At 49.7% G+C, this 71755-nt stretch overlaps 1 long non-coding RNA gene across 1 annotated transcript; it reads right to left on the bottom strand.

Annotated features, from left to right (window-relative positions):
- Positions 1-36288: 36288 nt before the first annotated feature.
- Positions 36289-52092, bottom strand: LOC308631906. The gene is made up of 4 exons (XR_014018382.1): positions 51977-52092; positions 46913-47066; positions 37958-38167; positions 36289-36392 (listed from the first exon to the last, which is right to left on the bottom strand). It is a non-coding gene; the product is annotated as an uncharacterized lncRNA (long non-coding RNA).
- Between the last annotated feature and the right edge of the window lie 19663 nt (positions 52093-71755).

The following is a 71755-nucleotide window of genomic DNA, read 5'->3' as shown; positions in this document are numbered from 1 at the left end:
GCAATTAGACAGAAAAAGACACTAGAGGGATACAGATAGGAAAGGAAGAGCTCAAACCATCTCTGTTTGCCAACAACATGACCCTGTGTTTAGGAGACTCCCCCCAAAAAATTCCACCAGGAAACTTCTAGAAGTCATAAACGAACTCAGCAAAGTAGCAGGATGCAAAATTAACACCCACAGATCAATTGCGTTCTTATACACCAATGACGAATTAGCGGAAAGAGAGATTAGAAAAATTGTCCCATTCACAAGAGCCTCCAACCAATAAACAAACAACAACAACAACAACAACAACACAACCAAACAAACCAAAACAACAACAACAAAAACCCTTGGTAATCAGGGGTGAAAGACCTCTACAGAGAAAACTACAGAACAGTAAAGAAAGAAATTGAAGGACTTAGAAGATGGAAATCTCTCCCATGTTCTTGGATAGGCAGAATTCATATTGTCAAAAGGGTCACGTTACCAAGTGTGCTGTACAGATTTCATGCAGTTTCTATTGAATTCCAATGGCGATCTTCATAGAAATAGAAAAGGCGGTCTTGAAATTTATTTGGAAAAAAGAAGAGGCTCAGAATAGACAAACCTATCCTTCTCCAGAAAGATGAAGCAGGAGGCAACACCATCTCAGACCTTAAACTACAGTACAGAGCTACAGTCACAAAAACAGCATGGTATGGAGACCCAAGGAGCAGAGCAGAAGGCACAGAGACACACCCACGTAAATACAGTGATCTCCCACTAGACGAAGCCACCACAAACCTGCATGGGAGAAAAGAGAGCCCGTCAACAAATGGTGCTGGGGACAGTGGAAATCCATATGGAGCAGAGTGACATGAAACCCCATCTCTCCCCCTGCATGAAAGTCAACTCAGAGTGGATTTTGTCTTGATCACATCTTACCACTGAAGAAATGGAGGCGCAGACGGTTTGAGTTCTGTGTCCTTGGCCACATAACAGAGGATAAGAGAGGGGGTTTGGGCCCAGAGTTGGGCTCAGGGGGCCACTTTCTCAAATACCACCCCCCACTTTGCCACTTCCCTGGGGTGCTGCGTACAGAAAGGCAGGGGGAAGAGGGACCCTTGAGAGGTTTTGTCAAAGGTACAGCTCTCCAGTGGATTTTTGTTTTCTCTTTAAAAATTCATTTTTTAACTGATACATAAAATATAAACTGTACTTATTAATGGTGCCAGGGGATTTTTTTTATTTAATCGGTTTTATTTTTTTAAAATACATGACAGCAGAATGCATTACAATTCTTATTGCACAGATACAGCACAATTTTTAATATCTTTAAATATAAAGTGTGTTCACGCCAATCCATGTCTTTATACATGTACTTTTTTGCATTAAAATTCTTATTATACATACCTACCACAATGTGATGTTTTGATACACGCGTCCATTGTGTGCTGTTTCAATCAAGATAAACATATCTATCTCTCCAATTAGGTCCCATTTCTTTTTTGGTAAAAATTTTCAAAATCCTTTCTTCTAGTTTTTGGAAACGCACATTATCTGATTGCCATCTATGATCTCCCGACTGTGCCCACCAGAACCTCTTGTTCCTAGCTAACTGTGGCTTTGTACCCACGGATTAATTTACCCCTCTCTCGCACCCTCTGCCCTTACCAGCCTCTGGTAGCCACCCTTATACTCTCATGTTCTATGAGAGCAACATTTTTAGATGCCACACTTGAGTGAGATCATGTGATATTCTTCTGTGTCTGGCTTATTTACTGATCTCCAGTTGTACCCATGTTGTTGTAAAAGACAGGATTTTATTCTTTTGTAGGGCTGAATAGTGCTCCACTGTGTATATGTAGGACTCAGTTTCTGTACTTGGATTTCTCAACTCCTCCACTGCGAAGTCGTAGAAAGCAAGTTAGTGTGTTTGGTGCCGGTCCTGTGTGTTTCCTGTCCTTGCTGTCTTCTGTTTTTGAGTCATGCTGCTTCACAGAATCAGGCAATAATACGACACCCACTGAATGGTACCTCCTGACCCCTTGTCCCACTATGATGCTGGGCACTGGGGAAAGTCCCCATGGGAGCCTTGTGTGGCCAGTAAGCGCGGGTTCTCTGGAGTTGGGCTGTCTGGCTCTGCCACCCATTAGCCACGGACACCCCTCTGTCGCCTCTGTTCCGGGGTTGCTGGAGGATTGCACAGGGAATCCTGGTCGGGACTCAGATCCGCTGCGGCGTGTGCTAACTGCTAACAGTCAGCTGTCTTGTGCTTGTGCCCGCTCAGGGAGGTCACGGTCTGGTGTCCGGGAGACCCCAGGCCAGTGGGAGCAGCCGCTCCGTCAGAGAGGCTGCCGGAGACCAGGGGAGCCCAGCTCAGGAGCCTGGGTCGTAGGAAGTGAGTTCAAATCGTGGTGCTGAGACCGCTCCTCGTCTTTCACAAGGCCAGGCCTCGGGGGTGGAGTCCTGTCCTCCCCCAGAGGGCCTCCTGCGGTTCTGACCTCCGGTTCTCAGAATGTGACCTCATTTGGAAATAAGGTCTTTGTGGACAATCAATTGAGAACAGGGACGTTAGGGTGGGCTGTCACCCAGCCTAAAAGTGTCCTCATAGAAGGGGACGTTTGAGCACCAGGGGACGACGGTGTGAGGACGCAGAGGACAACCTATCCACAAGGCGGGACAGAGCTCTCTGCCGCACCTGACCTGGAATCCTCAACTTGCGCAGGACAGGGCTCCCCAGGTGCGCGCCACATCTGCCAGATGGGCGCCTGGGGGTGCTGTCCAGGGACCGGCTGGCCATTCCTGGCTCCCCCTCCTCAGACACAGGGCGCCGAGGCCGTCCACTCCTGGGGTCAGAGCTGCCCCTCCCTGCCACCGTCGACTTGCCACCGGTCACAGAGCCTAGATTAAGGGAAGGGAGATAGAGTGGCCCTCGATGGGGCCAGGGCAGAGTGGGGGGCGCGTCTACAACTGTCACACACCGCTCTTCAGGTGCCCTCCTTTCTCTGTCTCAATTTCAGCTGAAATAACAGCTCGTTGAGGCTCTCTCCCTTGCTTTGCTCTTTGGAATTAGGGGAGGGGACAGAGTTCCCACCCCTGAGTCATTAAGTAGCAGGGCCCTGGGCCACTGTTTTTCAGTTTTTCTTATTTGAGAAACATCTCAAAGGAAGGTCAATGGTAACACAGATAATAATGGTTGAGATGTGGGACAAAGGGCAGGCTACTCCCTAGAGTTCTCTGATCCCCCACCCCTTGCTCTTCCAGCAGGGGGGGTCAGGAAACTCCCAGGCACAAACACTGAGTTATTGCAAGCTCAGAGATTGGGGTTCAGATCCTTAATCCGCTGCTTCTGAGGTTTTTCCCTAGGGTGAGTCCCTGAACCACTCTGACCCTCAGTTTTCTCTTCTGTCAAACAGGGTCATAGAAACATCTAATTTCCTGGGTCATCAGAAAACACAGGCACGATTGTATGTGGAGCACAGCCTTTATTTGCCCTTAAAGGCTCCCTACCTCCAAAGTCTGTGGGATGAAGTCAAATGGTGTAGAATTCCATAAATGGGAAGACCTAGAGTCCAAAGCCCCAGCTGGACTTTGAGGGCTGAGGGAGGCTGAGATGTGCCAGCAGACAGTGAAGGGCCAAAGGCGGCACAGACAGAGAAGCAGGAGGCAGAGCCAGGACTGGGGCTCAGGGTGCTGTGTTCAGTGATGGCAGCCACGGGGGACAGGAGGCTCCTGGCGGCTGGGATGTGCCCTGGGGGATTGGGAGGCCCTGTCTAGAACAGAGACGCGTCCCGGAAACACACTGTGCAGGACCCTGAGCTGAGCTGTGGGCACAAGGGCACGCTCTGTGGGGAGTGTGGGAGGCCCTTGGGCAACATTTGAAGATACCACTTGGCACAAGTGGCCTGGGTGACGCAGTGGGAATGCTGGGGGAGGGGGACTTGCAAGAGCTTTCGGAGAAAGCATCTTCCCCTCCCAGGAAACAAGAGCAGGAGGAGCCGGTTGGGAACAGCCGGCCTCTCAAAAGGAGCAACTGTGCACAGTGGCCCAGGCTGGGGGCGACTCCAGGGGGCTGGAACCCACCAGCGCCTGGTGTGGAACTGGACTCTGGACAGTCGTTGAAACATTCTGGAACCTTCTGCACTGAGATTTGATCTCTGGAACAATCTTTCTTTTTTTTCTTTGCAATTGCTTCATCATTTCTCCAAAAACCACAGAACTTACAGGAAACTTTCAGATGAACACACCTGGTCTAGCAAGTTCTCAGCCCTTATCATCAGCTCTGGAAATCCCTGACCTGTCCCCTCCAAGGCCACAGAAAATCTTAACAAATGGAGACTGTCATGAAATTCAGACTGAGAGGGGACTTAAAGAGACCCTTGGTCTCCACTCCTGGTTTTAGTCCGGATTGGACAAAGGATAAGGTGCTTCTGATTTAGCAGAGGAATCGCTAACAGTTTTTCAGGCCGCAGCAACAGCGAAACCATAACATAAACCTTTCTTGGTGCCTTTTCAAAGACCGTGTGGTGTTTTTTTTTTTTTTTTGTCTTTAGTAGGGTTTTAAAATACCTTTTTAGGTTTTTAAGGAGGTGGAAACTGAAATGTCCAGATCTCCCCTCAATCTGATGGGGAGTTGCTTCAGTACACCAGCGACATGGGCTTCTGGGGGCAGATGACAGAGGCGAAGGGTCACTCTTGTCACCCAACACTGCCAGCACAACTCCTCCCGTGATGCTGACCTTGACCTTCGGTCAAGGAGAGTCAGCTGAGTCTCTCCACTGTAAAAAGTTACCATTTCTCTTGCTTCTATGTCCATACTGTACGTTATGGGATTTTTTTTTTTTCTTATTGACTTTTGAGATTTTTTTTTTTTTTTTTTTTGTACTGGGAATTAAACCCAGGGGTTTAATTTGCCGAGTTGCTTAGGGGCCTCACTAAGTTGCTGAGGCTGGCTTTGTGATCCTCCTGCCTCAGCCTCCAGAGCCGCTGGGATGACAGGAGTGACTTTGGAGAGTCCTTTGTCTATGCTAAATAAAAGTCCTCCATCAGATATGAGAATCGCAAATTTTCTGCCAGACTATTGCTTGTCTTTTCACTCTTTTTAACAGTGTCTTTTCAAGAGCAGTTTTAATTGGGATGAAGTCCAATTTATGAATCTGAGAGTCGAAGGCTACACAGGTTTTCTCCTAGAAATTTTGTAGCTTTAGGTTTTAAACACAGGTCTGGTTCATTTGGTCTGGCTTTTTTTTTTTTTTTTTTGATATGTCTTGAAGTGCATATCAAATAGAAGCTCATTTGTGTGAACGTGAGTGTCTGTGCATGTGTGTATGTACATAAGTGCATGTTCAATTATCCCCCATCTGTTGAAAAAACCATCTTTTCTCCAATGAGTGGTGTCACAACTGCCTTTGTCGAAAATCACCGTGCACAGGTGTGGATTGACGGCCCAATTCTGTTCCACCTGCTCTCTGCTCTGATGCCCCACCACACCCTCTTGAGAACCGGTGCCACAGTCCGGCTGCAGCAAAATAACGGGGAGGGGGGGGTGTGACGAGCAACTTGTGTACATTGATACAGCAGGAGTGGGAGCCGTTATTGTAGGACAGGAGGGGTATTTATACATCACACACAGCTTATCTAATTAGCATAAACTAGATACAGCAGTCAACCAATCAGGAATCTCCACACTTAATGGCTCGCTGGCCTTACTTCACAAACCACTCCCTCTGCAAAATGCCAGGCGCCATCCTGACTTGTTTACAGACCCTAACAAACCGGAGCTTCACAGCAAGTCTTGGGATCAGGTAGCCTTGGTCTTCCAGCTTGCTCCTCTTCGTACCTGATTGGCTAATACAGGTCATTTTTATTTCCACATTAATCTTAGAATTAACTTGTCAATTTTTACAATATGGTCTGTTGGGATTTTGGCTGGGATGAATTGAATGCAAGAGAATTATTATTTATTATTAAATCTCCTGTCTCAAGATTTTGGTGTATCTCTATTAAAAAACATATATATATATATATTTAGTTGTGGGTGAGCCTTTGCGTTTATTTATTTGTTTGTATGCAGTGTGAGAATCGAACCCAGTGCCTCACACACGCTAGGCAAGAGTTCTATCACTGAGCCCCAACCCCGGCCCCTGTATCTCTCCACTTATTTATGTCTTCTTTAATTTCTCTCAACAGTGTTTTGTAGCTTTCAATGTGTACTTTTTTGAGGGGGGTGGTAATTGGCTTTGTACCCAGGGGTGCTTTGTCACTGTTACGGTCTGGATATGAGGTGTCCCCCAAAAGCTCACACGTGAGACCATGCAAGAAGCTTTGGAGGAGAAATGATGGGGTGGCAGCCTTAACCTCTTCAGTCGATTGGTCCCGGATGGGATTAGCTGAGTGGTAACTGGAGGCAGGTGGGGTGTGGCTGGAGGAAGTGGCTCACTGGGAGTGTGGCCATGGGGACATACTTGTTTCTGGAGAGGGGCACCTCTTTCTCTGCTCGCTGATCCCCATGTGAGCTGCTTCCCTCTGCCACTGTCTTCCTCCATGACGTTCAGCCACCTGGAGCCCCTGTGGAATGGAGCTGGCGGTCTGTGGACGGGGACCTCTGAAATCGTGAGCCCTCAAATAGACATTTCCTCTTCCAGGATTGTTCTGGTTGGGTCATTCAGTCAGAGCAGCAAAAAAAAAAAAACTGACTAAAACAACCACTGAGTACATCCCCAGTCCTTTTTATTTATTTATTTTTGATTTTGAGATGGGGTCTCGCTAAGTTGCTGAGGGTCTGTCTCTCAATTGCTGAGGCTGGTCTCAAACTTCCCATCCTCCTACCTTGGCCTCATAAGTTGCTGAGATCACAGGCAGGCAACACCAAACCAGGTCTCAGTGTGTTCTTTTACAATACTACGTACATGAGTCAATCTGATAAAATTAAACATGATTTTAAAAATAGTGGTTGAAGGAAGGGAACTTGCTGGAAACACTTAGCATGCTCCTTGGGGGGGGGTGCTACCCTAGGTATTTAGCTTTAATTGTATAAAATGCCTCCTCTCAACCATGTTGGTCCATTTGTTAGACCCCCCCACCCCCCGTCTCCTCCAGCCTAAGCCTGTTACCAGACCCAAGTTTTGCTGAGGCTGAATCGACTGTCCCACCGTGTGACATTTGTTGTGTGGGTGGCTGAGGACTTTGAGTGTTGCTCTGAGATCAGGAAGTGCATTCATGCTTCAGTTATCTGTGGGACCTTGGTTTCAGGACACGTCCCCCAAGCCCCAATCCACAGAGGCCCAAGTCTCTTACATAAAATGGCACAGTATTTGCATAGAACCTACACCCATCTTCCCGTCTACTTGAAGTCATCTCTGGATTACTCAGAATAACTGACACGATAGAAATGTACTGCAAATAGTTGTTACGCTGTCCAGTTTACGGAATCCAGATGATAAAAAACTCTGCTCATGTTCAGCACAGACACAGTTGAGAACAATATCAATCTGCAGTTGGTTGGATCTGCAGGTATGGAAACTTGGATTTGGAGGGCTGCCGCAGTCTTGGCTGGGCACAGAATCACGAGCCAATCAAGCAGGAACAAAACTTTATTTTGAAAAAGCCGCTAACACTCTCAGCGCCAGCAAGTCAAAAACCGGTCCTCCCACGAGGGTGTCCGACCGGAACCGCGCGCCGACCGGAACCCCCCCCGTCTCCTCCCACCTCCTCCGGAATTCCCTCCTACTATCCTTCCCCAACCAATGGGAACTCTCCAGCAGTCCCGTAAAGTCCCGTAACTTGAGTCCGGTAGCAGGCCAAGGTGAACAGCGGGAGTCCAGTTTGCATATGAATGTAAATTTTAACATAATCATCTCAGTGGCTAGCTGGCGTCACTTTACAACCAAAGGTGCCATACATCGTATATATGCTTGTGGCTCCTAGCAGAGGGCCAGCTGTATACAGTGTATACAGTGGTTCATTCAGTAAGTGTATGCAGTGGTTCATTCAGTAAGTGCCTGCTGGGCTTGCCCAACCCTGGATGCAGGTTGGGCTGGATCAGAGGTGGTGGTGGGGTTGGGGACGAGGGGAGAGGGAGCCATGAGAGGGAGGTGGGCCAGCCGTGGTCACCTGAGCACATGGAGGTGAGAAGCCCATCTGGTGAAGACCGGGCGGGGGTGGGGCAGAGCTTCTTAAGGAAGCTTCCCCCTCCTCCAGGTGTGAATCAGGCACAGATCCCAGCAGTGGGCTGAGGACCCTCCTTAGCCAGGTCCGCCTCTGAGTCTTGTCTGAGTGGACATGTCAGGGGCATGTGCGCTCTGATCGACACCCCGCTGGTCTCTCGTTTCCAGGACAAGCACCCAAGGGGGAAGGCAGGTGAGGAGGCCCCGGAGGGGCTGGGGAAATGCCTGGTTTGGGCCTCACAGGTGGAGAGGAGGAGTGGAGGGCACCCCAGAACAGGTGATGCTTGGGGGAGGGCCCTGACATGACACGTTCGTTCTCAAGTGTCTGGGGCTCAAGTGACTTTTGCACTCTTAAAATCCATGGCATGGACTCCAGGTTTTTGTTTGTGTGGATTCTATCACTATGTACGGCACGAGTTACCCAAACTGAAAAGTCTGAAAATGTAAGAACATATACACGCACGCACGCACGCACGCACGCCATCGCCTGCCAGAGTGACAACACTGTCACACATCCTGTGGCGTCTGGAAACATCAGCTGCACCTTTGCAGGCCTGTGTGTGGATGAGAGTGAAGGGGACAATTGGTCCCCTGGGTTCCCAGGCCACCTGTTCCTCAGGAGGTGCCTCTGGCCTGCCGCACTCCCAATCCCATGAACCAGAGGGCAGGGCCTCTCACCTTCGAGGCTGGATGAAGTGCATCTGGTACTGGCCACACCCACCATCCTGGGCTGGGTCCTGCGGGCACAGTGGGACCAGCTGGTCCTGTCTCTTTGGGGACTGAAGGCCAGGGTGCTCAGTGGGCCCATCCTCCTCCCTCCCCAGGTTCTTGAGAAAGCAAAGACGGCAGGTGGAACTGAGGCCATCTTCTGCCTGGTGAAGGTGACTTTAGGGTTCACAGCTTTGGGTAGCAGCTGGTGAGCCTCCAAAGGAGCCCCAGATCGGGGCAGCTCTGCTCAGGACTGGAGGCCGGGCCAGGCCCGCTGCCCTGCAGGTGCAAGCCCTGCTGGGAACCTGGAAAAGCCTATTCCGGAGTCAGCCCAGGGCTTCCCACCCTGTCACCAACGCGCAGGCTCTCCCTGGGGGCCAGGTGTGGAGGACAAGGACGGGGCAGACCCGCAGCAGGGAGGAGGAGACCCATCCCGAGGTGTTCAGAGCTGGGGCTCCTGGTCTCCTAGGGGTCGCAGAACACGCTCTCAAGGGGCCAGGAATCTTTGAAGTTTTACAAACTCATACGTCCGTGTGCTCGGGTGTTTTTGAATAGAAGAAAAGACACCACCGTGTCACCCCAGGGCTCTATCAAGGTGAGGGGTGAAAAGATGATCCTTCCCAGATCCAAGTCAAGGCCTTCGGGGTCTCCCGGGCGGGGGGTGGGGCTGCCAGCATCTCTCATGCCCCTCCTATCCATGGTTCAGAGGCTAAATCCCAGGTAAGCACAGCCAAGAGATTGGGGCTGCCTCCCCACCCACTCCTACTCACAGGGAGAGGGTCCCCCTCAGGTCCGGCAGCCTTGGGAATCCCTGGGATTGAAAATCTCCTTGTGCACCGCATTAGTGGGGTAGAAGCCCCAACTGAGAGAGGCCAGCCAAGGAGACCAGAAGCTGCCACCCCACCTGGAACCTTGCTCATAAGGCAGAGGTGTCACTGTGAGGCAAGTGGGCCACTGACCCCACTCCAACAGAGGACAGAGGCTCAGAAATTTGGCCTAGAGGAAGAGGTAAGCCATAAAAGAGAGGCCTGGAGCTCTCCTGGCGGAAACTGACGTTATTGAGAACCAAACTATTAACCCACCAAATGGATCAATCCACCCTATCACATGAGCTTTGGGGGGACGTTTCTAGATCTAAACCACAGTGGCCCACAAACATACACATTAATGGAACACCAGAAGGTAGAGAGAGGGAGAGAGGGGCAGAAAGGATACTAGAGTAAATGATCACTAAAACCTTCCCAAACTGATGAAAAACATCAGCCCTCTCTGAATAGGACCGACAGAGATTTACATCCAGCTGCATCATAGTAAAAATGTTGAAAGTCAAAGATGAGAAAATCTTGAAAACAGCAAGGAAAAAAAGGCGGCTTGTCACATACAAGTGACCCTCCCCCATAATCTAACAGCTCACTTGGTGTCTGCAATATCAGGGGCCAGAAAGCAATGAGTGTGAGACCCACAGGGCTGAAAAGAAAGGACAATCAGACAAATCCAGCATCCCAGAATCTCATGCCCACAAAACTGTGATTCAAAAACAAAGGTAAGGTGGAGCCACGGTAATCTGGGTGGTTCAGGAGGCTGAGGCAGGAGGATGGCCAGTCTGGAGCCAGCCTCAGCCACTGTGAGTCTCTAAGCAACTCAGTGAGACCCTCTCTCTAAATAGAATTAAAAAAAATGGGCTGGGGATGTGGCTCAGTGGTTGAGAGAGGAAACCCCAGATAGCAATTCCAATCTTCATACAAAAAGCCAAAGAACACTGATGAAGTTTTTTTCATGTGATTATAAATGACAGTATATTTCCTCTCTTTTACTCTGTTAAATATTGTAAAGCCGTTGTCTGAACTAAAACAAATGTCACGTAGTTTTGGACCCACCGCCTCTGAAAACTGAATACAGAGAAGGTGTAGGATCAAGAATTCGTCACCAGATTCACAAAGAGAGGTAAAACGGTACATGGAAAGGTTAATTAAGAAGGTGATTGTATGTTACCTCCATTAACATAGAGCTGCTCCCCATTTTAAAAGCCAGCAAAGGATCTGATTATACCCTCCTCCAAGGAAGATGTAAAAATGGTCATAAACATAGGAGACATGTTTCACATCATTCACCAACAGGGACACACACATCGAAACCACCACGAGACAGCACTTCGCAGTAACTAGTGTGGCTGCCACCCGAAAGACAAGAGTGGAGAACACGGAACCCTACACCCTGTTGAGAAGATGGAAAATGGACCAGCTGCTTTGGAAAGCTCCAAAAGTTCTCCCAAAGGCTCAGAATAGGGTCAATGCACGACCAACCCATTTCACTTCTAAACTATTCCCAAAAGAAAGGAAATCACATCTCTGGACCAACACGCGTCTGTACACGCGTCTCCATAACAGCATCTGAGTAACAGCCCCAAAGTGGAAATGACCCGAAGGTCCATCAGCTGATGGGTGAATAAATAATATATGAAAATCTACATAATGGAATATTATTTAGCAATAAAAATTAATAATGCATTGAAATATTATGGGATAGAAATGGATCTGAAGAACATTTTGCTGCGTGTGAGAAGTCAGTCAATGTAGGCCACATAGGAGCTGGGCTCAGTGGTGTTCTGTAGTCCCAGGCTGAGGCAGGAGGATGACATTAATGTACAAGTTTGAGGCCAGCCCAGGCAATATAGAGAGGCCCTGCCACCAAAAAAAATTATATTAGATAATTTAATTTGCATAGAATATCCAGCATGGGCAAATCTAAAGAGACAGAAAATAGAATAATGGTTCTATTTTTGAAGGAAGGGGGATTTAGGGAGCATAATGGAGGGGCTACTGCCAATGGATATGTGGTTGCCTTTTGGGTGGATGAAAATATTGTAAAACTGATTATGATTATTTGCACACATCTATGAATATACTAAAGACCATTGAATTATATGGTGTATAAGTTATAGCTCAACAAGTGGTTGCATATATACCCTAATAAGCTGATATAGAGGCTCTTATCATATGCACACTAATGGGCTACACAGAGAGGTTTTGGTAAACAGGTACTGAGAGCGTGTGACCGTGTCACCAGGTGCAGACTACCACATTGACACAGGGAAGAGATTGCCCAGCGGGTGCATTTCTCACAATGTGTCCCCACAGTGAATCAGTGTGTCACTGTATACATCTCATCAGTCTAACATTGTCTTCATGACAAATTGCTGAAATCAGGACCATTTCTTCCACACGTTCTCTTATTGTTGGATTTATGTTCATATCTGTTAACCATTTTTTCTCCTCTGTCTTTTTTTTTTTTTAATGTAAAGTGTGCTGTTGGTGGTTTTCAGTGTATTTCAGCCCTTAGATGATTCCAGGACACCAGTCTTGGGTTTCTATGGAACCAGATGAAGCGTGAGCTCACTCAGAGCATCTGATGGTCCTCTCTTCCCGGGGGAGGGTGGGGGTGTTTCCCTTGATATGAGGAGCCGTGTTCGGGTAGGAGCAGATTGCTGTTGCATTGTCTGGAAGGGTGATTTTTGTGCAATGAGATCTGGGGACGTGGAGGGGTCTCCGGGTGGCAGGGACGTGCACGATCACGAATGCTGCACGCCCACACTCCCCCGTACCTCAGAGATGGGAAGGCGCCCACACGCCTCTGAGCCATTTCCAGGCAGATGTCTGGATTTGCTTTAGGTTTAAGTGATCCGATGCCCTGTCCTGAGCTTTGAAAGGAAGGGCGCTACGAAGACTGCACTCCTACTGCATCTGCGATGGCTGCTGCCTGCAGTGGTGGAGATGCTGATCTGCCTCTGAGGGGAGGAAGGAGTCCGGGGTGCAGGATTGGAACAGGGACAGGTGGCTTGCAGGCCACCCATTGCACTGGACACAGAAAGGGTGCGCCATGCTGGCTCTGGGACGTGGTGTCTCTGCCGTCAGAACATTTCCTGATTGCAGGGACTTTGTGACGGAGGCAGCTTCTTGGCCTGCTGTTCTGCGTCTTGGCACGGGCTTGCTGCTGGCAGAGCCAGGAGAGAGCGAGCAGCCTTCCCGGCTTGGTTCAGAGGAGCTGCCTTGGAGGCTGTCTCCAAAAGCTCACGCTGGTGTCTGTTTCCCCAGCCCAGCCTAAGCTTCTGGGAGTCACGCAGCACCCTGACATTAATCTCTTCCAGCTCCAACTAGTGAGAGAGGATTCTATTGTTTGTAGCTGAACCCTGACCGACACAGTGAATTACATCAATGGGATTTCTTAACACAGGACCGTTTTTGCATTTCTGGAATGAACTCAGCTTGGTCAGAGTGTATTTTCTGTCCAACACTCTTGCTGAATTATATGGGCTAATACTTCATGGAGATATTAATATTGATTTTTTTTTAAAATGTAGGGCTGATCTGATTTCTGTTTCGTATTAGTTAGATTTTCATCTCAGTGTTTGGCTGACCTTAAAAAAAGGAATCTGACATTTTCCTTCTTTGTTGTGTTCTAGAAAAGCTGAAGTGTTAAAATCATTTCTTCCTTGGAAATTGTCAAGATATTCCAGGTAAAACTCTGTGAAAAAGGGCATTTTTTTTTTTTTGGGTCAGGGTAGGCTTTTTAAATAGCTTATTTCCCCCCAAGGTTATTGAATGACTAGGTTTCGTATTACTTTTGAGGTCAAATGCATGTTGACCTATATAAAATTACATGGTAGAGTAGAATATTGATCCATCCCACAAAAGTCTTAGTTTTTGTTTAGTAATTTAAGTGTGAATATTTAACGAACTTTTTATGAGCACCGTTTTGCCCGTTTTCTTTTGTACCGTGTACTTGGGGTTTTGCACGAGTCTAATCTGAGCTTTCAGTTTAGGCAAATAAATCTATCTCACATTTATGACTTCTCAGATAAATTTGGCTCCCCGGTCCTATTCACAGTTCCTTTAGACGTATTTCTTAACTATTTCCGTGGCTATTTTTCCTTTTGTTCCGTAATCTTTATTTTTCATTTTGTTTACTTTTGGGGTTTTAGAGGAACTTTTCTTACTTTGGTTATCCTAACACACTTAAATGACGTCTCCGCGTTTAAGTTTGGGATTGGCATGGTTAGCAACAGCCACCAAGGACTCGATCGATTCTCCCACCTAAAAGGATTGAGCAACGGCTCTAACCCCTGCTTCCTCTTGCCCATCCTCCTGGGCTCACTTTTATCCCTGTGTGACATAGATCTGTGTACCGTGGATACATTTCAAAATGAGTATTTTTAATTTCTAACATCCACCATGTTCTTTTGTGATTCTTACCCATCCCAATTTAACTGCACGTCTGATTTTCTCGGACAGGGGAGATGGTTCCATGCAAAATACTGAGGAAAGAGGGAAGCCGTGACCTAGCAAAGGATCCGTTAGACAGAAAAAAGGATCAGCAGACCCCATTGCAGGAGAACCGGGGGAAGGAGAGGGGAAGAGAACCTGTGGTCCGATGTGCATTTCTTAGCTCTGTTTTTTTCTGGACCAAATTGCTACATGCTGAGGGGTTCCCAGAATGGTGGACCCCAAGTCCTGATTTTTGATCTGAGTCTCTGGGAAGGCTCTGTTGTGCACCCTGCTGGGAAACATTAGTAATGGAGAAAGGCCAATGCGGCATGTTTATGCCTAGAGAGACAGCATTGGCTGCACCCTACCCCTCCATTAGTAATGGAGAAAGGCCAATGTGGCATGTTTATGCCTAGAGAGACAGCATTGGCTGCACCCTACCCCTCCGCCACTGTCCCCGCACTCCCAGCCTCAGGAGTGACTTCCAGAGGTTTTCCTAAGTTCTTCTTGGGAACAGAAAGGGCAGCTCAGAGTTGGACGTCACTAGACTTACAGCAGCTGCCTTGCCAAGGGTGAGGTGACCTGGTAATACACATATTAAGATGATATACTGAAATACAATAGAGTTCAATAAAATATTTTGAGAGGATGAGAAAGACACTCTCACATAAGTCACATTACAGGACATTGTTATACTGGTTCATCTTGTATCAGTCGTTGCTGTTGATCTCTTACTGAGCCTAGTTTATAACTTAAACTTTATCACCAGTATGTATCTATAGGAAAAAGCCTACCATCTACAGGGGTGGGTGCTCGCCATGGTTCCCGGCATCCCCTGGAACATATTCCCTGCAGATTAGGCAGGGGATACTGCATGAGGCATACTTGTAATTATTTTATTGTTATTGATTTCTAATTTCATTGTCTTATGGGCGGAGAATATAATCTACTTGATACTGATGACGGAGCTTGTGGGGGAGATTTCTTCAGTGATTAGTGAACTTTAGGGACGACTCCACGCGCATTTGAAAGGCAGGTGCCTTTTCCACTTGTTAGGCTCAGGGTTCTGCAGTATTTGCTAGACCTACGTCTTTCATGGTGTTCAACACTGAATTCTATATTCATATATTTTTTTGGGGGGGTCTATGTTATGATTTACATAATGTTTTGTTCCCACCAAAACTCATGTTGAGATTGAATTGGTGATCTGGTGGTGTTAAGCTTAGTTCTTTAAGGTGGATTAGGTTTCAGAGGGGTGGGTCAGGTCTTGTGGAACTGAGTTATGCAGGTGGAGAGTCGGTTTTTTTTTTTTTTTTTTTTTTTTTTTAGCAATCGCAACCAAAGAGTTGATTGAGCCGGGCACCTCCCCTCTGCCTCTCATACATCAGCTCCTTCTACACATGCCCATGTTCCCTTGATGCAGCTCAAGGTCCTCATCAGAAACTCAGCAGTTGCAGCTTCTTGATCTTCAATGGAAATGTAAGCCAAAATGAACCTCTTTTCTTCATAAATTTCTCTACATCAGGTATTTTGTGATAGCAACCCCAAACAGACTAAGTCTACTTTATCATCTTGCATGTAGAAAGAAATAGTACAGTCTTTTACTGTGATTGTACATTTTTTACTTTCTCTTTACAATAACATAATTTTTTTTTAAGGCTACGCTGTTAGTGATTCACCAAGGCAGAGGGTGTTTATCCTATCCTTGGGAATCCTGGGGAATTGTTCTCTTGATCAAATTGTGACTTTTGGGGAGGTTGTTTTGTTTTTACAGTTCTTTTTTTAAATTAACACATCAATTGTTCACAGTAATGGCTTCAGTGTGTTCTTTTCATACGTTCACTGAGTGAGCATTGATCATATCCAATCACCTTTCTTCTACCCTCACCTCCCTCTCCCACCCTGACATCCTTCAAGTCCCTAATAATCACTGTTCTCAAACAGTGACTTTTTATCACTTTCCCCCTTGATATGTTTTGTGTCTGATGGTAAAATCACTCCACCACTTTGGTTAGCTGGTGACATTTCTTAACAGACCGTGGAGGACTCATCACGGCAGCAATAGAAACAAAGCCCCTGTCCAGTGGCCGCGTGGTCCAGTTGGCCCTGGACGCACCACCCAGCACCCAGCGCCGGTAGCGACAGCAACTGTGTTCTCGCCACAGCTGCCCAAGGAGCGCATTCTGGCCTCAAGATCACCCCGACTTCCTTTTATTCTGCTAGTTTGCTCTGTCCAAGTTCTCCAGACTTCTCAGGGTCTCTCTGAGCTACCCTCTGTCCAAAATCGGTTGCTGTGATGGCTGGTTGGGGGACGAGTGGTGGTAGGATCGGGAGGTCACTGGTCTGCACAGAAGCCATCCTCGGCTTCTAACCCTGCAGGGGGAATGGTGACCGCCCCTGGAGTCAAGCTGCAGCTTCTGTCTCTGACCTGTCACCACGTGGATCATTCCAGCCCCTCCCCTGGCTCATACCCCAGGGGTGCAGCGTGGATATACGGTGAGGTCAGAATTGTCAACTCATCTCCAGCAACCAGCACACAGTGCTTAGGGGCCCTTTCTCTTGCTTTTACAGACTCCTCCCATCTCCAGAGTTAGGCAGGAAGCATCCCCATACCTCATTGCATTTCATACATTAGTGATGCACTTAGATGTTTGTCACATTCCGCATTCTGTCTCGACATCCCCAACTTTCCACGTGATCTGCTGGATATCTGCCTCCGTTCAGTTTATCTTGTGTGCCTTTCAGCTCTATAGGTGTTCACAGACCCATCGGGTCCTTTATCCACACGTTGTGATAGTGCACAGAATAGTCTCCGTACCAGGTGTTCTGGGTCCACCTCGTCAGCCCTCTTCCCTCCCTCCTGACCCTCTGACCACTGCCGATATTTTCAACTGTTGCTCTAGTTTTGCTTTTTCCAATTGTCATTCACATACTTGGAGTGACACTGTAACTTTTTCAGACCGTGTTCTTTCACTTAGGAATCTGCAGGTTACTTTTACTCAGGTCTCTATTTGGCTTGAGAGCTTATTCCTTTTACTCATTAAATGATGTCCCATCGTATGAATGTTCCACCGTTTGTTTACCCACACTGTCAGGGAAGGGCACCTTGGCAAGGTCTTTCATTTTGGTGATCATGAATAAAGCCACTATAAACATTCATGGGCAGGTTTTTGTGTGGACTAAATGAATTATTTGATGATTATTATTGGATTATGTCATAAGAATCTTTCCATGGACTAAAAATTTTCCCTACCCCTGAATTTTTAGGGGGAATCCCCTTCAGGTTGGTGAGGCTCCGTGTGGTCATCGGGTGAGGTCCTTGTAAGAGGAGGACGGAGCACCAGAGACCTCTCTGTCAGTCTCACATGGCCACGTGAGGACTTGGCCACCTGCAAGTCAGGAAGAGAGGACTTGCCAGAAACCAACCGTCCTGACACCTTGATCTTTGATCCCTTGGACTTCCAGAACGGTGAGAGAACAGATTTTCACTGATTGAGCCATGAGACTTTGGTATTTTATTACGGCAGCCAGCGTAGACTAAGACATCTATGTTCAGCTTTGACAGATGTCGGACTGAGAGTCACCCTATGATTTTTCATTCCCAACAGCAAAGAAGGAGATTCCTGATTTTCCACCTCTTTTTACCAGACTGTGGTACTCTCAGGTTTTTCTTTTTGGCTTTTAATTACTCTAATAGTTATGCAGTAATATCTCATAGTTCAACTTGTAATTCCCTGCGTTCATCATTTTCATTTTTCATCACTGATTCCTTTGCCGCCTGCACGTCTTCTTGGGTGAGATATTGCTTCATGTTTTTTACTCAGTTTTAATTGGATTTTTTTTAATTGCTGCATTTCAAGAGCTTTTCTTTTAGATATGAATTCTTTCCCAGCATATGTTTTGCAAATATTTTCTTCCTGTTCATGGTTTCTCTGTTATTCTGTTAAAATATCTTTTTGCAGAGCCAGATTTTAAAATTTTATATAGTCTGATAAGTCATTTTTTCCCCTCTTCATGGATTGTGTTTTGGGTTGATCTTAAAACTCATTTTCAAATGGAATGTTATCTATAATTTCTCCTGTTTTCTTTGAGAAATTTTAGAATGCTACATTTAGGCCTGTGATCTATTCTGTGTTAATTTTTGTGAAGGGTGTAAGGTCCATGTTTGATACAACTCTCTGTATTAGCTTTCACTTATAAATTCCCAATTGGCCTAGATCGCTTGTTTAAAAAGGCTAGCATTTTTTTCTACTACCAAGAATTAGTAAATGTGGTGGTATCAAATTAAGAACTTTGGCTTAGCAAAGAAAACACTCGCATGAAGTCAAGCCCACAGGATAGGAGGAAATCTTCACCAGCTACATTTCCAAGAGAAGATTAATATGCTGCCGACTCTACAAAGAACTCCAAATATTGATTCCCCCAAACCAAGTAACCCAGTCAGTAAACAGACAGGTGACCTAAATAGACCTTTCACAAAACAAAATATACAGATGGCCAATGAATATATGAAAAACTGTTCAACATCTTTGGCCATCAGGGAGATGCAAATCAAAAGGACACTGAGATTTCATCTCACTCCAGTTAGGATGGCAGCCGTCAAGGTTACACATGATAATAAATGCATGAGAAGATGTAGGGGAAAAAAGAACATAGACACTGTTGGGGTTGTAAATTAGTACAATGACTTTGTAAGTCAGTATTGGGGTCCCTCCCAAGACGAGGAATGAAGCCATCTGACCCAGTATACTACTCCTCAGTACTTATCTTAAAGAATTAAAGTCAACATATTATAAAGATGTCTGCATAGCCATATTTATAGCAGTGCAATCCACAGTAGCCAAGTTGTGGAGACAGCCTAGGTGTCCGACTACGGATGAGTGGATACAGAAAATGTGGTATATACCGGGGAGTCTTTTCCAACCACAAAGAAGACCAGGATCATGTCATTTGCAGGAAAATGGAACTTGAGAGCATCATGTTAAGTGAAGTAAGTCAAAGAGAGAAAAAAAGATAAAAAAGAAAGACTGTTGGGGGTAACTCAAGAAATCAGCAGGAGACCACTGGAGTCGAGTTAGGGGACTCACGGTGAGGGAGGGAGACAGGAAGCACTGGGGAATGAAATTGACCAAATCATGTTATGTGCACGTTCGAATATGTCACAGTGAATCCGACTACTGTAATTATAATGCACCAATAAAAAGTTAATTAAGAAAGACTCATTTCTCCACTGAGTCACTTTGAGATCTGAGGCCAGGATGTTTATCTTGGTCCGTTTCTTTTTATTCTGTTCTGTGACCTTGGTTTTGTGCTGTCATCCCACTTCTATGCTGACTTGATCCTGGTAGAATAGCATGACACTCCCAGGGGGCGTGAGTCCGCTGAAGTCCTTTCTCTTCTCCATTTCCCTCTCCTCCACCTTTACCCGTTCCTTAGTGTTGCCTCGGCTATTCTAGGAATTTTGTCTTTCCATATAAACTTTTAGGATCAGAGAACAGCTTGCTGAGGTTTTATTGGGATTTCATTGAATGGAACTGGGAAGAATTGATATCGGAAGAATGTTATTGAGTGTTTGCGATTGTTTTTGATCTCCTCCCTCATAGTTGGTCATTTTTTTTTTTTTTTTTTGCACATGGATCCTGTGCTTTTTGAAAATTAGTTTTAGGCCTAAATCTTTTACTTCTTGGTGCTATTGTAAATGGTATTATGTTTTGGATTTCAAACTCCGGTTGCTCATTGCTAGTAGGCAGGAAAGTGATTGTGAAGGGTGTAGGGTCCATGTTTGATACAACTTTCTGCATTAGCTTTCACATCCTGCAACTTGGCTCTGTGCTTAATTTTAATTCTAAGAACTTTTTATTGATGGTTTCAGATTTTCTTCATAGATAATCATGTTATCTGTGAATAGAGACAGTTTTATTTTTTCCTTTCACTTCCTTTTCTTGACCCACCATGCTGGCCAGGGTTTCCGGGGCAGGTTGGATTGTACTGGGGAGCGTGGACTTCTCTCTCTTTTCCTATCTTAGGGACAAAGTGTCCAGTTTTTGATTAGCTATGATCTTAATTCTAGGTATTTTTAAAACACATTCTTTACCAAGTTCAGGAAGTTTTCCTCTATTCTTATTTTGCTATTTTTTAAAAATAATCCTGAATAGGTACGTTATTAAAAATAACTTTCCTGCATCAGTTGATCATATGACTTTTTTTCTTCAGTCTGTGGGTGTGGTGGATTACTGCAATGGATTTTTCAAATCCTGAACCAGCTGTGCCTCCTTTGCAAATCCCAATTGGTTGTGGGGTTATTATTTTTGTTTTATCAATGGTTCAAATGGCAATTCAAATAAAATTCTCAAGGTGGAAAATTTGCTATATATCATCATTCTTTTAAGATTAATAGCACCCACTCTTACCTCTTTATCTCTCGTTTTTGCAAATCAAGTCAGCTGCTTTACATAATTCGCACTGAGCCACATCCCCAGCCCTATTTTGTATTTTATTTAGAGACAGAGTCTCACTGAGTTGCTTAGCACCTTACCATTGCTGAGGCTGGCTTTGAACACATGATCCTCCTATCTCAGCTGCTGGGTTTACAGGTGTGCACCACCGTTCCTGGCTCCTTTTATCATTTACTAGCTGGGATACTTCTATAAAGAAGTATTTGATACCCAGTGGGAGATTTATATAGAAAAGGAAGGATAAATATTTGATGATTTATTTACCATTTTTCAAAATCATATTAATTTCTTCAATGAGTTTTTTTTTAACTACCATTATGTACTCAGGGATTTAAATAGCTTCTCATGTTTTAATCCATTGCCCTTACTATCTTTACTGTCACCCCTATTGTCCCTTCTGAGGCTCTGATTCCTTTCACCATGACCCTAGGAGTTTTAGCGTCTCCGTGGCTCTCAGACGTGAGGAGTGGCTCGGGTCGGACCCCTGCTGCACAGACCCAGTGCTTCCTTCCTCAGGAGCCCTGTTCCCTTCCGTGGGAGATGGAGGGATAGAAATTGTCATGCTTCACAGACTTTCAACAGGAAGTGGCAACGGGAGGTGGGAGACCCGGTCTGAGCCAATGGGGGGGGGGGCCGCACATGTGTCCTGGGTTGCGAAAACGTTCCCACAAAGTGCCTTTGTTTGTCTTTTGCTGGGGGGCCCTGGGGTTGCTCCCATTCGAGACGAGTTTTCACGTTCATTTCTTGGCTCACGAGGCCCTGACCACATTAATCGTGCAGATTTGGAACTCTGACATGCATGTGGCCCAGCTTGAGGTTTGGATTTCTCGTGGGAAGGCTTTTTCCCTCCTGTTCAGAGCCCCAGGCAGATGGTGGGATGGCTTGGTGCTTCCCTGGGCTGGCAGCTGGAATCCTCTGTAGCCTTATTTCTCAAGGCGGGGGGGGGGGGGAGGGAAGTGCCCGGAGAACCCTTTTATTCTCCCAGGCAGTTGCTGGGGCTCAGTTCCCTGGGCCCACGGTCGCAGCCTGCACCACCCACCCGCGTCCAGGGCACAGTTTTGGTTCCTGTTTGAACCTTTGGTTCATTTGTGGCTCCTACAGCTCCTTCTTCTCTCCTTTGAGCTTTGCTAGAGGGAGTTACACTGAAGTTGCAGTAGCATTTCAAAACCTGGCCCCTTCCTCTTACCCAACAGGCCACCCTCTGTGTGGCTCCATCTTTTCTGTGATGTGGGGAGTGTGGGTCACTCCTGCCCCGTCCGCTGCCTCCCCCACACGGTGGAACATTTCAACACGTCCAGGCCTGGGGGCTTCTCCTGCCCCTGAGGGTTGGATGGGTGCCACCTGTCCACCTCCGAGCAGCGTGTGATTGTCCGAGGGCCGTGCCACCCCAGGCCACTCCTCGGTCCCTGGAGGGCCTGCCTCTGCCATCTTCTCATTCTGTTCCAGGTCACTTTTGAAGACTGCAGTTTTGGGGGCCTCCTGTGATTCCCTCATCCTTCCTTAGCCACGGTTCCCCAGGAAGGAGACCCAGACACAGTCTTCAGGCAGCCCCATCAGTGCCAGGTGGCCCCCAGGGGCTGGGGATGAGGAAAGTGTGGTGACAGGCCAGCACAGGTGGGTGAAGCCACCACACTCGCTCTGGGCAAGTCCCCAAGACGATGAAGACAAAGGTCTGTTCTTCTCTCTCTGTGTGTGGTTTCTTCTGTCCCGTCTCACAGTTAATGAGAGACTGATGATGTTCCTTGGCTTCTAGTTCAGAGTCGCCATATGCAAATGTGACACCTTCCTATTTTATTACCACCGCCCCCACCGCCCCCCCAAAAAAGATGTCAGAAGGCAGAGGTCATCGAAGGTTTGCTCTGAATGCTGCAAATTATTGTCCCTTGGAGCCAGGCTTGCTTTGCTGGGACCCTGGGACATCACACTTCCCTCTTCAGTTTAGTGACACAGGATTCCTCTCAAGCAGGAGTGATGTAGCCGCGAAGTCTCGGTGACCAGCAGAGGATGCTGATGTCACCTGTGGCCACACGCGTGTACAGTTTCCAAGGAGCTGGCTGTGCTGGGTGTACATAAATGGCACAGAGGCAAGAACAAGGGAGCCGTTTTCTGACCTAGTAACCGTTGCTTAGTAACGAGACCTAGAACTCAGGAAGCGGCAGTGATGACATGGGACGACGGCTAGATCTGGAAACAGAAGATTGAGGGGGACGTTCCAGTCCTGCTACGGATGTGTGACCTAGTGGGTTCATTTTAACGTCCCATAAGTGGGTCTTCTGCTGGCCACAGCGGGAGGGCTGGGGTGCTCTGTGGATCAGATGGCACTGAGGAAGGCAGAAAGATGTGTGAGCAGCATGTGGCATTTCAGGTGCACAGACCCCTCTGTGCCATGTCCCCAAATGGCCTCAGAGAAGACAGGACTCTGGTCATGGTGATTCCATGTCCTTGGCATGTCCACCCCCTTGAGCTCTCTGATTCAAGGACTCCCTCTGGTGCATCTCACGTTCCCCCTGCCTAGTACCCTGCTTGGCACCTGGTGAAATCTCTCTGGACAGAAATTTCTTTTCTCCTTTCTTGGAGTATATATACCCAGGGCATTTATTCAGTATATACTTAGATGTTTTTCTCGGGACCCAAATTCACTTCATTTTTGCTTCAGATAGCAAAGTTGTGGTGAGGAACACCCTACACAAGTTGACGATTCCTGATCCAAAATGTTTGGAACCGGTCGTCTCTTGGATATTTTGGGTTTTTGGAATATTTGCATAAATGTAGTAAGATGTCTTGGTGGATGGGACCTAAATCCAAACACAAAATTCATTTATGTTTTCTGTACCTTATACAAATAGCCTGAAGGTAACTGTATAAGATGATTTTAGAGCACCTGCATTTTGACTGAAACCCATGGTGTTAGCTTTCCGCCACTGTGACAAAATGCTGGAGACAATCAGCTTAAAGAACAGGAAAGTTTTATTTTGGCTCCCAGTTTCAGAAGTTCCAGTCCATGATCAGTTGGCCCTGTTGTCTTGGGCCTGTGGTAAGGCAATCCATCTTGGGGGGTGGGGGGACATGGTGGAGCAACCTGCTCACTTCATGACAGCAGAGAAGCAAAGAGAGAGAGGAGGAGAAAGGGACAGGAGCTCCACAGTCCCCCTCAAGGGCTTGTCCCCTCAATGGCTTCACTCCGTTCCAGTAGATTCCACCTCCTGAAGGTTCCACTCCTCCCAAAGCACCATGGTCTGAGGACCAAGCCTTCAGCTCACAGGTCTTTGGGGGACCCTCATCCAGTCATAGCCTCTGTCTCACGAGGCCAGGTGTGGAATTTTCCATTGGAGGTTCTCAAACAACTCTCAGATTTTGGAGCCTTTAAGATGCTTGGATTTTCAGACTCAGGATGCTCCACGTTGGCCATTTTCCTGGTGTTGGGGAGGAGAGGAGAACGGTCTCGAGACAACAGGAAGAGACAGGTCCTGCCTGTCCTGAAGCTGGACCTTGAACTTCCTCACAGGCAGATTCTTCCAGGAGCCCCACAGGAAGACGGGCCAGTGGTCCCTTCTGGAAAGGATGGATTCCTATGGGTCCGTTTTGGATCAAGCCGATATCTCCAGTAGAAAAGGGAATGTCCTTGGATGCCCTACAGAGGGTCAAAACGGTGCCTTTGTGTGACTTGCTGGCCTGAGCGACCTCTGCGGTCCCTGAGCCTCGGTTCCTCGTCTGTAAGTTGGGGACAGGAGTCCGTCCTGGAGACAGTCCCTTGCTGAACTAACTGGAGTGACGTGGGCGGTGGCTTGGAGAGAGATGCCTATCCCCTCCCCCACTCTCTGATTTCCACCAGGTTCTCTGAGATCTCATTTTCAGGAGGACAGAAAATCCAGAAGCATCTTGTCCTTGAAACCTGGGTCCTCTCCGGAAGGTTGACAGTTTTTCTGAAAATGGCGTGTGATTAAGTCAACAGCAAAAAATAAAAAAAAAAAAAAATTTAAAAATGGGGATGCCAGGTAATTGCTTAGATCTCTTTCTCCTTCCTTCTACTAAATGTGTTTCCCTGGCTCTTTATCAGGACATTCCATCCTCTCTAAGAGCTGGGGCTGTCTGCCCTGTTCCTGTAAGGCCAGACTCTTCCCATTACTGTGCATCTGACTGACGTGCAGGGCTGCTTGGCACGGCCCCGCCTTCTACAGAGATCGATACCTGCGTGGGCTAACTGCCTGCAAATAGGAGGAATCAGTGCCTGATGGTTTCCTTGGAAATGTGTCCCTCCCAGTCTGGGCGTGGAGCTGTGTCTCTTTACAGCTCTGTGTCCTTCACTGGAAATCACCAGGGCTACCAGGAAGACCTGCTTTAGCACTCTTCATCAAGGATGCTGCCAAGGTAGAGCTTCTGGTCTCACATATCGAAGTGTCTTAAAGACTCCTTTCAATTTTTTAAAAATGTCTAGGAGGCATTCCAATTCAGTGAACCTGTGTCTTCCCCTTTGTAGGCACCCAGGGCCCAGATTGCTGGTTGTCTACCGCAACATCCGTTTTCTCTTTCTGTCTTAGTCGGTTTTCTGTTGTTGTGACAAAGTACCTGAGGCTGAGTAATTTGTAGAGAATAAAGGTTCACTGGGCTCACAGTTCTGGAGGCTGGGAAGTCCAACAGCATGGAGCCACTGGGTTGGAAGACTGAGGCGAGGATTAGGTATGGAGGCTTTATCAGGAAGTGGGAGCCCAGGAGACCAAGAGCAAGGCAAAAGGGACCATGAGGGAGAAGGAGCAGTGTGTCTGGGGCAGGGGGCAGGGACAGCTGCACATCTGCCAGTGTCCTGTGTGAAGACTCTCACTGGTGAAAACCTGGCACGGGAGATACTCATCTGCCCGCTCCTTTCCTTCCTGGTCGTATCACTCCAACCCTGAGCCCAGGTACGGAGAGAAGCATCAGATACGTGGACACCAGAACTGCGACCGTCTTCTGTGATGTCAGCCATAGAGGTGATGTCGAATCCTGCCACCTCCCCAGAGACAACTCTGGCAGCCAGTGTGTTATGAAAAGAGATGAGAGGCCAGTGGCCGAGAGTCTCCCGAGCCTATTTAAGTGCAGCAAATCTTGGGAGGATAAAAGCTGAGTTTGGTACGTCTTTTTAAAAGAAGTTTGACCTGGAGTGCAGATGTGATGGCTGGAACTCTGGCTGCCATTTGGAAGCCCAAGAAAGTAGGCAAAATGCTAAGAATGAGAGAATAGAATTTAGAGCGAGGCCTGTCATGTCGAAGTTGCCAGACTGTTTATCAGAGCTCCGGCCCGCTGGATGGCTTTTAAAAGCGTTGATGTCTTCAAGTGAGAGAGAAATAAAGTTCCATGTGGTTTAAGCCCAGGTTACATTTCTTAGTATATAAAGCCCAAATGAATCGTAACATACAATAATCGTTTGTTGCATGGAGAGCCTGGTTCACCAAGGTCATTCAGCTGCCTGGTGGCCCACAGGCCCCAGGATGAGGAGCACGGTCTTCAGGACAGCCTCAGTTCCCTCCGGTCCCCGTTTCCCACTCTGGGGTTTCTATATCATCCCCCCCCCCGCCTCAAATGCCCCTCTCTCCTTCCCCTCCTTTTTGTCAACTGGAAATGACCCACATTTTCTCTGGAGAAAAACACAGGCGTCCAGTGGGACGTCACCCCAGCTCCCTCCACACCCAGGAGCCACCCATCTGCCCCGGAGCAGGTCACTGTCCTCTCCTGGGGTTGAGTTCTTGGCCCCGTTGGGACGAGGACAGGCTTTGTCATTAGACTTGAGCCATCACTGGCCCCAGAGATGGCCAGAGCGCCTACGAGTTTCCATATTCCTAGGCTCACTCCAGAACTTTCCCCTTCTCTCTGGCGTCGTCCGTTTTCCCGTCTCTGCCGAGTCTTTCTTTCAGCTCAGGGACACGTCGCCATGATCTCCCGCCGCTGGGTATCGTCTGAGGAACCTGAAGTCCACGTGCTGAAGGAGGCCCGCACTCCTGAGTTCGCTGCGATCCTCTTCTCAAGGTTCGGGGTATGGCATCCACCCAAGTGTCCATCAGGAGATGAATGGAGGTAGAAAACGGGTTGCGGGAACACCATGGAAACTACCAAGCCACAAAAAAGCACAGATTCCTGTCATCTGGGACAACATGGATCGACCTGGGGACACTGTTCCATGAAGTGACCAGAGCATGCCTACTGTGCCAGGTTCAGAGAGACGCGCATCATGGGATCTCACACGTGGAAGTGCAAAAGTTGTATTTCACAGAAATCCAGAATCGGGTGGTGCTTCCCAGAGACTGGGGACCGCGGGGGTGACGGGGAGAAGGGTGGTTAGTGGGTGTCGGGTTACAGTTAGCAGGAGAAAGAGGTCTGGAGGCTCTGGGCCCAGCAGGGTGTACCTAACAACAGTGCACTGCTTATCGCAAAGTGGTTAGAAGAAAGAATTCTGAATTGACTTACCGTAAAGATAGGCTAAAAGTTTAACATGATGATTGATCACTCTGACTTGATCGTTCCCAATATATACCTGAATCAAAGTATCACGTTACCTTATCAATATGTACAAGTATTATGGATCAGTCAGAATGAATTTAAAAGTCTCCTATTTTGAAAAAAAGTCCCTTCCATTTAATCCCTTCTAGTTGCTATCTCATCTCTCTGCTCCCCTTCAGAGCAAGACTCCTTGATGGCTTCCTGTTTTTATTTCTCCTCCCATTCTTTGGTTCTATTCCAATCAGGGTGATGTGATTTCCCCCCTTCCCAGGTCAACAGTGGACTTAACATAGCTAAATGCAGTGGTCCGTCTTCCACCCAGGCTCCTGCTACATGATCAACTGAAACTTAACCAGCAATGGATTGCTGTCTATCATGGCTTCCTAGGTTGGCTGGGCTCGGCTGGATGGTTCTAGAAGTGTTTCTCATGTGATTTCATTCTGAATGTTGGAGTCACCTGAGTGTTTGGCTGGCATGGACATCCAATATGGCGCCCACCTATGGAAGCCATTGGTGCAGCCTGTTGGCTGTAAGCTGCAGGAGACCTTGTGGGGCCTCTCCATGTGGCTTGGGCTTCTCACATGCAGAGAGATACCAGGGCCGCTTGGGGTGCATGCAAAGCAAGCCCTGCTTGTGCTAAGTCACTGAAATTTGGGCTGATTTCACCACAATCCCAGCCTCCAGGTCTGATATGGCACTCAACTAAGATTGTCACAAAAATGAGGCGAATTCCTTTTTTTTTTTTTTCAAATTCTAATATAAGCAGATAGAAATCCTCTCACCAGTTCTCCCTCAACATCCCTAATTCCCTAGTAACTAGGGAAAAAGAGAGTAGAACAGTGAAGATTCTAAGTTCCTGGACCTTCTGGATGAGTCTTCTGAAGACTGACCATCATTTGGTATTTGTACAGTATCCGTCACGGGTCCAGCAAGATTCTCCCCTGGGAAGCTGATCGCAGAGATGGAAGGCAGGGTCCCGTCCTGCTCCAGCTGAGTTAGGACAACACCTCAGCCCAGTTACCTGTACAGTGAGGTACAAGCATTTGCTGAATGCTCATTGACAGAGTTACAGCCTGAATAGGAAGAGTTCCGAGCTCCTCTCTGGCGGTTGCTGATACGGTGGGCTGCGTGGTGTGTTTGCTCACTCACTCAGTGAGTCTGGCTGCACCATCTGCTCCATGCAGGTACCAGGTGAGACACCCGGACACAGCGGGGAACAGACACCCCCGAAGGCAGTCCATGTTCTGAAGGATCTTAGTGAGTAGGATCAAAAAAAAAAAAAAAAAAAAAAAGGAAGATATTTGAGCAAAAGCTAGAAGCTAAGTGAATGAGACAGTCACGTGGGTTTCTGGGGCAAGAGTCTCCCAGGTAGAGCCAACAGCCAAGGTAAGTGGGGAACTCACCAGGGGTTTTGGAGAAACAGTTTCCCGGGGATGTGGACAATGGGGTGGAAGAAGAAGGTCAGGCTGAGAGGTAGGAGGAATCTGTAGGGACGCTGGGTAGCCATCTGACCTGTTGACGTTGGGCGATGGACACCCTGTCATGGGTCACTCCTACTAGACCTCGAGCATCCAAACAGACTCAGGAGGCCGACCACGGTATGCATGCAGATGGGAGACATATTCAAGGATACTTTAAGATATCGGCCAAGCCGGCATGAGTAGATTCCTGGGTATTGTGGAAGGAACCGCCTTATGGCCACTAAGTGTCTCAGAGCCACACAGCCTTATTTCACATCTTCAAATGTTTAAACAGCGTCGAAGAGATTGAAAGGCATTTTTTTTCTTCCCCTTAGAGTATCCAGGATTTGCTAGTTCCTGCTCTGCACAGGTGGAGCGGTTCTGTTGAAATGTTTTTTTTTTTCTCTTTTCACTTCCTGAAATGGTTTGCTGAGGGAAATCTGTTCAGAGAGAACCACCTTAAATTCCAGCACCCTGGTGGGAGCCCTGATCAGGGGAGGAGTGCATCCTGTGGGCACCCCTAGGCCAGCACGTTTATTTAATATCTGTGTGACTGTACCGCATTGCATCCACATGCACACATACATCCTTTGCAACAATGAGGTCAGGGTAAACGTGCTGCCTCATACCTGTGGTTTTAAAAATCAGTACCAACGTTCACCGTCACCATTGTCTCGGAGGTGATTTCCTATCTGCACATTTATTTTTTCCTTAGTGTCTCTCGGTCCCCACTGAACACCAGTAGGGACCCCACACCCATGGAAAGGTCAACTTTTTCAGAAACAAAAACTATTTTCTCTGGGAAGGAGGACAAACTGTCACTCGTGTGTCATGCCGAGGCGTGAGCGTCTCCAGTAGCCGGTTCACAAGAAACGCACAGGAAAAATGACAGTTATGACAGAGTCTTGAACTGTTTGAGGAACACAAAATCAGAGTGTCCGTGAATCTGACAGGTTTCCTTCGTGAACGGGAATGGAATCCGTGTTCCTTTCCGTGATGTGGCTCTGGTATCCAGAGCCAGGAATGCTGGGTGGCTCTAGGGACACGGTGGCTCTTCTCTTTGCTGGGGACAGGTATCTGCAAGATGTGTCCCAGCACATGATCAGAGCACAGGCTTCCGTGAAAAGAAAATTAAAAAAATAAATTAAAAAAAAATAGATTCCTGGGAGGTCGATTCCTAATTTCTGATGGTATGGCCGTTGGTGACTCTCCATTTGAAATCCGACTTTTCTTTGAGGATATGATATTTAAGAAGAAATCTTCAGCGGTCTGGTTTCTATGGGAGCTCCCCTGCATCATCACCGCGAAATTAGACCAGACAAAGAAATGAGAGGAGAAGCAGATGGGCGCTGCTTTTCCATTGGGTTCAAGTAGGTCTCAGAAAAGTCAAGAAAACCCTCAAATGTCCTCCTTAGAGCATGCGATGATTGCTTTCCGGGGAAAGCGTCCCTTCTCCTGGCTCCTCACGTTGACGAGGTTATCACATTCTCAGGAGCCCTCCGAGCGGGAGGAAAGCATTTCAGTTTTTTCATGACTGTGACAAAAGACCTGAGAAGAGCGACTTAGAGGAGGAAAAAGGTTATCTGGGACTCCTGTTTAGGGGTTCAGTCCATATCTGAGCCTGAGGCGAGGCAGAACCTGGTGGCAAAGAACACGGTCGAGAAAAGAAACTTAGGACATGAGAGACAGGGACCAGAGCCAGAGCTCACTCACTAGGGACAAAACATAAACCCCAAAGGCACGCCCCCAGCCACACCTACGGGCCTACAGTCACCAGTTAATCCATTCAGTGGATCAATCTGCTTATTGACATGCATCTCCATGGGGTAGTCCACTGATCAGGTTAAGGCTCTCATAATCTGATCATTTTACCTCTTGCAATGTCTGACCCGTGAGCTCTGGGGGGACACCTCATCCTAAATCCTAAACAGAAATGGGACAGAGGCTTCTCACGCCGTGTTGAGGCCACAGGTGGTCTCCCCTGCCTCCCAAACGCATATGTTGAAGCCTTGGCCTCTAGTGGATGGGGTCAGTCTCTGAGACACCCCTGGCAGGAGATTCCTGCACTGGATACCAGAAGAAGGCTCCCCTTCCCCTGCTCGGCCATGCTGGGCAGCCCTGGCCTCGCCACACGGGGCTGACCCCGAGTCTGGCGAAGTGGGCAGAGCAGATCCCAGCATGGCAGACCCAGGGTGACGGCTCACCTTTCACCAAGGGCTCAGTGAGCTGAGGACAACTTGTGGCCAGGAAAGAGATTTCCTTAGTCAGCCAGCCAGACCAGGAGCGGTGGACCGGCTTCCAGAAGACCGTCTTGACCCGAGCTCCCAGCTCCTCAAATCCTTAGGGAATGACGGAGAAAACCTGCTAGCTGGTCGTTACTGATTCTGTGTCAGACTCGGAGGAGCAGGAAATCAATGATCCACGAGGACTGTGTGCTGGGGAGGGACAGGCCCTTCCCAACACAGACGACCATGGGCACAGCCACCCCAGCCCAGTGCAGATGGGATGCTCGGCTCCTGGAGAGAGTTCCTGGTCCCTCTTCCTCCCTTGGGAGAGTAAGAGCACAGACACAGAGAAGGGCCTTCAGAGTGTGGGAAACAACCCGGGAAATGCCCGGGCAGTGCAGATGGCTATCGGGTCACAGGACGTGGGTTTTCCATGGTCCAGGGGACTCAATGTGGGTGGCTTGGAGGAGGGGATATTGCATTGGCCAGAAGAGCCAGGGGAAGGGTGTTGGGGGTGGGGGGAGCAGCATGGGTGGGACTTGACTTGGGGAAGAATGCAGGGTGTTCTGGGATGCACCTGGAAGGCTGAGGGCTGGAGCCTGGAGAGCAGGAGGGAGGAGAGCAGGAGGGAGGAGAGCAGGAGGGAGGAGAGCAGGAGGGAGGAGGGAGGAGAGCAGGAGGGAGCAGGGAGGAGAGCAGGAGGGAGGAGGGAGGAGAGCAGGAGGGAGGAGGGAGGAGAGCAGGGTGGGGAGGAGGGAGGAGAGCAGGAGGGAGGAGGGAGGAGAGCAGGAGGGAGGAGGGAGGAGAGCAGGGTGGAGAGGAGGGAGGAGAGCAGGAGGGAGGAGAGCAGGGTGGGGAGGAGGGAGGAGAGCAGGAGGGAGGAGGGAGGAGAGCAGGAGGGAGGAGAGCAGGGTGGGGAGGAGGGAGGAGAGCAGGGTGGGGAGGAGGGAGGAGAGCAGGAGGGAGGAGAGCAGGAGGGAGCAGGGAGGAGAGCAGGAGGGAGCAGGGAGGAGAGCAGGAGGGAGGAGGGAGGAGAGCAGGGTGGAGAGGAGGGAGGAGAGCAGGAGGGAGGAGGGAGGAGAGCAGGAGGGAGGAGGGAGGAGAGCAGGGTGGGGAGGAGGGAGGAGAGCAGGAGGGAGGAGGGAGGAGAGCAGGAGGGAGGAGGGAGGAGAGCAGGGTGGGGAGGAGGGAGGAGAGCAGGGTGGGGAGGAGGGAGGAGAGCAGGAGGGAGGAGAGCAGGGTGGGGAGGAGGGAGGAGAGCAGGAGGGAGGAGGGAGGAGAGCAGGAGGGAGGAGAGCAGGGTGGGGAGGAGGGAGGAGAGCAGGAGGGAGGAGGGAGGAGAGCAGGAGGGAGGAGGGAGGAGAGCAGGAGGGAGGAGGGAGGAGAGCAGGGTGGGGAGGAAGGGGCTGCCACACAGGGGGGGCTGGAGGAGAGGAGGCAGAGTTGGGAAGCTCAGGTCTGAGGGCAGCACAGATCTGCCTGGGCGTCCAGGAGGAGGCTGGGGAGCAGGGAGCTGATGGGGGACGTGGTTAGAGGAGGTCTTGGCAGGTTCCATCCCAGTCTTGCAAATGCAAAAGGACAAGGTGACTGTCCAGGGGGATCTGGCACTGGTGTGTCACACGTTCCTGTACCTGGAGACCACTGGACTCTAGGTAGTTGTGTTTGTGAAAGAGAGCCACACGCATCTCTACCACGTGAATGGGTGCTTCAAGTCATTTAAGTCATGACGACAGGGGCTTCCTTTGAGGTTCAGAGTCTGAAACCTCGAAATTCTCAAAGTCATTGGGATGGAGGATAGTGGTGAGAGGGTGGGAAGAAGGTCCAGTGGAAGGATGCAAAAGGATATAGGATTTCATCTTGTCTCTTCTGATTCAAACAGTGGCTTAAATGTCAAGTCCATTGTAAAACATAAAACATTAATAGATCTGCACTTTTTTTTTCCATTTTACTTTTCTGGAAAGATCTATTTTAAGGAACACTTGAGAAACTTCCAAGTCCAGAAGAACCTCGTCATGCCTTAATCCACCCAGCAGGTGCAGTTAAAGCAGCTGCAGAGAGACAGAGAGAGAGAGAGTTTCCACAGTGCCCGGCCAGCCAGGTCCGCTGGGGTCCAGTGGAGAACATTCCACGGACCATCGCTGAGTCTTTTTCCAGCCCCTCCTGGCTCTTTATTCTCTCTGTGGAACATGAAACTACTCACTTCTAACTTTGTCAGGAGCCCTTTAGGGACTTCCAGGGATATAGCATCCCCCGATATATGGGGGAGACTGATCCAAACCACCTTCATCTTGTTTGGTATTTATCCACTGTGACCAGCTGAATGATGGCCCCCCAAACCGGAGGCATGTTCATGACCTGAAACCTAGTGCCTGTGACCATGTTCCCTTACATAACAAAAGTTCCTTGGCAGATGCAATTCACTGAGGGATTTTGAGATGGAAGGATTCCTTTGGATTATCCGAGTGAGCCTGAGGGAGCACCAGGGCCCTTGTAAGAAGGAGGCAGAGGAGTTAAAGCTGAGGTCAGGAGACAGGTAAAAACATTTGCACAGGTGGGCTGGCGCACGGGGAAGATGAAGGCAGAGACCGTGAGCCAAGGAATGCAAGTCTTCTAGAAGCTGGGAAAGAAGAGATGCAAATCCCCAGGACCCTGCAGAAGAACACAGGCCTGCCACACTCTGGCTCTCACCCATGAAGGTGGGCAGGACTCGTGACCTCCAGAATTGGAAGACCACACATTCGCCTTGCCCTGCCCTAAGCCATTAAGCGTGTGGTGGTCTGTAGCAGCAGCCACAGGAGGACATTGAACGACGTGTTCTCATGGAATACCTTGATCTGCGTGGTGTAGAGCCCTCTCTTTGATGCATCAGGGTTGATTTAGACACTCAGCTAAGTTGTTACCTAATTCTGTCCTTTTCCTTAAGACAGTGAGAGGATTCCGCTTCTTTAGAATGGGCCTGGAAGTAGCATCCAAAGTCATCTTTTCCCCTGGGTGTCCATAATGTCTAGAGATCATGATACTAGTATTTTCTCTTGCAGTGGAACATGGATCAACCGCAGGATGTATATCCGCCTCTGTTTCCGGGATGGAAAGCCCCTGTAGAACTTCACTGCTCTCTGGGGGGTAGCTGCTCGGGGGTCATGGAGACGGGTCTGAGGGCCGCTGGTGAATGGTCATCACTTTGAGGAGTCAATAAATTACACGTGAGTCCTAAGGCGTGGATTAGACTGCGGCGGCTTCTATTGCTCTGTTAACTGATCTGAAAACCGTGAGTGAAATCCACTTATTCCTTCCACACATAGTCACTGAATGCCTGGTAGGGGCCAAGCACCGTGCTTCGGGCCCTGGGGAGGAGGTGAGAACAAGGGAAATAGCCCCTGCTCCTCTGCAGGACGCTCTGGTCTAGAGGAGAGTGAGAGCCGCTGCACAGTGCTCAGCAGCCCAGTGGAGAGGGCCAGGCACCGGGTTGGGCCTGACATCTCCTGATGAGCTGCAGGTGGCGCTGGGATGTGAGGCGGAGCAGAGGCTGAGCTGCAGCAGGCCCACACAGGGCGGCTGGGTAGGGGAAGCCGCTGTGGCTGGAGTAAGAGCGGGCGGCTGTTGGGGCAACGAGGGCCCCACCTCAGGTCTGGCAGGCATGGCCGGAGCAAGGAGGGGGTCTTGGGCTGCATGAGGATTCCTGTGAGTGTGCCTCGATGAGGAGGTGAAGGGCCAGGAAGAGAGGCAGGATGTGGTCTCAGCCCAAGCCACAGCAAGGTGGGGGACACAAACGGCACCACGTCTGTCTTCCCCTGCTCTACGGCTCTCGGCTGCAGTCACCACCACGACCCTGCACACGCGGGCGTGAGTTCATGAGAATATGTGGATATGCATACAAGCACACGTGAATGTGTATGAGTGTGAGTGTGTGCGCACACGAGCACCTGTGAACACGCACATGTGAGTGCACATGAACAAACACATGTGTCTGTGACAGTGCGTGTGAACACATGGGCACATGTGAACACATAGATGTGATAGCACGTGCGACATGAGTGTGCATGTGAACACAAAGGCAGGAGTACCTGTGAACATGAGTGTGTGAGCATGCATGGGAGGGTATGTGGATATGTGCATGTGTGTGCTAGTACGTGTGAACATGTGAGTGGGTGATGTGTTTGTATGTAGGGGTTTGCATGGGTGAGTGGCTGTATGTGATGCGTATGTGCGTAAGCGTGTGGGAATCCGTGTGTGAGATCCAAGTGCACTTGGCCGTCGGTGGCTTCACAGGAGTGGAGCAGCCCTTCCGTGACAGCTAGGGCTCCTGTTTCTGGCCGTGGCTGGTCCTCAGCCCCTACACGTGTGGGAATGAGCCATGTGCAGGAAGGAGACCTCCAGCTTCCCACCTTCCCACCCCGCTCAGCCCCTGTCACTACTGTGCTACTCTCGGCTTCTGTCAATTTGGCTTTTTTCGATTCCACAGATGAAGGAGACTATCTGGTATGTGTCTTATCTACCTGGTCTATTTCCCTTCCTGCTCTCTTTCAGGCTCATGCAGGTGGTTGCCGTGTTTCTATACGAAGTTCTTCACATAGAGGGACCACTACTGGAGGTAGGTAGCTAGAAAGAAAAGAGACAGATGACATTTTTTTAAAATTATTTTTTATTCTAATTTGTTACATATGACAGCAAAATGCATTATATTTTATATTACATGATAGATGTTATTATCCGTACAAATTATATATATATATATATATATAATGAAAGAGATACATAATAGATGATAGAGATAGATAATAGGTAATCAGATGGATGATAAATAAATAATAGATGTAGTAGATATAGATGGGTAGATAATGCATGGAGAGATGGATAGATATACAGAGAATAGATCGAGGGTAGGTAGGTAGACTGAACATTTAGACAGTGGGCAGATCGTATTCTGCAGCAGAATCCGGGGCCACAGCCGCTTCAGCCTGTGTAGTTAAATCCCATAACCTCTGCAGCAGTTGACTCAGAGCAGTTAAGACTTGAGTGAGCAGGGTATGGTGGTGTACACCCATAATATCAGCTACTTGGGAGGCTGAGGTGAGAGGATCACAAGTTCAAGGTCAGCCTGGGAATCAGAGTGAGACCCTGTCTCCCCTGTATACCCTCTATACACACCCCCTCCAAAAAAAAATTGGTCAATAACCAACCAACCAATTACTTCCCATTTTATCACCACTTTCAGTTCAGGACTAACCAGAGAAAGGTAAATACACAGTTTTAACCCATCCCCTAGAATGCCCCCCTTCTAGGCAATCACCCCAGCCTCTGTAGCCTAAGAGCCTCCGTTGGGCTCACCTGAGCCTTCCTCCTTTTCCACAATGAAGGTCTGCCTGAGAGCTTCTGCTAAACCCAAGCGATGGTGGACGGATCCCTGGCAAACCCTGAATCAATATAGTGCGCTCACATTTGGGTAGACTCATTTATTGCCACTGTCTTTGTACATATTTATGTTCCAGTGCAATCATCTTGGGCTTTTGTTTTGATAATCACTCTCTGGGATCAACATGAGCATGTCAGGGGTGACCTGAGCATCCATTGCACCAGTTTGGATGGTGATGTCCACACTTGTGTCCATGCTGATTTATGGCATGGCTCCCACCAAAAGGCCCAAAGGCTGAATGGTCGGCATCGAGGTGGCACGCTGCACCTGGTGATAAAGGCATACCCACATTAGACATCTGATGCCTGCACACCATATCCACTGTCCCTCTCTGGCACCACTGGGAGACATGAAGTAAAGGTGGATGACAGGGGCCTGGGTCCCTGAGTCACTGTGTGGAGGAGATCCACCTGCCAATCAGGAGCAATCTGACTTATTTCACCTGAGTGCAAAGTCGACTCAAACGAGATCTTGTTCACCATGAGGTTCTGGGGTCTCATCCATTGTAGCAGCTTCCAGTACCTAAACTTATACTCCAGACTCCAATAAAGATGGACAGGGGCCAATAGAGCTGAGTCTACACAGTGTGACAGGGCTACTGGACAGAGGAGCCGCTATTCTTCTGGGGTCAAGCCTGGAGGAGGGAAGGGGAAACCAACAGAAGGGGCTGAAGATGGATCCCCAGGGGATGCCCTAGGGTAGGGAGGTGTGTGCACAAAGGTGTGTGAGGAGCCTGGGGCATTTGGGAAACAGAAAGAAGCTGTAAGAGAGGAACACAGAGATGTTGAGGTCAGGGCAGTGGACTGTCCATCACAGGGGGGTTGGGTAGGACAAAGGCAAAAGTTGATTTTATTCCAATGCAGTGGGGCTCCCTTGGAAAGTGAATTGGTGGACTAACATGGTTTGATTTATGTTTGTAAAGGTGCAGCTGGAATACGGATGGGGAGAGCAGAGGGTGAGAGGCAGGAGGTTCAAGAGGAGATAGGACCTGCCCAGAGATCCAGGATGGAGGGATTGGAAGGCAGCCTAGGAGACTGGTTGGTGGATTTCACGTAGGATGGAGAAGAACCCAGGACCTGGAGGAAAAGAATTTCCACCAAGAGGATAAAACCCGGGTTGGAGGAGTGGATCATCCTCAGCCAAGAAACAAAGCCTTCAAGTGATTAATATCCTTGGGTCACATAGTTATGGGACAGGCATTCTCTGTATTTATTTTATTGAAATTAAAATCCAGAAGCATTGTCTATAAAGCTAGCCTCGAGGCAGCAACCTCCTTCTCTGAACCTAATATTGGCAAATTAGTTTCTGCAAAAACGACATCACCTGTCACATGAAATGAATGGGGCTTATTTGAATTTTACTTGGTTCGCAGTTTTATAGCACTTAATCTGAAAATTATTTCGGTTTTATCGTTAAATCAAAGCTGTAAAAATGTATAAAATTTAGACCTCATTTTGCCACGTAGGTATTGAAGTCACATTACTATCCAAATGATTAAGAGGAGATGGGTGATTTTTTTTTTTTTTTCTTTTGAAAGGGATGTAGGATTCGTTCAGTTTGGGCAAACACTGCTTGAGGGCCCTGCTGAAGTGCTGTTGTAGGTACACAAAGTTGGATCCGTTAGTCTCCGGGTGTGTGGAGGAGACAGGATTCTGCTGAAGGACATGGGCCTCCCTCCTGGCCCCCTTGGTAAGAGCATCGGTTCCTGCCCTTGGCTGTGCTTGGCCATCACCTGCCAGTATCCTGATTGCTGCACTCTGGATGCTCTAATAACCCTGAAAATTACAACTTAATGGTTTCAGGTGAGGCCAGAGCATTGGAGGGACACAGACCTGCCCAGGTGATGAGAATGTGCAGGCACGAGGATGGAGAAAACCTCACCAGCCTCCAGACCCGGCTGAAGTTCACGACTCAGTTATTCCAGAGGATTGAAGCCTAGGAGGTCACCTAATCGGAGGGAAAGCCCCAATCCTCTTGGAAGGAAGCTCAGGTAAGATGGAGGCACCTGTCCTTGCCCTCTGGGTCTCTCGGCGTGTGTATTTCTACAGAGGAAAACAGAAAACAAGGAAGAAATAGAAGCAGGAATTTTAAAACAACCAGGAAACAGGCCACTCACCTTCCTGCCTTTGAAAACAATTTCTTGTATCAAATGGCTGTCCAGAGTGAACCCCTCAGGATGAATCCTGTGGCCCAGAAGTCAGACCAGTGGGGTGAGGGACATGTCCCCTCCTCTAGGCCTGGAGCCACTTCCTGCCACAGCTGGAAATGATGGGGTGGGCTTGAGCAGGCACGAGGGGTGGTTGATGCCTCTGTGAGTGTCCACAGCATCTCTGTGCCTCCTGTCCAGGGCTGGACCTCAGGCTGCTCACAGCATCTCTTCCACGTCACCTCTTTGTGAGACCCCCGTGACAAGTCTCCTAAGGGTCTGCATTGTGCCTTCCCTCTCTTTTCTCCAAAACCTGCCATGCCCTGTACTGGGTCCACTCAGAACAGGAGACCTTTCTCTGGACCCGGATGCTGGGCCAGTGCTTATACGCACTAGGCACCTAGAGGGTGTCAGTGCATCAAACACCAAACCTGTCTCGGTTAAAATTATCATTATTTTTTAATTTCTGCTTTGGTTTCCATCCTGCAAGTCAGCTCAGCATTATTTGTCTGGGTGAAGGCTGACTGATTTAGAGGAGGTCAGGACGGCCAGACTGGCTGGAGGAACCTAACGCAGGAGCGGGGGACTGCGGTCCCATCTTACTGTGGGTTTCATTTGGCAGAGACTCCCCCTTAAAATGGAGCCTGACACAAGAGTGTGTTTGCCATGAGTTTATTTGGGGAGTGACTACAGGACCAGGGGGTGAGGAATGGAGCAGGTTGCAGGGGTCATACATTATCAAGGTCACCCCCCCCCCAGGAATCAGGGGCTTGATTTCATAGGAAGATGTCTCCGCGACTCCCCTTCCTGAGGTTGCCGTGGAGGTTTGTGGCCTCCTCCAGGGCTCTTCCTGGAGGACACCTTGCATCAGACATGGTCAGGAAAGCGAGAGGCGAGCAGAGCTTGGACAGACCCTTCCTCACCAGGATGCTCTGGGCTTTCTGGAGGTGACTACTGCCGCTTCAGCAGAGGGTGGAGGTGGGTTGGCCCAGGGTGACTCAGGACACCTGCCAGCCAGCCACAGGGATTTTAGGGAGGATGCTGAACCTCTCCTACCTCCCTTTTCAGCGTCTATCCCACAGCAGTTTGGAACAGGCCATCCTCAGAGCAGAGGCTTTCAAGAAGAGGACCCGCAGCACCAGTAGCTGAGGCCCCGTCCCCATGCAGAACTACCTGGGCAGAAAGCTGTGTTTAAAAAATTCTCTAGGGATTTCGATGCACACAAAATCCTCAGAACCACTGACCTGGAATTTTGTTTCCATTTTTCTCATTCTGTTCTCCACATTTAATCCTTGAGCGCATATGTATTGAAACTGGCCATGAGAGAAGCTCTGAGCTGGGCTGCAGACAGATAGAGTCCCTGTCCTTGCAGTTCCGTGGCCTCTGGGAGGGCATAAAAGGCCTGGCCTGTTGCTGTTTGGGGTCAAGATACAACCCCCAAATGCCCTCTCACCCCTAGTGACCTGCGTCCTCCAGCCATGTCCACCTGCCTATAGTTGCCACCTACAAGTCCATTTCAAATAATAAATCCATCAAGTGGATTAATCTCCCGATGAGGTTATAGCTCTCATAATCCCATCTTTCCACCTCTGAACATCACTGCATTACCCAATACATGAGATTTTAGGGGGACATTCCTAAATCCAAACCATAATACCACTCAATGACCAGAGGTATCCACAGGGACTTAAACGTGGACTGACCTTTCCTGTGTTCAGCCACTGCAAGTTGGGCATGCTGGGTAGGAGAGTGAGCTCACCCTGATGGATTAAAAACACACAAGGAGCACTTCTTAGGATCCATGAGATCAGAGACCAGCTCTCACAGTCCTAGGAATTCAGAGGGTCTGGTTGGGCATCTGCTTTGACAGTGGGCAGCTCCAGGGAGGAGAGGGTGAACTTGGCTTTGCACACCTGCTGGAGGTACCAAAGGTCTATCCAAAGAAACATGGTGCACAGATGTACAGGTCCAAAATTCCCCACAGGTTGGGGGTGGAGACTGACCTTGTGAACTGTGAGTATATAAATGGTTGCTCAGAAAAAGAGGGTTTGAAACAAGCTCCAAAGCACCCCAGTGTTTTACAGATGGGTGGTGGGGAGTACTCACACAGAGAGAAGAGAAACTGGAGAATACATGGTACCTCCCTGGAGAAGCCTATGGTTAACAGTACCCCAAGTGCTGTGTGTTGGGGATAAGGGACTTCAGAGGGCCCTGGACTCACACAGAGGGATGACCTAGTGGACAGAGTTTGGAGAACAGTCTTGGGAAAGCTAGCAGATGGGGTTGAGGTCTGTAATGTGCATGTGGCTGATTCCAGGTGGCATGTCATGTGTCTCTGAAGAGACCTTCTTGAACAATTAAACCCTGAGAACTATGTACACACCTGGATTAAAGGTGAAAGGGCCACACATGGCCTGGGCTCAAGTCAGACTCTACCATGTGCCAGTTGAGTGGTCTTGGGAAACTGCTGAAATTTTCTGGGCCTGTTTTCTCATCTGTAAAATAAAGTGACAGTAAGACCCAACTCCCAGGCTATTGAAGAATCCAATGAGTTAATATACACCTAGTGTCCAGACCAGTGTTTGACAGGCACTAACTGAGCAAAGATGTTGGATTTTACCTTTTCATGTGGTAGAATTTCTTAAGCATGGGGGTTACTAACCTTCTCAATACAGTTCTATTTTTTTCAAAGCTATTGGTTAGGAATCATTGGGGCACTTGTTAAAGGTATGACTACCTGGTTCTATCCCAGATGCTTGGACCTATAGATTCACAAAGAGGTGTTCCTGGGACCCTGTTACCAGCAAATTTCCACACCCAGGCATTTCATACCTCAGTGAATGTGAGCAATTCTGCTGGAACCAATTGGGGCATGTGAGTGCCAAAGATGTGTGCACAGGGCTCCATGTGTGCACAGGGCTCCGGGGACTGGATGGAGCTGGTTAAATCTCAGGAGGGAGAAGCTTGGAAGGCCATGGGAGAGGACCAGGCGGTATAGACGGTATCCACTTACGATGGTTCAACTTACACTGAAAGTAATATGCACTCAGTAGAACCCTGACTTCCTATTTTGGACTTTGATCTTACCCTGGACTAGTGATATGTGGTGTGACCCTCTCTGGTGACGCAGGGCAGCAGCGGTGAGCCACAGTTCACAGCCAGCCTCGAGATCAGGATGGAGATCAACCAACACTCTATGGAGCACTGTGACGTGGCTACACCAGCAAGCTCTGCAGGTCAGGTACATTCACGGCATTCTCAGCCTGTGTTATCTTCAACTTACGATGGGTTTCTTGGGACTTCACACCTTTCTAAGTCGAGGAAAATCTGCATTTGATTTAGTCAAGGTGAAAGGCCAGGTTGGAGGAAGGTCGGCTCTTACAGATGATGGGTTAGGAAGTTGGAGGCCCCCAATCTTCCACAGAGGCACTGAATGAGTCACAACATACACACCCAAGCAGTTTTGGTGAACTCTAGAAACCAGTTAGGAATCTGCATTAACCCAGGGTGTGAGTCCCCAGCCATGAGAAATCACACTCAAGGCAGCAGGCAATTTTGAGGCATTTTTGCCCTCTTTCGACCCATCCTCTCCTTCCTGCGGCCTGGCAGAGTTTGAAGGAAGCTGACCTATTTTGGTTCCTCTCTGGGGATGCAAGAGGAAGAGGAGGATTTGCTTAGAAAGTCAGGGCTTGCCTGGGCACTGCCTGTGGTTTTTGTCTAACCTAACTAGCAGCATTAAAGGAAATGGTGTTGTGGTTTGGGTATTAGGATGGGGGGTCCTCTAAAGTCACGCCGAGTGCTGTGGCATGCCAGAGCGGCAGGGGCCTGGGGACCGAGAGATTGGGCAAAGAAGACCACAGAACCCCTCGAGTCCTGAACAGGAACATAAACGAGGGGAGAAATTCATGACATTCCTGTAGAAACATAGAAACATGTACACATGCACCCAATGCAGGGCAAGTGTTCTGGGTCAGATCATATGTTAGATCACAAAACATGTCTTAAAAAATTCAAGAAGACTGAAATCATACCAAGGATCTTGTCTAACCACAATGGTATGAAGTTAGAACTCAACAACAGGAAAAATGGTCCATTGACAAACATGTTGAAATAAACGATATGCTCAAGAATACCAAAGGTCAAAGAAGAAATCAAAAGGGATTCAAGAAATGTTTTGAAGCAAATAAACATGGAACTAAAACACACCAAAACATTTGGGATGCTGCAAAACATTGCTGCTAACAGGGAATTTTACACCAATAAATACATTAAGAGAAAAAAGAAAGATCTCAAAGAGACGATCTAACCTCACACCTCAAACCTAGAAAAAGAACAGACCGACGAAATTCAGCAGAAGAAAGTGACAAAGATGAGAACAGAAATAAATGAAAGAGAATAGAAAGTAGAAAAGATCAAAGGAACTGAAGTTGGTTTTGTGAAAAGATAAACAAAATGGGAAAATACATTAATTATGAAAGAGAGAAGTCTCAAGATCAGAAATGAATGAGGCAAAGTTACAAATGATAACCACAGAAATGCCACGTAAGAAACTACTTTGAACAGTTACGTGCCAGTAACTTGAATAGCCTGGGAGAAACGTACAAATTCCTAGAAGCATTTATCTACCTAGACTGAATTAGGAAGAAATGTGAAATCTGAACCGACTAATAAAAACATGGAATTCTTAAGTGATGGAATCATTAAACCACATTAAATGCCATTAAAGAGAGGCTCAGGACCTGACAGCTTTACTAGTGAATTCTGCCAAACATTTAAAGAAAAACATAATACTGATTCTTCTCACACTCTTACAAAAAACAATTAAATAGAAGGAGATACTTTCAAATTTATCACCCTGATATAAAAGTCAACAAAGACCCTATGAAAAAACTGCAGATATAGCCCTGATGAATAAGATGCAAACATCCTCAACAAAATACCAACCAACAGAATTGAAATTTTTGTACATTGTGACCAAGTGGGATTTATTCCTGGATCTCTACAGGTAGCCTCTACGGAAAACCGTACGGCAGTTCCTCAAACAATGACAAATAAAACTAACACTTGCTCCAGAAATTCCACTTCTGAATATTCGCCTCAAAGAATTAAAAGCAGAGGGTCCAAGAAAGGATATCTGTACACCCAAGTTCCTAGCAGCATTATTCACAACATCCCCAAACTGGAAGCCACTGCCCCAGGGTCCGTTGATGGACGACTGGATTAACAAAATGTGGTGGGTACAGACGGTAGAAGATTATTCAGCTTTAGAAAAGAGGGTTCCGACACATGTCACACGTGGATGAAACGTGAGGACACCAAGCTGAGGGAAATCAGCCTGTCACCAAAGGACCAATAAAATATGGTTCCATTTATGTGAGGTAGAGGGGTTGTCACACTCGGAGACAGACAGCAGAGTGGCGGTGGAGCCAGGAGTCCTGTTTTGCAAGATGAGAACAGTTCTGGAGGTTGAAGGTAGTATTGATAGCTGAGCTTAATGCCACTGAACTGTATGTGCTGAAAAATGAATAAGATGGCACATTATGTCAAATGCATTTTGCCATAGCTAAAAAGAAAAAAATACGGGCCATGAAAACGTATAAACGCAGAAATGGAAGGGCCTCCAAACCCCAAGGGGGAGGGTGGCATGCCCCTAGGGGATCTGAGTGATGTTTTTCCCGTGTACCAAGCCTGGTTTGGAGCAAGATAGGGATTACTATTGAGGTCCGTGGTTCTCAGTCATCTCAGTGCATCAGATTGACGGTGGAGTCATCCGCCTCAGTCCACCCCAGGATCTGTCATTCAGCCAAGGGAGGGTCAGAGAGTGGGGTTTCTAATCACTCTTGGACGATGCTGAAGCTGTTGGTCCCAGGACCTTGCTTGAGAAGGAAAAAGGCAGAAATTTATCAAGAAAGCAGCCACCAGGAGGGAAATGTCCGTGACCCTCGTAGGGGATGTGGACACCTGGTCTGGACTATTTATGCTCATGAGCTTCGAGGTTTATAAGAAGCCCCATGAGGTGCATTTATTCCCTGCTCACAAAAAGAACATCGTTGCATAAACAAGCCCAAATGACCCATTTCCTGGACGCCCCCTCTCTGCCCCAGGTTCAGCAAAACTGCAACCACCTGGCCATGCTGAGAGGCGTCCTCCTACTTTATGACCTGCTTTTATGGGCCTGGCGATAGCGGCTCCATCCTGGGTGATGGCTTTCTCGGCTGTCACGTGACCTGGCAAGATAGTGGCCTGCACTCCCTGGGCTTCCTGCCTTTGATGCCTCTGAGCCAGCAGCGCAGGGTTAATCATTCTCCACGGCAGAAGCCAGGAATCGCAGCCTGGGGACGGCTGACTGCAGGCTGGGCGATTCCCCCAAGCGTGGAGGGGAGCGTGGGGAGACAGCTGGCTCTTGGCAGAGTTTCCAGGAGATGTTGCTTCCTTCTTTCCTGGAAAAACGTCCCGATTCCAACGACCTCTGCAGCTGCTGGGAAGACAGCAGACTGTGCTCTGGGCTCATCCACCTGGATCAGATATTGGGAGGTTGGGGCCCTAAGGCTGGTCCAAGCCCACCTGGAACTGGCCCCACTGGGGTCTCCTGGGAGCATCTACAAGGTGGGGGGTGGGGCCTGCAGGCTCAGCCGCCTGCAGACCCTTGAGCCGCGGCTCCAGGGACCATCCTTCTGATTTTTCCTGGCCACATTCTTGGCCTGATGCATCATCCCCCACTGGGTCCTCTGTTGAATGTGGGTCCCAGGAAGGCTGTGGAGGGCTGGGTGGGGCAGCTGGGGAGCAGAATTTGGCTCCAGGAAGCATCATGGTCCCAGGACTCTCTCCTTATCAGAGCAGCACCTGCTCTCTAGGAAGTGGTGAGGCCGGGCTCATTGTAGATAATCGTGCAATATCTATGAGCACCATCATGGTGCCATGTGCCTCAGAGTCATTAGGAGGCTAAGGGACACCTCTGTGGCCTGCAAAGATAGGGTGGTCTTGTTTCCTCTCAGGAGAGCCTGGAGATGCCCCTTATGCTAGATAAGATGGGAGCAGGGTGAGGAGAGAAGGAGGGGCACGGCTTAGCTTCACAGGGGGATTTACACTCCCTGGTGGAGGCTGGAAACCAATACTAATTTAATTCCAATAACTCCTAGCTTGGGTAACATGGGCTCAGAGAAGCCAGCCTGTGCAGACGTGGGGTTGGTAGAGAATGCACTTTTCCAGCCTCTATGGACGAAGTGGAATGAAATATGGATATGGCCCTAGTAACTCTGGGAATGGAAACCGGATGACATGACATGGAAGGAGGACTAAGGTGTCCTTGTTCCCAAACACACAAGCTTCCATGTGCATAAAGCACATGGCCTCTGCACTGTGACAGATGGCACATGACTGTTCTCAGTGTCTTCCATTGAGGTCCCACCTCTGGACAGACCTGAGAGAAGCGGGTGGGAGGGAAGGAGAGAGAGGGGTTTAAGATCATCTCCAGCACCTGGAGGAGTTTCCATGCTAACTGAGGACGATTGACGGGGGCAGAGCAGCAGCCCCCACTCTGGCTGTCTGCCCAGTCCCTCTCCACTGCCATCAGGCTGAGTGTAGAGGGAGGACCAAGGTACAAAATGAGAGTAGTTGCTGTAGATTGAACATTGAGACTCCTGTCTTCATTACGTACCTAACCATGTCCTTGAAAATATATGTTAAACCCCCCCCCACACACACACACACATTAAAATCTCAGCTTTTTATTTATGAAAAGCAAAGAAATTAAATAACTGGGAATAATGTTTGAATGCACATATGTGTAAATACCATCAGACCCCCCATATCCGTAGGTTCGTCATCTGCAGATTCAACTGACTGTGGATGGGACCTATTAGGAAAAAACATTGTGCCTGTAATTGAACATGCACAGACTTCTCCCCTTGTCATCCTTCCCTAAGTACAGTATAACAGCTATCGACATAGCGTTTATGTGGCACTGAGTATTATAAATACTCTAGAAATGATTTAAACGACTGAGAATGTGTGCAGGTTCTATGCAAATGCTATGCCATTTTATATTATGGATTTGAACATACCTGGAGTTTGGAATCTGAGATGGTCCCAGAAATAAATAATGCATTGCTGATATTGAAATATGACTGTATTAAAATATGTGCAGAAAGATATTTCTGATGAGCCTATAGCTGGAGAATGCTCTAAATCTGAATCCTGAATGCATGAAATACACTTTCATCCAGGGAGAATATTGTCAGTATTATAAATAAGGCCATGAAAAGTTTAGATTTTTTATGATGCTTTTAGGAGATTGAGTGATCTGCCATTTTCATTTGGAATTTCACAAAGTTATGTTGAATCTTTTTTTTTTTTTTGTACTGGGGATTGAACTCAGGGGCACTAACCACTGAGCAACATCCCCAGCCTTATTTTGTATTTTATTTAGAGACAGGATTTCACTGAGTTGCTCAGTGTATCACGGTTACTGAGGCTGGCTTTGAACTCGGGATCCTCCTGCCTCAGACTCCCAGGTCACTGGGATTACAGGCATGCACCACCATGCCCGGCTGTTGAATCTTAGTTCTAAGGATCATTTTGTAAGTAAATCTTGGATGTCAAAACCAGCCGTGCATTTATTTTCCGAGGAGTGCTCACTCACCTTTGAATGGAAGCAGAAGTCACGAGGTCACATGTATCCACTATAGTATGTGCCTGGGCCTGGAGAACCTGCTGTTCATGACACCATCTTACACGGCGATCCAACAGTTAAAAGATTCCTTTTTAAATAGTATTACCAAGTAAGTGATCAGGACCTGTGTGGAGAATGGCAGATAAGAAGAATGAAGATAACACACTGAGAGGAAATAGCCCTGGAGTTCAACAGGAAGGATCCAGTCTAGCTATTAAAAGGGGTGTGTGGCTTCCTTTGTTGGAACCCAAGGATAAAGCCAGTGGATGTCAGGCTGTGATGAACTGGAATGCAGCCCCCTGCTTTGGGTGGTTGCAAGTGCTGCATGTGACTCACTGACCCCCTAGATGAGGAGGGGAGACCCAGTTTGCACTCCCAAATCCCTGCACAAAACCCCACAACCGAACTTAGCAAATGGCCTGTCCTTATTCACCTGTCTCTATTCACTTGGCTTTCAGTAGGGGCTGTACCAGGGTCAGTGGTGGGCCCCTGCGACACCAATACCCAATGCTCATTTCTCTGGCTCACACAAATTAGATGCCTCTTCTGCTCCTTTGGGGGTGGGGGTGGTTTGGCATACTTTAAAAACAATAAAATCGTGAGCCTTCCTCTTCCCAATTAGAGTTAGCAGGGCTTCTCTGTATGGGGTGCCTGAGTTTCAGGTGAAGAAATGCCATTGGTTTCTTGCCCAGGGTTTCAAAGAGGAGAGCTCTTGGGTCCCACCCACATGGTGGGATTTGCCACTGGCCAGAGCTGCTTCCCATCCTCCTACAAGTTACCCAGGGCATCAAAGATTTGACTTCAAACACCCCATCAGAGATCCATGTTCACTGGGACCAAAAGATGGTCCTGCATGTTCAGTTCCAATAGGCAAGAAAGGGCTTCACTCTGGTTACGATCGTGACATCCCTAGGATTGGTTGCCATGGCAACAGGGACAGCTCCAAGCCTCTAGCCAGTGGAGAGGGAGATGCCTGGAGACATGGGCGGTATTGATTATTCCCACTGCACAACGGGAGACTTGATCTGGGCCTCGTCCACACCCCCTTTCCTTGGTTGGGGATTCATTGATGGAGGAGAACACAGGCTCAGCCTCACCTCAGCTGGAGTTCTCAGTGATTTGCAGAGATGCCAGGGACTGCGGATCCAGGCTTGAGGTCTGGGCCCCCTGGCTGAGCAGGAGCAGCCACAGCTGGGGACTAGTTGATGGTCATTTCCTCTCCCTGCATCTGTGAAGTGCAGGGGGCAGGGAGAGAGGGAGGCCTGGACTGAAGGGCCTTGTGTCCCCTTTGGGTCCTGGCTCCTGCCAGGGTTGGAGGATCACCCTGGTTGGCTTCCTCCCGGAGTCCACTGAGAATCTGTCTTCCTTTAGGACCACACACACAAGGCTAAGGAAAGGAGAATCAAAGACAAATGTTTCCAAAGGCTGAGTCTGAAGGAACCGGTTTCATGAAATGTGGCCAGCTCGTGTTGCAAGTGAGTGGGATCAGGGACTGTTTTTTTCTCTCTGGCAAAGCCAAAACACGCTAGGGAAGAAGTTCTGAAGGAGTAAGGGTGGGGGTAGGGAGAATTTTGCTCCCAGAGGATGTTTGGCGGGGTCTGGAGACACTTTGGGAAGAAGCACGGAGGCCAAGCAGGCTGATAAATGTCCTACGAGCCATAGAATGGCTTCCACAACAAAGAACGCTCTGACCTCAAGTGTCCATGGTGTTGAGGTTGAGAAACCCAGTCCTGGAGCCACCAGCCAGAGGGCTGGTCCTACTTAGTGACTGGGCGATTTTCCCATGTGGCCAGGCCTCAAGCCCAGGGTTTCAAAGAAGAGAGCTCTTGGGTCCCACCCGGGTGGTGGGACTTGCCACTGGCCAGAGCTGCCACCCGTCCTCCTGCAAGCTACCCAGGCCATCAAAGATTTGACTCCAAACACCACATCAGAGATCCTTGTTCTCTGGGTGGAGTCTAGACCAGGTGGGTGTGAGGGGCTTCTGTTCTCACCAGAAGCGTCCAGTCTAGTGGGAGCCTGGAAATAGTGACTCTTTTAGGAGGAGTCAGAATGGCCCATCAGTGGACCAAAGGCCCAGAACTCCATGTTTTGGGACAACATGTTAGATCTCAGGATCACCGTGGACCAGGGACCTGGGCAGGGCTTGGCTAGGCAATTCAGGTAGCATGGAGCAGATCAACATGGCGGCATTTGGTTGGTTAATGGGCAATCTGGGAGTCCAGGCTATCTTTGTTTCCATGTCTGATACATTGGTAGGGGTGGCTGCAGGCTGGACTTGACCAAGAATGGAACTCAGGACTTGGATGCAGTGTCTGAGGGTGACTGACTCTCTCGTGGTACTTCAGGGTCCTTTGAGAGGTCCCGTGAGAAGAAAGAGTACAGCCACTTCCTCATGCCTGGGCCCAGACTTAGGGGAGGGGACACATAGACCCTCATTTTGATGGGGATGTGTGAAAGGACCAGCACCATCTCCCACTGCGCTCTATCCCACAGGGATTGTGCAGCATGTTGGGAAAGTTAAGACCCAAGCATGAAGCCAAGTGGGCTTTCTTCTTGTCCCAGGATAACCAGAGGCCCAGGGGAGCGGTGAGGAGTGTAGCAGATCAGAAATCTCCTGCTGATGTAGATAGGAGGGCTCAGCTTAGCAGCAGGTAGCTTTCCATCACCAGGGGATGCCGCACCTTCCCCTCGTCCCTTCCTAGGCCATCCCACTCCTCATCTCACATGAATGGAGGACTTCCCTGAGTCTACACCACAGCCAGCAAAACAGTGCGGCCCACTCATATTCCCAGCAAATTTGCTCCAGGGCCAAGACCGCGTCTGCCAGGTGTCGACTGGATCCAACGGTTGTGCCCCAGCCCGTGGAGGCTACCCAAGAGCCCGTACCCTAATGTCCATCTCCCGCTCCTGTGCAGTTTCTTTGGCAAACTCCCAGGGACTCTATGAGCTAAAAGGGGAGGCCGGTTTGCTGGAGGCAGGCCTAGGGAGGTGGGGTTTGCTATTGCTTTCATTATTGTGGTGTAACTGTAGGTGAGTCAGCTTGTGCCTCCTATTTAACACCCTCCTGTGTCAGACGTGTGTGGCTGAGTCAGGTGCAGGATCACACTGGGTGCCTGGCGCCCATCTCCACCCCTGGGGGCCCTGGGAGCTCCGGAGCTTCCATTCCCATTCTCCTCTCACGTCTCACCCCTCTCCCTCCCTGTGACTTCATGCAGACGCATCTTGGGTGCAAGCACATTTCTATCCTTGAAACCGCTGTCCATTTGCCGTTCACTGGAGATTGCAGGCAGAGGACACGGCAGAGCCGTAGAGACTCGTGCAGGACTAGCCCTATCTCCCAGAGTTAGCAGAAATGTAGGCTGTGCTGTGGTGCCCGTAGGCTGTGCTGTGGTGCCCGTAGGCTGTGCTGTGGTGCCCGGGGGTGGCTGGAACCGAGACACCCCTTCAGGAGAGCTGTCCTTTCACGCTGTGACGATGGTAGTGACCCCAAGTGCCATGTGTGAGGATATCCTTGATGCATTTCGGCTATTCAAAAGACCTCCTCACATTTCCTTGGTAGTCACACTTTAGAGTGACTCTCTGTGGGTAGTGCAACTTTCAGTCCGGTCACATTTGGTCCAAAGAATTGTGCGGATCAAAACAAAACAAAAACAAATGTCCCTTTCCCCACCTTCCCCGTGTCTTAGGACATCTTATATTGCCATAACAAAATTCCCAAGGGTGGGTACTGTATAAAGGAAAAATATTTATTTTGGCTCATGAGTTGGAGCGGAGGAAGTTCCAGGTCACAGCATCTTCTCAGCTTCTGGTGAGGGCCCCACGTTGCATCCAAACATGGCAGAAAGGCAGAGGGGAAGTGGGTATATTTCAAAAAGGAGGCATGTTTGCAAGGGAGAGGCTGAGAGGAGGCTGGCTGGAGCCCACTCTCCCAGTAGCTAATCCAGTTCCTTGAGATCTAACCTGCTCCCCTGCGACCTAATCCAGTCTCAAGAGAACCGACTCTGTGCCTCAGGAAAAAAACATCAATCCATTGTGACCCTGCAGTGCTCATGATCTGGTCATCAGTTAAGGTCCCACCTGGTCCCACCTCCCAGTGGGATTGGATTTCAGCATGAGCCCTGGAGGGTACCTTCAGGCCCTAGCACACGGGCAAGCACATGGGGATGGTTCTGAGTACTCCGATGCCAAAGGAACAGGCACATTTGTGGTTTTGAGACAAATCTATGAGGATCCTTTCGACAATTCAAAACTACCTAGCACAGGGTTGCTTTTTCTTCAGCTTCAATTCATTCTGGAAAGGTAGAGAGCATAATCCTAACACCCTGGACTCCTGGTTCCCTGCTGTGTACTTGGGGAATGCTCAGGAATGTTGGTGGAATGCCTTTCCTGCAGGGATCCACCTGCGGGCCCCGAGGAGCAGACTGGTGAGTGTCCACCTGGGTCCCTGCACATGCTCCCTCTGTGGACCCTGTGCTGGCTCGCTGTGTGGCTCCTGCAGACTGTGCAGCCTGAGTGTTTCCTGTGTGCACCGGCAGGCTCCCCTCCCCGCAAAAACATCAAGGAAGAGAAAACAGCTCTTTCAATAATCTTAGAAGCCAAACCCTGTCCTGTTGATTCTACATTTGGCCACAACCTACTTTGTGTTTTCAGAACTGGAGCTTTCTTGGGTGTCAGTGACAAATGACTGTGGCTTGGCAGAAAACTGTGCCCGGGACACTCCTGCCTTATTTCTGTCCTTGTGTCCTTGTGGCAGGTGCAGTATTTACTCAGCTATTTTCTCCCCCAGTGGAAAGTACACCAGAGCCGCCGATTTATTTACTTAAGGGCTACCAAAGAAATGGTGCAGGAAACGTCTCGCAGGGTATGTGACCTTGGGTGCTCAGTGTGCCTGTTTCTGTGGTTGCGTGTCCTGCTGAAGAGGACATCCATGCATCGGGTGCTTCAGAAAGCTGGGGGAGTCCCAACCTACACTGTGGGAGTGGGGCTTGTGCAAGGGCAGGAACGGCTTGCCTGGGGACCACAGTGCCCACTCACCTGAGCATAGGCTTCTTCCAGTCCCCGTGGTGGTGCCGTGTGGCTCTCCACGTTCTGTCCAGCTCAGAGCCACCCCGGAAAGCTCTGCCCAACCAGGGGAATGCAGGAATGGAAGGAATCTGTCCAGCCCACGAGGGTGGCCGAGTGGCCAGGCTGCCTTTCAGTGACCCTTTCCCTTGGAATGACCTGCTATGAGTCTGCAGAGAAGGACAGTAGCCCAAGAGAGGGCCACTTCAGGGAGGCACAGGGCCTGGGGAACTTGGCTGATGGGAGGTCTCTTCAAGGTTTCAGGCAGTCTGCGGGGCTGGGACAGCCCTTGTGTCTCCAGGCTTGTGGGAAAAGGACTAACTGTCCATCGTCTGTATGGATTGATGAACACGTGTGTGATATGCCGGGGGCTGGTTGTGCTCAGGAGATGGTGAGCCAACGAGAGGGAGATGGGGACTTGGTGACTCTGAGTCCTGACAGCACAACAATCTGAACCTCGGGACTGGGAGCTGGGTGTCACTTTGCATTATCAGGTGATTCTCCAGCATCTCCAGGCTTGATGGCTGCTGGGCCCACTCAGTGGGTCCAAGCCACGTGTGGCCCCTTTGATGGAAGACCTTCAGGCCAGCCTCATGGGTGGTCCCCTTCTCCATGTCCCTGGGGCCAGGAGAGTTCCGTTCTGACTGATCACTGAAGGTCCCAAATGCCCTGCAGGACAGTTTGTGCGCATGTTAGTTAGTTGCAGGTCCCTTCTCGTTAAAAATGCAACAGTATGCAGTATACTATGCTATCACACAGCATTCCCATCACACAACACAATACCATACAACACAAGAGAGCACAACCCAACCCAACCAGCAGGACTTTGTGCTCTTTGATTTCACCAGGGCGTGTACTGAGCCCAACAAAAGCCCTGTTCTGAGTTTTAACTGGAAAGTCTAAACCCACTGAGGGGTCACGTTCATTGACACTGAAGGAGCTGAGGGAGGATAGACTGGGAGGGGCAGTGGGGACAAGGAAAGAGCCCAGGATGGGGACAGGCACAGGGATTAATACTCCAGAGTCTCTTGGGTCTAGAGTTGTGGCTCAGTGGTAGAGCACTTGCCTAGCATGTGTGAGGCCCTGGGTTCGATTCTCAGCACCACATAGAAATAAATGAATGAAATAAAGGTCCATCCACATCTAAAAAAAAAAAAAAAAGTACTCAAAGGTCCCTGGAAGTAGCAGGACTTCAGACCCACAATCTCCTGGAGATTTAGGAAGCTCCACCCCAGGCTCCCCATCCCGGGCCCAAGGTTATCCCCCCCCAGGGTTGGGAAGCAGAGGGGGTAGCTACACTGACTGCTCTGACACCCCCACCCCCAACATTTCCATGTGGTCAGGATCTCTGTGTGTCTCTCTGGGACGAAGCTGTTTGGTAGCATCTACTAAGTTCAAGCAGACACCTCTTACAACCATCCACGACCTGGCAACACAGCTACTTGTACTCAAGAGGGACAAGGGTACACAGCTACAATGACTATGGGCATCATGGTCCACAGCACAAGCAAATTATGGTCCATCTGCATAATGGAATATTATTCAGCCCTAAAAGGAACAAAGCACGAATACCTACCACAGTATGGATGAAGCTGGAAATCATCATGCTGAGTAAAAGGAGCCAGACACAAAGATCCCAAATTGTCTAGCTCTATCTACTTCTATAGAAGAGATCCATTCAAGGAGACCGAAAGCAGATTGATGGTCACCTGGGGGTGGGGGTAGGGTGGGACTCACAGGGGGAAACTGCTCAATGGATAAGTGGTTTATTTTGAAGCAGTGGAAATATTTGGGGCTAGATAGAAGTTGTTGATTGCACTACCTGTGAACGTACTAAATGCTACTGAATTATTCACTTTCAAATGGTTGATGTCATGTGAATTTCACTCAGATACATTTAAAAACATTGAAAAAAAGATCACCACGACAGCTTTATTCCTGAGGGTCAAAAACTGGAAATGACCCAGGTGTCCATCAGCCATGGGATAGATAAACAAAGGGTAGATCATCCACATTCGAGAACTGCATACAACAATGCAAAGCCCTTTGCATCTCTTGGCATGTGCCATTGTGGGTGGTGCCCAGAAACCTCACCTGGGTAAATGAAGTCAGACACAGACAGCCACGCTCCAACCTAAGTGCCTCTGTGGCATAAGACCCATCTCTGGAAGCAGAAGGTGGGCACTGGCCACCTCTGAAGATAGTCTTCTGGGGTGCAGAAGTGTCCTGTGTGTCGATAAGGGGCAGCAATGTGGTGGAGTCCTTTGGACTTTTGAAGCATTTGGGACCCTTTGATTTCACCAGGGTGTGAATGATCAAGATGAATCGAATCGTACTCTAAAGACTCATGCTAGGAGCTCTGTATAAATTGTGCTTCCATGAAAATAACAATTCCCAAAGATGTAAAAGATACACTTGAAGAAAGAAAATGAAATCCACAGTACAAGGAGTCACGGACCCAGGCTGGCTCAGCCCCCACTCCAGGGTAGCTCTGCTGGCTGGTCCTGCCCTGAGGTCCAGCCACACCAGTGTGCCCTTGGTCCCCAGCTCCCATGCACCTGTATCTGTCCCCCAGTGGGTCTAGGAGCTCTTGAGGGCAGGAGCTGGTTTCCTTCCCTGTGGGGTGTCTGTCCTGATGTGTCACAGGTGCTTTGTTGAGAGTTGGGAGTGTCCCATAGAAGTGGGATTCTGCAGGTTTGCAGGAGTTAGGGATGCAGGACTGGGCCCTGGGCATCTTGGTGACCTCAGGGGTCCCAGCCAGTGATAGAAGGCACCCACCATGCTGCTTCCCAGATGCTGACAGGAGCCCTGAGCTGGTGCCTAGATGTTTCTCAGGGTCCTCTGAGCAGGGCAGCTGGCCTCCTGGCTCACTCAGGCCCGGAACATGTTTTTAATACAGCTCTGGGTGTTGCTATGCTCTGTCCATGGGCTCTGCTTTGAAGAGGGAGCAGTTCTGGAAGGCCCTCTTAGCTACCCCATCCCTTCTAGAAACTGATAAACGCATGTGCATTTATATACACGGTGCACCAGCTCATGCATTCAGAAAACACCCACATCCCTGACGCAGACGTTAAAGAACCCTCAAGCAGAGAGAGCTGCAAGACCCCCCCTGGGTAATAAACATGTAGATTGGCACCCCCAGAGCTCCGAGCACTTTCTCATCACAGTACACTCCCACACTCCGATCCTGGGGTTCTCGGGGTCTCTGGAGTCCTCCTGGTGTCACTCAGGTATCTGCCTAGCCTGGAGGCCCCACGGAAACTGTCCTGATAAGGCCCCAGAACTTCCCGGGCTGCACCCCCAGTTCCCCTCAAGTTTCCCCGGGGCTATTTTTAGGATCCTATTTTTGCTCTTTGAAGTTCACAGTGGCTGACTTCACTGCCTAATTAGAAAGGGCACCTCCCTAGAATGATGTGTCCTACATTCCACGGTGCATACTGTACACAGCCGAGGTGATCCAATGTCCCCAGCTGAGACCAGGTGCCCCAGCATCTGTCCCTCCCAGAGCCAGGGAGTGTTGTGGAGTCACCCCTGCAGCAGGGCCTGAGGTAGACACCATTTCTCTCCCACCTTCACTCCTCCCCCCTCCCTGTGTTCCTTGACCTATAGCTCCTGCCAAGGGTCACAGCCCACCAGCTGTGGGCAAGGGCCAATTTGCATGAGGCCTGCTTTGGCAGACAGTACCTGCCAAAGCTTCAAAAAAGCTCTGCACCCAGCTAAGGACTGTGCCCCAGGGATCCTGCTGGCTGGGCTAGGCTGGGCTCTCAGCACTTCTCATCTGCAGGATGGTGACCACAGACGGCTGAATCCGCCTCCCCAGAGTCTTGGCTTCAGTACAACTCACACATTCAGCTTGATGTTGTGGGTCTGGCGGCCTGTGCCCCAGGGCTTGAGTCTGTTGGAGAAATTGCAGGCCTCTCAGAGTCCCAGGCCCTGCCTCTGTGCTCTGCAGATAGTACGGGGCAGAGGTGTGCACGGTGGCCCCAGGGAGGATCCTCATTTTCTGCGGGCTGACGGTGGGTAACTTCCTCTTGGTAAACCTCAGTTTTCCCAGGCCAGTGTCACCCATTTCACAGGGTGGGGTGATCACCCAGTAAGTTCATGCACATCATATCTCTGGAAGAGCGAAGACAAGCAAACAAGGTTGTTTCCTCCCATCCCACACAGCAGGCCCCACAGAGTCATAGGTGTGGTGCTGTGGGGCACGAGGCCCTGCCGATGGCTTCTGGAACCCTGTGCCGTCGTCTTAGGGCAGTGCCGAGTTGAGCAAGGGCACCAACTGCGAGCCCTGGGGTCCCGTCCCTGCTCTCCTGGGCCTCTGACCCATGCCTGAGTGGCCCCGAGCCTTAGTCCCTCAACGGTCAAATACAAGAATTCCCTCTTGAGTTGCTTCTCATGATGCCACCTTCTCAGAGGTCCCTGGAGGTGACAAGTTGAGCATGTGCTTGGGTCCAGGCAAACCCCGACCCCTATGAAAAGTCCTGCGGTCTGACCTCCATCACCTTTAGAGATATGGGCCCAAACCTGAGGAGATTCTGCCCCAACTGGTAAATTGTGATCCCCCCAATTGCCCGTGAGCACCCCAGACCTCTGGGAATGGACTTTGGATATCAGGCCGAAAGCTGATCCAGGGTGACCCGTTCCACAGAGTCACCTGTTTGCTTTGGCACTGGGGAGAACTTTGGTCTGCTCTGTCTCTTTTGGAGTCCCCCATGGCCAACTATCACCCCCATTTCTCCAGAACACAGCAGTTCCGGTCAGGCACTGGCCTCTTCTCCTAATCCTCGGGTAAATACTGGGGAAGGGGCTAGGCACGGGGTCTTCCTAAGGCATTGTTTGCAGCCTGTCCCCCCCACTCAGCAAGGGGTTATTCATTAACAAAGGGCATGAGGGAAAGATGATGCCCAGTCTGTCTGTCCACACACACAGGAACACACAGGTCACCATCTATCCTGCCCTCTGCTGATAGATGATGATAGGTTTTTCAGGAGCACTCTGGATGGAAGTTCTACCTCATATCCTCCAGCTCTGGGAAGACCCAGAGCGTCAAAGAAGGCTGCTTACAAAGATAGCGTTAGCACAAAAGCTGAGCCCACGGAACACCATGGATCTTTCTTCCTCCCCAGGGAGCTGCCCTGGGCTGGGCAGCTGTTTGGGCATCCTGGGAGGAGGCCGGCATTCTACACTAGAGAATTAAAGGAGAGAACAAACCAAACAACCAGGTTTGGGCACGTCCTGTTTGTTGTGTCAATCTCCGAGCCCGAGTTCACAGGGCCCAGGCTCCCCGGGTTCTGACTGCCAAGTTTCTGGAGGACTGGAGCGTGACCTGCCTTGACCTGGGCTTGTTTGGGTGGACTCTGTGGTTGAAGTCCAAGGAACATCACGATCAATTGGAGCCTCCTGGAGTCACCCGTCACTGTGTCCAGGGGACGTAGGCAGGTCAGCCCTGAGCTCTAGGGTCCAGGCAGCTGTTGGGAGGCCTGATTGAGATCCCCACTGGCTGCCAGCTGGGTGTTGTGCCCGTGGCCACCAACAAGTCCTTCCCTGGCCTGAAGTCCTGCTGCCTAACTAGAAACCACGTTCCTCTTCCGCATTCTGCAAACAGAAATCGCCCTGCTCCACCGCTTCCAGACGGATCTGTTGCTGTGCCCCACTCCTCACCCTGTGTTGGATGTTTTCTTTCTTTCTGCCCCTGTTCCCACAGGAGGCACCAGGCACATCACAGCAATGGGACACTGAGGGGCACATTTCAGATCTGCAGCCAGGGCTCCTGCAGGTTCTCCTGTTTAATGCTGATGACAATGAGAGAATTCAGCGTCGAGATCCTGGGAGACACAAGCCCCCCCCCCCACCGCCCCGAATCACTGGGTTTGGAGGGCCCTTCAGCATGTATTTAGGGGAGTCCTCCCAATTCCAGGGCAGCAAACACCAATGAGATGAGGCACCCTGTCTCCTGTTTGCCCCGGGACGGAGGACATGTAGAAGAAGGACGTGTGCCCTGGGACATTTGTGCTGCTGGGCATTTGGGCCACTAGGGCAGGGTTGGTGGAACCCAAAGACAGGCATCCAGGTGACAGTGGAGCAGACCTGGTTGGATGCAGAGGGACACAAAGAACTTTGACCCAATTCACCCGGGAGCATGAAGGACTTAGCACAGTAATAAAAAGCAGTACGCAGCCATGAGAAAATGAGAGGTAAAAATAAAATAACAAACGTGAATGGAAAAGAAAAGAAAAGAAAATTCATGGGTTTCCTTTCTCTTTGGAGGGATTTCTAATTTTTCTCTGTTTTAATTTCCATATCACATGCAAATTTGCATAAGGCCTGCCGTCCATGCATCTGTCTTTCAGTACAGCATTTCATAGTCTTTATGGAGTTTTTCTTTTTTTTTTTTGTACATATTGAATGCCGAGCTCCAGGTAGAATTGTATGTGTCTTTGCTCAGGAGCTCAGTTCCTCCTGTGTGGCTGACCTCCATCCAGTGCACTGGCCCAAAGATGGCAAAGGGCCACCGGAGTGCAGCAGGAGCCACGTGTGGAAGGTTAGGAGTACCCGCTGTGTGTGCCATCCTGTGTGGCCCCCATATGCCATGGGCCTCAAGACTCAGGTAGCACTGCCTCTCATGCTCCAAAGCCTGCCCATTGCTTAGTCAGGAACATGGAGGGCCTGGACACTGTGGGTCTGAATCCCTTCCTGGCACCAGAATGGGTAGCCCAGAGGACCTGGCTCCACCTTATCCCCCGAGGGCCTCTCTCTCTCCATCTTTGGGGGGGGGTCTTGCCCGTCCGGGGAAGGAGCCTTCCTGAACCCACCACCTCCCCGTTCTGGCTTCTCAGACCGACTTGTCAATTTCTCCACGACAGTTTTCTTTTTGACTTTTATAGCTTTACAATCTTTTTTGTAAAGGTTGTCGCAGGGGTTTTTCAGACCCACGGGCATGAGAAGGGGCAGGGAGGGAAGGGGGAGGGCTGCTGTGTCTGGTCTCGCGACATCTGTCCTGAAGTCAGACACGTCGCGTCCCAGTGAACCCCTCTGGGCACCAGCTCAGGTGTTCGGAGGTCAAGGAAGCCACATCAGCATGGACTTGTCCCGAGGTGGCGGATGACGGGTTGACTCCAAGTGAAGGGGCCGGGCCAGCAGGCTGAGAAGAGGGGCTGTGTGTGGGGACCACCACCTTGGGATGAGCTCATCCCCCTGCCCAGGCTCCTCTTGTCCTGCGTGTAAACATCCGCTGGCCTCCTCGCCCACGCCCTTTGTCCTGTCTCTCCCTTTGTGCTGGCCAGGAACATGGTGTACAGTTCACAGCCTCTCAGCACTTTGCTCTGAAATGGAAGAGGGGGCCAGCTCAGGGCCGGTGGCAGCCCTCGTCTCTGCTTTCCACAGACCCCAGACTGGTCCTTCTACAGTTCTCCAACATCACCTGAACTTCTCGCCCATGGGGACATGGTGGGTGACCTCATGGACAGGAAGACTGGCTTCCCTCAAGGGATGCATGTGGAATGCTGTGTTGGCTGAATCATGCTGTCTTGAAATTCGTAGGTTGAAGTCCCAATCCCCAGGACCTTCAAAAGTGCATTAGAGACGGGGTCCTCAAAGAGGTGATCATGTTAAAACCAGGTGCTTAGGGTGGACCCGAATCCAAGAGGACTGGTGTCCTATAAGGAGGTGAGACTGGGTCACACACCGAGGGACGGCCACATGAGGACACCAGGAGAGGACAGCATCCACAGGCCAAGGAGCAAGACCTCAGAAGGAACCAGTTCTGTCAACACCTGAGTCTTGAACTTCTAGCCTCCAGAGCTGCGAGAGAACAGTTGAAGCCGCCATCTGTGGCTCTTTGTTATGGTGGCTGGAGCTGACTAATACAGACGGCTCCCTCTGAGCTGTCTCCTTGCTAAACCTTTACCACAACCTTCTCATGGCAGAACATTCTTTCCTCAGGCCTGAGCATGAAACAGCCACCTCATGTGCGGAACTAGAGCTCTGTCCCCCAGCTCATCCTGACCTGAGGTTGGTCTTATTATGACTCTTTGAATCCAGACTCCTCAGAGCCAGGGCCTCTCTGTGGAGTCCTGGGCCTCTAATCTCAGGTCCCCACGTAACACTCAGTCTGGGTTGTTGATCTGTGCATTATTTCCTTAACAATGAATTATTCTGGAAGGGGCCACAGAAAGTTTCCAATGAGTGCATATGAAAAGGGGATGCTGGAGAGGGGCCTCTCTGGGGCCATTACTGCTGGATGACGTCTGTGTGCTTTGCAGAAGGGAGCTTGGCCTCTCTGTACCTGAGCTCCTTAAAGAGGCAGGTCTAGTCGCTCAAGGAAGCCCATGATGTTGTGCCCAGAGACCTGAGGGCAGAGAGGAAGCCTATCCTCCCAGCTTTGGGTGACTCAGGCTTTTCGACTGGCAGAAGACCAGGGAGGTGAACCTTGCCTTCAAAGGTGGCCAAGCCCACAATCCAAATGAGACCTTTAGCCTTCTTGTCTATGCCAAGTGCTAGTTGAAGTGAAAATTTGATTGAGGAGAAGGTCATCTCTCCAGAGGGTTGTGTGTGCACCAGAGAAGGATCAGGGTTAGGGGAATGTCCAGAGCTGCCACCACTGTGGAAAGGCAGGCTCAAGTTCGAAGTGTAAGACTCCACTTTCCCTTTGGCTGTGCCTGTACTCGATGACAGGACAATCTATCAGGTGGATGGCAAGATTCTGGGAGCACAAGAGCTACAAGATGGAGGCAGGAGGGCGGGTCACATTTCTGGCAAAGAGACGGTGTGTGGAGAGATGAGTGAGGGCCTTTTGTTGCATGTTCTTCTAGGGTGAGGAGCAAAGGCTGAGAACAGACAGGCACTTGGGAGGTAGTTGACATTGGAGCCCAGCTTTGCAGGATGAGTCAGCGGGACAGAACGGTCCAGAGGATGGGTACGCTCTGTGCAGAGTCCTGGGGTCACAGGGAATGGCGTGTCCCAGGAGCGAGCTAGGACAGTACCTGCTGTGCTGTACCATGGGGTCTGAGAATTGCTGGGATTCACCCTAGAGGAGCCAGTTGGAAGGGTCCCTGCAGTCCTGCATCAGCCTCCCCAGCGAAGTGGCCATGGGCTGCTGTTATTCTATAACAGCCACAACACGGAGTACAAGGTTCTGCGGGAGGCCACGTGTGGCTGCAGAGAGGTGGCCATATGGAGGCTTTCAGACTTTGTGACCTTATAGCACCTTTTGGGGTGTATGCCCATCCCCCCAACCTTCACCACCTGGCATTCTGCGATGGTTCCACCAAGATGTTTCAGGGATGCCAGCCTGGGCAGCAGCTGGTCACATCTGGGCATCATCTGGTGCCCATCTTTCCCTCTCCTTGGAGCATCTCCTCCTCCCTGGTGGTGCTCAGACTGGAGCTGGGTCAGAACCCCCTGGAGGCTCCTTTCAAAGACAGACCCATCCCTGAAATTTCTTGACTTCATCGTCTTGGGTGGAGCCCGGAGTTTGTTTTGCCAACAGAATCTCAGAGGCTGGTGTGAGGGCCAAACTCTTGACAAGCAGCGCTTTGAGCAGAGCACATCATGTGTAAACAGAAAAATAGGTTGTGCGTGTCGGTGGCCTCTATTCGTTTCCTAAGGCCGCTGTAACTAAGGACCACAGACTGGGGGGCTTTAAAAGCCATGGGAAATGTATCCTCTTCCAGCTCTGGAGGCCAGACGTCTGAAGTCGGGGCGTCCGTGGGACTGCACGCCCTTAATCCATAACAGTCCCCCATGGAGTCATCCATATGTGGATAGCTGGGCCTGGTGCAGCATGGGGCCTGCAGGTAAACCAGGCAGATTCTCCCACCACTCGCCTCTGGGAGGATCAGGACAATTCAGTTTTTTCCCACTGTCTTGGAGGCTCAGCAGCTCCCTCCGCCCCGGCTCAATGCCTGAGCTTGGACCTGGTTCCAAGGACCCTGTAGGGGTCACTCATTGCCACATACAGCCGAGGACTGTATTGTAACTGCTGCTGCTGCCCAGGAAGCCACCGTGGAAACATTTTAGGACTCTTAAAGAGTGGAAGAGAAGAGTCGAGAAGACCCTGCAGAACACAGTAGTTAGTATTTCTGCAGGGGACAAGGGACAATGAGGGTATGCACCAACAGACCTGCTCTGGACATCTACTGGGCTCAGGACAAGAGCACAGAGGTAAACGGAGTGCCCCAAAGTGACAGGCTGGTCTGCTCACCTCTGGGTAAGCTCTGCTCTGTCTTTCCTCCGTGACTGCTGATTGAGTCAGCTGGGGCTGCCAGAGCCAAATGCAGAGGGGGCGGAGTCAACAGCAGCGTTTACCTGCACACTCAGGTGGTAAGGAGCGTGGGAGAGCGTGGGAGAGAGAGTGAGCCAATGAGAGAAGAGAGTACTCTGGTGTGTTCAGCTTATGAGGTCATTGATCCATGATGGGAGCCCCGCCCTCAAGGCCCTCCTCCCCAAACCACCTGGGATTAGGCTTTGACATAGGAATGGCAGTGGGGCGCAAATAGTCAGGCCGCGACAATATATCTTCGTAATGGCAAGGGCAAGACTCGAAGTCAAATTGCTTTTGGGTTCCTCAGACCCCTCAAACATCCTGTTGGAGGAACATAGTGGCATGGGGCTAGGAAACTCTCAGTCTCTGGAGTGTGACTTGGGGTCTGAACTCTCCCTTCACCCCCAGTTCCATCCCTCACCACAAGGGACCTTGTGGGCACATCCAAGTTCTGTCCACACCCTGCGTATCAGCTGCCTCTTGACCACTCCATGGGCCGACCACTCTGTACCATCAAGGCATGAATCAACTGGCCAGAAAGCAGCCAGAGAGCGCTGATGAGAGGACGATGGGATCCTGGCCTGGAAGGACGGGGTGTGGGCACCGTGAGTCCAATCTACATGGGGCCCAGAGAGAGGCTTCCCTTACTGCACCCTCAATGTTTCAATAAAGTATGTAAGTATATAAATAAAGCACGCACACACACACACACACACACACACACACACCCCTACACAAGTTCATTGTAGGGGTCCAGAGGGACTCACCAGGTCTGGGCCACCTCACACCTACATTTTATAGCAGTTCTAGGGAACAAATGAGAGGCCACTCAAAGGCATGGGCTATTGTCAAAATTGTGGGCCCCAGGGCAGAACGATCCAGTCCATTTCACCTGGGATTCTGTGGTCAAGACAAACACCAGGCCTTACCCCAAGGTTTAAGGAAAATGAAAAAGAGCTCTCTCCTGATTCTGCCATCTGCCAAACTCCCAGTCCCACTTGCCCCTGCTGGTGTGGAGGATCCTGAGCACTGGCCATAACCCGAAGAACCCCTGGGATCATGGTGGAGCTCAGACAAGGGCCAGGCTGCAGGATGTTTTGGAGGGCGTGCACTGTGGCCCTGGAGAGGCCTGTGGTCAGCAGGCTACAACAGAGAAGCAGCTAGCAGCTCAGGGGCCTCCAGAAGACCCCTCCCAGGGCTCTGCTCTCTGCAAGTGGGGATCCCTTCTCCACAGCATGGAAGGGAAGCAGCAGCCCCTCTCTGCCCAGGCCTACCCCTGCTATAATGATGGGACTATGTGGGCTTCTTGAGATCTTAGTATATGACAGGACATGCTGTCAATCCATGTGCTTTTCTGGGACAGATGAACCCAGGAACCCCCCCCCCCAGCCCATCCTGAACAACTAAACTCCCTGTGCAAGTTATTCCTGGCTGCAAATTATTCCCAAGGGGGTGCAGAAGTCACTCACTGCCCAGTCACTGAGACACAGAGCCTTTCATGCCACATGAAATATTAAGACAGGCTCACAGGAAGCCTGGAAGGTGTTCTCCCGTTGCAAGGTGGGAAAGGGAGGAATTGCACCTAAATCCATACAAGGGTTAACAGGGTGTAGAATAAGGGCCAGATCCTGCAAGCAGGCAGTTCCCAATGAAGATGTGTTCCAAACACCAGAGGGGACAAAGTGTCCCAAGGCTGGAGCTGAGGTCAGCTGCCCTCTTGGCCTAATGTGGCACCTGATGCAGAGGCTGTTTGGCTAGCAGGCTGCTGTCTGGCTTCTCCTGGGCCCTGGCCACCCCCCTAGGACAAGGGTGAGTGCTTGGTGACAGCTTGAAGCTAATTCTTCAGGCCCCAGGCTCTGGCCCATAGACTTCTAAGGTCCATTCGGGTTTGGACTGGGTGCACTGGTTCTCTGTGCCCAAACTCAAGTCTTCCAGTGCTACTGGTTAGGAGACAGGGGGATCTTGTTGTTTTGGGAAGGGGAGAGTGGTAGCTGATGGCTGGGTGCTTTTCAAAAGCAGAAATGGACTTAGTTGGAGAAACTGCGGAACAAGCTTCCATTTTCTAGGAAGGTTTCAAGACAGGGTAGTGAGTCACAGGTCAGCGCGCTGCAGGATTCTGTCTGGAGACAGTTCTGGCTGTTCTGTGGGCTCTAGGCGTGATTCACGGTGGAACAGGGCTCCAGGGTATGACACACTCTCATTCTTTTAGGACTTCCGTGAGTAGCAGGCACAGATCAGAATGTCAATTTGAGATAAGGGGAACTGCTGCAAACCCAACCAGAATTGGAGATGTAGGGCACAAAGGAGCCTTTTACCCATGAAGAACCTCTTAGATCTAAATTCCTCCACCCTGTCACGTCGTGGGCTGGTGCCAACAAATGCCCCACCTTGCGATCTTGAAGTGAACAGAGGATTGGCCCTGGAGGTGGTTGGAAATCTGAAAGCAGTCAGCTGCCTTTCGGGGACAGAGCCGGGGATCTGACAGATCACAGCTTCTTGGCAAAGCTGGCCGTCGGTGCAGATGCCAGGCGTGGGCGTTCTGGCTCCCGAGACTTCCTAAGTTTTCAAGGAGGAAAGAAATTTGAAGGGGTCCATTTACAAGATCACCAAGCAGTCAGACCGTAGGAGGAATGGGCAACCTCGCCAGGTCCCTTTTAGAGTTTACATTTTAATAAAGATAACTTAGAAGCAAGAATGTGGCTTTCAAACTATGGTTGCCATTGTATTCCTAGGTTGTGAAATCAAGTGGGTGAAATATCAGCATTTTATTAAAAAAAATGAAATACGATGGAACAGAGATGTCCAAGTGTACCAAATCCTCCACTGGTTGCCCATTTCACTTAAAATAAGTCCATATGTCACACACCCCACCACGGGACTCTGATGGTCAGGCCCAGATTGCTTCTCTGATGTCCACTGCCCCAACCCCTGTTCCCTGCTGTCCACCCCAGGGTCTCTTCCCTGTCACTCAGCAAACCCTGATTGGCTGCCGCTCCATCTCCCAGGTCTATTCTCAGATGTCAAACCCTCTCAGATGTCCCTTCCAACCCTGCCCATTTTGTCTGGACCCCAGAGCCCTTGGTTTTTCACTGAGACACTTTCTACCACCCAATAAGCCACTGTAGAAATGTGACCTTTGCTGTGATCTGTCTCCCTTGTAGGATTCTCCCCCTCCACTGCGGGGAGGGCATCCCGCCTGTCAACTGGAGCCATGCTGGGTACACTGGAGAAACCCAATAAATATTCATAACCCTGGAAGGAATGACTGAAAGCAGAAGCTGGTGACCCTCTTTATGTCACTAAGTTAAATAAAACCATCCAAATCCAGTGCCCAGAACATAGCGAGTGCTCAGGCATTACTAGTTACCACACTATATTCATTTCCCTGAATTTGCAGGCCAACTCATTACTTTAGAAAATTTTGAACGTCTTCCTGGAAGAGAAACACATCCTGTGTTCCACAGTGAGCTAGAATTTCTGGGATGGAAGGACAGCAATTTTGAAAGCTGAAACTGGAACTCTTAAGTGCCTGGAGAAGCAGACGGAGGTGAGACCACTGTCCAGCACCAGCTGGCCAGGGAGCTGCCAGAGGGCTAATAGGGTAGCTGCCCCCAGCACTTTCTGTGGTCACTCGGGCTTCATGTTTCAGAGCTCACAGTTCTTTCTGAATACCTCACGGGAAAGGCATGTGTTGAATATTTTCAAATCCAAAAATTCTTTGGGGTCCCCTCGGTTCATTTTTAGAGTGCTGCGAGCTTCCGTATTTGGAAAGGATTTTGGGAAAGGAGTCCCTGCATGCCAGGAGCGGCTGTGTGTCACCAGCGAAATATTTCTCTCTCTTGTGTCAGCTTAATAATAGAAGCAGTACCCATTCACGGAGCCCAGTGCTAAACTTAACCCATGTGGTCAGAGCTCAGTCGGGGAAGATGAGGTCGTTTACCTGCAGTGGAGTCGAGGTACAAACTAAGGCATCCGAGGAATGCATTTAAGGTGCCCCAGCGCACTCTCGGTAGAGCCAAACATTTGTTCTCGCTTGTCACGGGACCAAAACCGGAGTTAAAATAAGAGCTGACTATGTGGCTCTCTTTGCCAAGGTGGAGTCTGTCTGAGAAAATATTTCTCAGGTCTGTCTCGTGCCTGTGTGGTGAACAGATTTGAGGAGCAAAATACCAAGTTTGAAGCATCTCAATAAGTGAATCAACTGCACCATGTAACTGTTGGGAAGATCACGGCCTGTGCCGCATTACAGATGTTCACGGGTGAATGTGTCTGCCCAAGTGCCAGCCCAGAGCACGGAACCCAACTCTTCCCTTCCATTTCGTCTAACTAGAATAATTCAAGAACACCGTTCTTTTCCCTTCCCTTTACTCTTCAGGATTTCTTGTTTGCTACTCTCCTACTATTTGCTAGTTTCCACATGTGTTTAGTTTTTATTAGTCTCCTCTTTGTGCCACCCCTGTGCCAAGGACTTACATTGGTTATTGCCATTCATGCCACGAGGTGAGTATTAAGTTCTTTTTACCAATGTGGAAAGTGGTTTTTCCCTATACCTCCAGACCCAGGAAGAATGAGAAACGGTTTTGCAGCTCAGGTCCCTGTGACTCTGAAAAGTTGGTTTGCAGCCTGACTTTTGCAGGGGCCTCTGGCCAATGGGATGGGAGACCCTGCAGGGCCCTGGTGGCCCATCAGATCAGCATCAGTGGCCGCTTCCAGGAGGTGAATGTTGACACTGGCGGGAGCTGCCTCTGGCATCTTCCTCTTGTCTTTCAAGTTCAAGAGCAGGCCAGAGGCTCCCGGAACCAGGACACTTGAGAGTTTATTTTGCAATAATATTTTGGAGAATTAGAGGATGCCCAAATCCATTTGCATCAATCCCAATGTCCATTCCAGTGACCCAGGCTGAGAGGACTCTTGCTAATTGTTCTAAGGAGTCCTCAGTTGCCTGGAGGCCCAGGAACAGAGGGGTCTGAGAATAGTGGGCAAGATCTTGGGGAACTCTGAGCCTCTCCAGGGTGAAAGAGAGTCGGGTCTACCCAGAAGGAAGGAAGCTCTGGGGCAGAGAGAAAGGAGCCCAGCGTCTCCTGGCCCTGAGTTCCTCTGGGGTAGTAAAAAGTCCCAAGAACTTTGGGGATTATGGGGAAATGCAGGAGGGTTTTATTCCAAAGTGTCCACTCATGTATTCTGGGTGGAAAGAAGGTTGGTGAGGCCCCGGCTGGTGAGCACTTGACCCGGCTGATGACCGCCGTGTACCTTTCTCTCTCTGATTTAGCTCCTAAGTGGTTACTTAGAGCAAATCAAGTGCAGTGGACACTACTGCATTCCGGAGACGAGGGAGGCATTTGCACAGTGAGCTCACGACACTGGGAGGAAGCAGGTCTTCAATATGGAGTGGGGCAAAGTATTTTAGGGAACAGAGGTATCGGGGTGAGGGAAGGGAATAGCCAGGGCTTTCTGAACTGAAATAGTCTGTGTTTTGTGCTGCCGCAGTCCGGCTGCAGCAAACTAATCTTGGGGTGACGAACAACTTGTGTACATTGATACAGCAGGAGTGGCAGCCGTTCACTGTAGGACAGGAGGGGTATTTATACATCACACACAGCTTAATTAGCATAAACTAGATACAGCAGTCAACCAACCAGGAATCTCCACACTTAATGGCTCGCTGGTGTTACTTCGCAAACCACTCCCTCTGCAAAATGCCAGGCGCCATCCTGACTTGTTTACAGAACTTAACATTGTGCCATCTTTCTGGGGACTCAGAGGAACATCGGCCAGATGCATGAGGTTCCTTCTGCCAATGCAGAAGACTCGGGTTGGGCCATTCGAGGTCATTTAAGCCTTCAGTTCCAGGTGTGCAGGATCACCCTGCTCATCTACGAGGTCTGCTTGAGCTCCTGATATGTGCTAGGCAGATGGAAGGTACCCGGGTCACAGCTGTGAGCAGACAGACAAACATCCCTATCCAACGGGAGCTGGCCTTTGAGTGCAGGGGTGGCTACCTGCTTCCCACAGGTGTCTAGGCGTCTCCACCTGTCTAGCCTCTGCTGCGGCCACTTGACTCTGCAAAAGCAGCCTCAGATAACATGTCCACGAAGCAGCCAATTGTCCCGTGGCTGTGCTCTGGTACAATTTCACCTACAAAGCAGTGGCCTCTCGGGTTCCCTCTGGGATTTGGCTAAGGAAGAAGTTTGCCGACTCCTGATGAAGTACACAAGATGGACAAAGATGTTCTAGGTTCACGTTCTGCCACGTTTATGGCTCTTCTTGTCTATGAATCTCAGAGCACTGTGTCGGTGAGGTCAGGTAGCTGGTGGATGCCCGCTGACACCCTGTGCCAGGGCCAAGCCGTGTGCCCTGCCCCCACAAATTCCTATTTTGATGTCCCAGCCCCCAATATTTCAGAATGTGACTGTATTTGGAGAGAGGAGACAACGGTTAAAGGAAGTCACATGGGTCCCCTTAATCCAGTGTCTCATAAAGAGAGATCAGAACACAACACAGACACACACAGGGAGAAAATGACCTTTCATAAACCCCAGGCATCAGGAGAAACCTTGACCTTGGACCTGCAGGCTCCACGAGTCTCTGTTTAAGCCAGTGTGTGGCATTTTGTTACGGCAGCCTTAGCAGAATGCCAGACCTTCCCTGTCCTGAGCCCAGGAGAGCCCCGATGGTCAGGGTAGACTAAAGAAGGCCCTCCCTCACCTTCCTGGGCCTGCTCCTATTCCCAGCTCTGTGACCAGTTTTGAAATTCTTCCTCCTCTTCTTCCTTCCCTGCAATGCCCTCCGAAGGGCAGCGGCCCTGCCCGATTGTCAACAAGAGAAAGAATTTGATGAAGCAAAAGGGAGAGGGGATGTCCCACCAGGTGGGACACTGGTATTGACTACTCCGGGGTAGAGGAGATGTCCCGTTTTCCCCTGGGATTACCTGCTCATGGAGAGGCCCAGACAGGTGAGAGTTGTGGTCTTCAGCTCTGGTGGCAGATGTCCTGCTGTGGACACACTGGAGCTGGGTTTCGGCATCAGAAACTCTGATTTCCCAAACTCCAGTCATTAGGAAGGAAGCAGGCAGCCAGCCACAGAGACATTCTGGGCTTCAGAGGGGCCATTTAAAAATAAGTCATAAAACCTGGTGGGTCATGAAGTCCTTGATATGAAACAGAATCGAGGGAACCCGAGGCTCTGAAGCATGGCATCTGCGTCATGGTCACTGAGCCCCAAGCTCAGTTCCTAACTCACTCAGGGAGTTGAGGCCCTGCCTTCCCACGACCTGGCCCTGCACTGGCTCAGGCCAAAACCCGAACCCAGCACGAAGCCAGGTGCCTAGGAGGACAGGCAGGATGATGTGGAGTCTCCCCTTGCTGACTGTGGTACTTTGCCATCCCTGGACGGAGACATTGAAGGGTTTGCTCAAGGACGTGTGCCACTGCTGAGGACTGTTGCACAGTTGAATGCCCTGGTGTCTCTTGGCTCTCGGTTGAACTGCTCTCTCCGGGTTCATTGAGCATCTGTGGGTCTGACATTTCCATAAAGACATGACTGGACGCAGAGCCCATTGGTGTGACGAGGGATGGCCTCCATGTTCCTGTTCAAGGAGTGAACTGCACAGTGAGGGGTATCCTTGGTGGTTGTAAGGAAGGGGGTGACTTCAAGCATTGAAGTTGTTTAAAAATCGCAATTCAGCCTTCTCTGAAAATCTCATTGAGAGCTGAAATGTAAACTTCCCTAATTTAAAATTTAGCCTGTTAGGTAAAAATTAGGAGCTGCATTCAATAATAGTTTCTTTCCATTTTGCTCGCCAAGGCAGTATGAGTGTTTGGGGGACGGACATCAGTCTGGTGCCCTCCTGGCAGGGACAGGGAGGAGGTGGGCAGTGGCAGATGGCCACAGGGGGAGGAGCCCCTACATGTCTAGGGATATGGAGCAGAGGTTGTGATCTCTCTGATCAATCTTTGGGTAACTGGGGGTGCCAGGGGCCAGGGTGGCAACCGGCAAATCTCTGGAGAAGGCATTCACAGGACACGCTGCCCACAAGTGTCCGATGAGGACCCTTTGGCCCATTGGGGGAAGTAAAACTTAGGGGACAGCGAGTTGCCAAGGATCTGGAGGAGTCTGCGTCCAAGGTGCCTGGGGACCCGCAGACGCAGGGGCCAACGTGTGTGTGCTGGGCCTTCCCTGCGGGGCCCCCATGAGTCAAGATGCTCGGCGCGCCTTCCTGAGCTTGGCTAAGAACTGTGTAAGAGGAGACTGAAGTCAGAGCACAGTTTTTGAAGAAATAATAATATTTTTGTAGAAATAACTTTTTACAGACGGGTGTCTGCCAGGGGAAGAGGCTCCTTTGGGGTAAAAACAATGGTTGCATGTTCCCCAGGAAGCCACGTCAGGTTACCAGGCAGCTTGGCCTTGGCAGCGGCTCCCACCCCAGGCGGACGCTGGCCCCTCGTGCCCTGCCTCCATGAAGGGGCTGTGTCTCATCACCAGACACAGCTAGGAAAAAGAAAAAAAATTTAAAAAGGCCCAAGATCTGAAGCCAGCTCGTCTGCCTGCTCTGAAAGGGACTATGAGCGTCTCTGTCCCGAGCTCCAAACCCAACCACCCTCAGAAGGGCTCCCTCCCTAGTGGGGCTCATCCCCAGGAGCCCCAGAGGAGAAGGAACAAGGGCAAAGACACGGTCACACCCTCAGCCTGTGGCCCTTGTGTACCTGGTGGAAATGCTCCACAGGAACCTGGGTGTGGAAACAAACGCAAAGTCCTGGAGGGAGCAGGCAGGGAGAGCGAGCGGCCTGGCCTCCCTCCTTCAGCCCGGGCCAGGGCCTGAGAACAGGGTGGAATCCTGGCAGAAGCAGCCCAGCTGTCTTTACTCAAGCCAGAGAGCCATGGTTCCTTTCCTGTTTTTCTATTTTCTGAAAGTAATGCAGGGTCATGGTTAAAAAAAAAAAAGACAAAGAAAAGAAAAAGGGACTTAAAATGAAATCTTGCTTCCCATCCCCTCTCCCCAGTTCCGCCCACGGCTGACCCCCTGGAGACTTCTGTTCCCCCTGCGTCCAGCCTTCCACCTCGACAGCCAGGGATGAGCTTCTTTTGTCTTTACTTATGGTTTAAGACACGATCATTCACTTTACCAGTTCAGACAAGGGCTACTTCTTCTTTATATGTTTTCGCCCCATGTATTTTTATCATAATAGTAGGTTTTTATCTTGGAAGGCTATTTTATTTGATCCTAAAATTGCTTCTGTGGCACTTTTACGGACCCTTGCTTAGAATTAATTGTTGGGCCTATCATCCTGGAAAATAGTATCTTTTTTTTTTTTTTTGTCTCTTCAACTTTTCTGATGTTCTTTTATTTTCATTGTCTTCTGAGGACCAAATAGGAAGGGGTCGTGCGAAGAGGATCACTGGCTTCTTCCATTTGTGAATTTTCTAAATTTATGTCTACAGGCTATGCATTCATATTTTTCATATTTATATTCATTCATTTTCATATTCATATC

Source organism: Spermophilus citellus (assembly GCF_964194105.1).
Source record: "Spermophilus citellus genome assembly, chromosome: 12".
Classification (NCBI taxonomy): domain Eukaryota; kingdom Metazoa; phylum Chordata; class Mammalia; order Rodentia; family Sciuridae; genus Spermophilus; species Spermophilus citellus.
This window is presented reverse-complemented; position numbering and strand designations above follow the sequence as displayed.